The sequence below is a fragment of the Glycine soja genome, chromosome 16, assembly GCF_004193775.1.
Source record: "Glycine soja cultivar W05 chromosome 16, ASM419377v2, whole genome shotgun sequence".
Classification (NCBI taxonomy): Eukaryota; Viridiplantae; Streptophyta; class Magnoliopsida; order Fabales; family Fabaceae; genus Glycine; species Glycine soja.
In genome coordinates this window covers 18,485,580-18,557,668 of record NC_041017.1, presented here as the reverse complement: position 1 = coordinate 18,557,668, position 72,089 = coordinate 18,485,580, and the positions used below count along the sequence as shown (strand labels likewise).

Here is a 72,089-nt window from a genome sequence, read left to right as displayed (position 1 = left end):
TTAGCCGTTATCAAGCTGCAACTAAAACAGCCAAGTAAACATGGTTACTGGTTATTCTTTTTCTCTAAAAGAAATATAATTATTATAATTTTTTTAAAGAAGTCTTTTAATTGAAAAAGTACATTTTCTGAAAAATACAAGAAAGGATAAAGTAAATGGCCCACTATTTGCAAAATTCTACCATTGCTGAAAATCAAATGTAAACATGCAAAACCAAATAGAAAAACTTCATATAATTTCCCCTTTTATTAAAAAAACAAAAGGCATCCTACTAGTGCGGGTATAGACTTCAAAATATGATATAAATTGTTGAGGACGTGCGGGTGTAGACATTCTCGATGTGTGTGTGGCTGTGTTGGATTTGTTAATTTATATCCATTTGTTTAAATGTATACAACTTATTTTTTAGTTGAGAGCATTAGGAAATTAAACCATTAATGTATTTTAAGATAATTTCTAATTATAATTCATTAATGTATTACAAAAACTGGCTTAGTAATTATCAACTGGATGAACAGAAAACACACACACACACACACACACACACACACACGTTGCTTTATCTATAATATAACTTTTGGAGAGAAAAACACTCTCTTGTTGGATGAGTTATGTTGCATTTGCTGAAAAATAATTTGCGTTATAAATACACTCTGTTGTTGCTTTTTATTTTGAAAAAATAACTAACAAATACAACTCTGTTGCTGAAAAGGATTGCTGGAGAATATTGGTTAGGGTCATCCAAACATGGATGGTGTTTGACGACCAAATTTTCTTTTTCCATGTAATTAAATAGTCTTTGTGGACTCTAAGGTTTGCATTTTTTTCTATTATTTTAATTTGTGTTTCTAAATTTCAAAAGGTTTTATTTTGTTTACTCATTTCTAGTTATTTATTTTGTTATTGTGGTTTGATTTAGTGTATAAAGGTATTAAACTAAAGTGATGATGTATTTGTGTAGACAAAATACATCTCTAGAACTGTATCTATGGTACAAAAGTGGTGTACAATGCAAATTTTGAGGCTGCCAAGGTTCTAACAAAGAGGTATTATATTTGTTTGGTGTTGCTTGAACATGTATATGTTTTTTTTATTCTAAAAATTGTGTAAGATTAGTAGATTCTAAGATCAAATTATTAAAATGCAGTTTTTGTATTAACTGTGATGTGATTTGTATTAATCAACCTTATGTTGCAGGATGCTTCATAATTTGGATTCACTATGTGTAAGTTTGAGTCAACTTAGTGATGGTGTAGTTAGTGCCGATGTTGGTTTTCTTGAAGTTACACTAAAGAAAAAGATTGCAAGGAGGTAATAATATGATATAATGTGCAGTATATGCATAATATAATATGGATAAACATTTGAAAGTTATTGTTAAATTAGATAAATGTTTCTTAATAGTTTGTTTTTGTATTGTTGGTGTTGTAGGATTGTTCTCTTGTTGTTTTATGTATTGTCAAACATATTATTAATGATGAAGAATGGTGGTACACAACCTATACTTGTAGTAAGGTTGTGCATCCAAATTCCAACATGTTCTTTTGTCCTAAATGTAACAAACATGTTGTCAATGCGGTCTTAAGGTGACATTTGTATCACTGTTATGAACTATGTAACATATACAATCATGTTACTTATATTCTGAGCTAACTTTTAGTTAATTATGCAATGTGATGTTTAGGTACCGAATCAAGGTTAGGGTTAGTGACGACACAAACTCGACAACTTTTCTCATTTGGGATCATAATTTAAATAACTTAAAATAAATATTATTAACTTCATTTTTGTGTAATTTTTTTATGTCATCTTAAAATTTAATTTTCTAGAAAGAAAATACACTATATTATAAATTGTATATGATATTAAAGTGTTGGGATCTTCGTTTATTTTTAAAATTATTATAATATAAATGTTTTTTCTCTTTTTTAGCCTGATTAATTTGTTGAATACTTTGTGTTATTTAATATAGAGAATATGAATAAAATATAGTGAATGACAATTGTGTAAATGTTTTTTTTTCTTTCTTGCTTATTATCTTATCACTCAACTAATATATTGAATATCTTATTTTATTGAACATAGAAAGTAAAAGTAAAATGAATATCTAAGATCAATTTACGAGCAAATTATGTATTTCTTATTTATTATCTTCTTACTCATATAGGTAAATTTCTAAAAAAAATACTTGGACAAATTTTAACTTTTTTTATATTATGTATATGTAAATTTATTAAATATAAAATCTATGTAAAATATAAAACACAAGGAAGAACAATTTGTGTAATGAAAACAAGTAGAAAACTTACACTCAATTCACAAGCATAAACAATTTACATGAAAGCAAATGAACATATAAATCATTATGATAAAAGAATATATTTTAATTCATTTTTATAATATTTGTAATGTATTTTTTCTTTCCTTTTTTACTTAACTATTTTTTTTGAATATATGCTTTGTTTTACTAAATATGGATAATACGGATAAACTATTTTTGTACCGAACGATATGAATAAAATATAACTAATAAGATTAATGTAAATGTTTTTTTTGGTTTATTTCTTGCTTATTATCTTTTCACTTAACTAATTTGTTGAATATTTTATTTGAGATACAAAGTATAAATAAAATTAATGTCTAAATTTAAATGTAACATTATGGGGTGAGGTTTTTCTTTCCTCATATTCTTCCATTAAATTAAGTACAAAATATGAAAATGATAATTTTAAGACAAGTAACAAAATCTATACTTAATTTGTGGAGATAAACTTTTTTCTTAAAGATAGAAATAACATATATAATATAAAATATGAAACTTATTTTTAAAGCAAGTAAGAAAATTTATACTTACTTTATGGGTAGGAACATTTTAACTAAAGATAGAAATTATATATTCAAATATAAAATATTTAGGTAAATTTTTTATTGTTTTAATCCTCCAATTCATTAGAGGAAAGAGGTCCGAGCTAATTTAAAGTTCGATCGTGGGATAAATTAAGTCTAATCAGAAATTGTTTCCGTTGAACTCAGATATTATCCTAAAAATGATTTTTTTAAAAGCAAGTAACAAAATTTATACGTAATTTAAGGGGAGTAATTTTTTTTACTAAATATAAAAACTAAATATAAAATATAAAGATGATTTTTAAAAGCAAGAAAGACTATTATTACTTAATATCCGAGAAGAAACTTTTTTCCCATAGAGATATTATATATAAAACACCAAAGACGGAAATGATTTGTTTAAAGAAAATAAAAAATATATATATTTAATTTGTGAGAAGTAAATTTTTTCATAATTAATATATATTTAATTATAAAACTCAGAAAAATTTGAATCGATGAAATTATGATTATTAACTTCTCTATGAAAAATTAGAGTAAATTTTTTTTAGGAAAATAATTATTTATTTTAAATTTAAATTAATTTAAAACAAATATTATTAACTTCTCTCTTGTAATTTTTTTATGTCGTCTTAAAATTTAATTTTCTAGAAATAAAATATACTATATTATTATTTTTATATGATATTAAAGTGTTGAGATCTTTGATTATTTTTTAAATTATTATAATATAAATGCATTTTGTTTCTTTTTTTTTAGCTTAATTAATTTTTTGAATACTTTATCCTATTCAATATAGAGATTATGAATAAAATATAATGAATGAGAATTGTGTAAATAATTTTTTTTCTTGCTTATTATCTTATCACTTAACTAATTTATTTAACATTGAAATTATAAATAAAATTAATTTCTAAAATCAAATTATAGGCAAATGATGTACTTCTTATTTTTTATCTTCTTACTCAAATAGGTAAATTCTTAAAATAAAATACTGGGACAAATTTTAACTTTTTTATTTTGTGTATATATAAATTTATTAAATATAAATATATGTAAAATATAAAACATGAGGATGAACAATTTGTGTAATGAGTGTAAGTAGAAAAAACTTACACATTCATGGGCATGAATAATTTAGTTGAAATCAAATGAAGATATAAATTGTTATGATAAAAGAATATGTTTTAATTTATTTTTATAATTTTCGTAATGTATTTTTTTCTTCTTTTTTTTTACTTAACTAATCTTTTGGATACTTTGTTTTACTTAATATGGAGAATACGGATAAACTATTTTTTTTATGGAAGAACATGAATAAAATATAACTATTGGAATTAATGTAAATGTTTTTTGGTTTAGTTCTTGCTTATTATTTTTTCACTTAACCAATTCATTGAATATTTTATTTTATTTAAAATACCAAGTATAAATAAAATTAATGTCTAAAATTTATATGTAAAATTATGAGGTGGGGTTTTTCTTTCCTCTTCTTCTCCAAGTATTTTATGTAAAAAAAATAAATATAAAAATGATATTTTTAAGACAAATAATTTAATTTATACTTAATTTGTAGAGATGAACATTTTCCTTAAAGATAGAAATAACATATACAATAAAAAAATGTGAAATTTATTTTTAAAGCAAGTAAAAAAATCTATACTTAATTTACAGGAGGAATATTTCAACTATAAATACAATTTTCATAGTAAATACAACCTCAACAATTAGGTTAACTTTAGCCTTCAATTGGTAAATTATATTATTCATGTATTAGTACTTTAATTATTCAAAATAGTTTTACACAGATTTAATTGTTATTTTACATTTTTGGAGTATAAGCACAAATTTTGTAAAACAAGTTAATACAACAATTTGTATGTAATATGTATAAGGAAGCTGAAATTCAAGGTAATATATGAAATTTCAGATGAAGTAACAACAAAATAATGGTACATGTAGTCCATGCAATATTTCTGGCATTGGAAGTTCAAGAAAATGTGTAAGATCAACAAACCCAACCTCATGAGTCCTTCTAATAACACCCTCAATTTGTGTACGGATAAAATTTAAAAGAAGAAATATTATCTTATATAGCTACAACACAACAATATGGAAGAAACATGTTTTTGAAGCAGGGATGGGATAGTAATCTCAGCTGCAACACAACAATAAAATATAAAATTAATTTTTTCTTTAGATTGAATCATATAATGATTATAATTCGTGATAGTTTACAATAAATCATATGTCCATGGATGGCAGGAGCTCTAATACTAGTGGCAGGACAACCTACGGATTATATCTTAGCCGTTCAACATGGATGATTTGTCTTAAATGATGCCTACATGACGAACAATATTTATCGACGAACGCATTTTAATAAGTGACATTTGGAAAAATGAATTACGTTTTATGTTTTTTTTAAAAAAAAAAAGAACCTATTCAGTTTACCTCCAAGTTTCAAAAGACTATTTTAATATCTATTCATTTAATTAAGTTAGATATTGGTTTCTCACTACTAAAAAAGCTGGAATTTACGACGTACGATTAACAACGGTTATTTAAAAAACGTAGTTATTAAACATGCGATGGCATTTCGGTAAATATGAGTACATTTTAAAGTCGATTTTTGTTAAAACCGTTTTTGAATAATGTAAAACAAAAACGGTTTTTACGAAACCGTCTTTGTTTGAGGGAAAATTTAAAATTTTTTAAATAATTGAAAGCATGGGCCGTCTTCTCATTTCCCCTGCTCACCCCTTCAATTCCCAGTACGCCGCTCTCTCTCTCTCTTCAGCACGCTCGCTATGAATGAACAATCCGTCGGTCTTCGTGCTCTTGACCGTTTGATCTTCCTTTTTCGCCAGCTGCTGCAATTGCTCCTCCTCCATCTCTGCCTTCCTCCCCCGCCACTCCACCTCCTTCTCCCCCCATACGACTCGCCGTGTCAACTCGTCCCCCACCCCCCGAGTCACAAAAATCGTCTTTGTCACAACCGCACCAAACTCCACACCCTATGCCTCGAATTGACGACCACAGTAACGGCGGCGTCGTCGTGGATTCTGGCACCACGCTCAGTTTCTCGCGGAGCCGACTTACGGAAAGATCCTCGCGGCGTTCCGGCTACGCGTCAGGCTTCCAGCAGTGGAGAGCGCAGCCACGCTCAGGTTCGACCCTTGTGTGAATGTCTCCGACTTGGCGAGGCCGAGGCTGCCGATTCAACCGGTTTGACCTTTGTGTGAATGTCTCACGCTCAGAGGTATTGAAGTGTCTCGTGGTTCAACTGGTTTGACCTTCAACCCCAACAAGCATCTCAAAGAAGAGTTACTCTCTTCATTTCCTTTTTTCCCGATTAATAATAATAATATTTTTTCCCCAATTAACAATTGCAATATTTCATTCTAAATCTGATTTTTTTCTCCTTATCATTATTGTTTGATTGCATTCGATCTATGATTCGTTCTAATTGTTTGAATTTCCTTTTTATTTTTGTTTTTATTAATTATAGGTGCCTCACTGAAGAAGAAAAAAATGATGATGCGCCTTTAGGGAATAGGAATTTAAAATCATACCTATCCACATTGTCTCAGACTTTCTTGTCATTGTTGTTCCTATGCTCTTATTTTTCACCGTGTGCTCAATAGCATCAAATGTTTTGCCAACAAATAGAAAATTTGGGACTTGAAAGTAGATTAAAATAGCTTGTTTAACTGAAGATATGTTTATAACAGGGCTTTTGACTTATGCTCCCCTCGTTTTTATTTTGTAATTACTACAATAACCTTGGTGACAAGTACTTGCAAACTGGACCTATTTCTTGGCAAGTTTGTACACTTAACTATATGTTTGGTGGTTCTTCTCTTTCTTTTGAAGGAGAGTCCAACTCTCTTCGGGCATATATTACTTCATATAGGGTTATTGTGGTATGAAGTGCTACTATAGAGTTTTTTTATTCCATTGTTCTTATTGCATTCTGTTTTTATGTTGATGAAGTTATTTTTGTAGATGATTTCTCCCATTCTTATGCATCTTGTCTGTTGACTTCAGAATATTTCCTAGAAGATATGCAAAGACTGAAACTTACGGAACTAGTTTGGTATGAGTGTTATGCAATTCTGATATGAGAATGAAAGACATGGTTAGAATAAGAATATGGGAAAAAAGATTTCATTTAATATGATTCATATGGTTACTAACCCAACACTTTTTTCCTCTTATTATAGGAAAAAAAATTTCATTTGTGTGAGTCAAATTTCTATTTCACATATTTATTAAATAATGATAGTTGATAATTTCTCCCAGAGTATATCCCTGCTTATCAATGAAGAAAAAAAATACTTTCAAAGATTGTCAATGTTTTGTCAAAAGTCAGGGGTGGAGGTTTCTCAAATATCTTGTCTAATCCAAGACTCACGACATTCTCAAAGAAGCAAGTGATCATTTTTCCTTCATATAGGTACATGTGGGTTAATATGGTGTACCATGCAGAGTCCTTTATTTCCTGATGAATATGAGAATTTTTTTACATTTTATGTTACTTACTCTCTTTGTCTTTCAAATAAAATCCTTTTGATGTTTGATCTGCTTGCTTTCCAGTACCTCTCCAATTTCATGTGCTTTTTATTTCTACTTTTGCTTTCATTTTCTGTATATTCCAATTAAGGGACCAAGAGTGCAGTTAAGGGTCTTTTTTTTTCTCCTATCTCGTGTGCACACGAGTTTGAGAATATTAATAATTTTCTACTTCATTTTTTTTATCTTTTGTGCCAATGTCTGCACACCCCAGCTGGTGAGCCACTTCCAACCAACAAGAGGTATGATGCTGCCAAAATTTTCAGTCACCCTGATATTGTTGCTGAGAAAACATGGTATGTATTTCCTAATATCATCATACTTTGGATTCTTTTAACATTTTCCCTCCATATGCTTACAATTTCTAGAAACCCTTTCTGGAAATCACTTTTTTATGTGATGCTCTATACATGTAATTGTTATTGCAACATAATTAAATTTACTCTTTCATGGATCTGCTAACAGGTATGGTATTGAGCAAGAGTATACCTTATTGCAGAAAGATGTAAATTGGCCACTTGGGTGGCCACTTGGTGGGTTTCCTGGACCATAGGTATGAAATGTTCCCCCTTTTTTAATATATAATATACCATCTAAGCACAAATTCTTTTTTGGTGAAAAATAATCACACATTTTAATGTATTATAAATTTATTAATATTTATAATAATTACCTTAAAATATTAGGGATCATTTTTAATTGATATGTATACTAAATGTTAGTATTTTTTTTCTTTTTCTTACTCTACTAAATGTTAACCAAATCATATGAACTTGATTTAATTTTTGCAATATTTTCTTTACTTGCTTTGTCGCGTGTCCTGTATTTTCTTGACATTAGTATATTTATTATGTATCAACTATTAATTGTTGTAATTGTGAGAAAGAGTAAAGAAAAGAAGAAATTTAAAAAAAATGTTGATAATTTCCAGAATATTTTTAATATAATTCAAAAACTAAAATTTTAAAATTTTTATAAATATTAAAATATGTTTAAAAAGTCAGTTAATGAAAAGTGGTACGAAAAGGAAAAGAAAAAGGGATTGCAAAAATTCTCCCGAGTGACTATCGAAGTATGATGAATAAAATAAAATTGGTCCAGTAGTCTGTGTAGGACCAACTAGTTAGTAGTATTTAGGCCTAGCATGGACTTAATCATATTTTTTACAATTAGAAAAAAGAATCAGTGAGTACCCATATGCTTCTTAATCCCCTCCCTACCCATGTTCACGTTAAAATGTACTTAGATTTTAGTTTAAAAATATTTTTTTACATATATTTAGATCCAGAAAAAATAATTCTAGTCATCATTGGATTCTCAAATCAAAAATCAATTCTCAACTTCAGTTAAGAGACTCAAATTCAAAATTAATTACTTTTTAAAAAATTTTAGTTTATATGATTTTTTATATACTAGTATACTATAGTAGTTTTCAATTTGTTGTTTTAAAAACGCTGGCAAATTAGAGAGGCAAAACACGGGCAAATTCAAAGGCTATGGCTTTGTAAGTAATTAAGTTAATTATATTTAATGTTTACAAGCAAGCACTGCAAAATTTCCAATAATTGAATAAATAAATATGTAGCAATAATAGCTCACCATGAAAATGAGAAACTTGTTGTTATGACACAACTTGAAACCCGTATGGGTAGATTTTTAAGGCCACAGCTACTTTGATTGGCAATTTGGCATACATAGGATGATTTCATTATTTAATTAACGTTTTAGAAAAATTAAAATTTAAATAATGAAACTATTTACTTGAGCAGTTAGTTTTTTTTTCTTTTTTTTTTGAGAGGATAATTTGTGAGATTAATGTTTATGTATTGTAAAGTAAAAAAAAATTATGTTATTACATTTAGTTTTATTTATATGACACTAAACTCTAAATTTATTTAAAAACTTCACTCCACCCCATATTTATAATTTTAATGATTTATATATATCTCTTCTATATAGTTTTATAATATGTTTATGATTTCATTGTTTTTTCTTTCTTTCATTTCTTCACTTATCTTATGTTCTAGTTTATGCTACCGTGATTTGTTTTTCTACTCTTGTTCTTTAAAAGCTTGGAGTTTAATTGAATGATAGATACTATTGGAGTTTAATTGAATGATAAATTCAATTCATATGAATTTTTAAGATAATTATCATTATTAAATACATACTAATAGTTGAAATTGGTTGACAATGATTTAGCATATATTATTATTTGTGATAAACCTGTTTATTGTATTACTCTATCTAAAATTTGGCACAACATTTAAAGACGGTTATTAACAATTAACCGTCTTTAAAAGACACAACATTTAAAGGCGGTTATTATTAAATAACCGTCTTTAAATGTCTATTTTGACACAGCATTCAAAGACGGTTATTTACTAATAACCGTCTTTGAATGTAAAGTTTGACTCACCTTTCAAAGACGATTATTAATTAATAACTGTCTTTAAATGTCTATTAAAGACAGTTATTAGCAAATCACCGTCTTTGAATGTAAACTCTGACACAGCATACAAAGACGGTTATTAACTAATAACCGTCTTTGAAAGGTTTCTACATTTAAAGACGGTTATTATAATAACCGTCGTAAAAACTAATTTTATTTTAATGACGTTTTAAATAACGACGGTTGATAACCGTCGTTAAATACACTTATTAACCGTCGTAAAAAGCCATTTTTTTAGTAGTGTCTGCTCAGTTCCAGCAGCTGAATTATGGGTTATTTACCTTGGAATGCAGCTGGCTTGGAGTCGAGGATTTAAAGAGTTCATTGTTGAATCATACTCTAAGATTGTTATTGATCTTACAAAGAAGTGTCCACCTTGACTATTCATCCTTTTTTTATGCTTACTCGGAACATTAAGGAGTTTGCTCTTAAGGGTGCACTTTTGTTTAGTCTCACACTTTGCGTGAAGGCAATAAAGTCGCGGATAAGCTTTGCTGGCTTTGGTCTGTCTTTGGAAGCCCAATTTTTTGTTTTTGAATTTCTTCCTCCTTTTATAATCAATGTTGTTTTAGCGTACGTATCTTTAATCGTGCTTCTTTGCGGTTTTTAACCTTTTTGTTGGGAGCTAAGTCCCCTATATTTCAACAATAAAAAAGGATGTTACAAGCTCTTTTAATAGTCATTTTTCAATTGTATCAGATTTTCGTCTTCGTATTCTTAATTTCATTTTCCTTTTCTTTTCTGTTTTCACATTTATTATCAATTGTATCAAACTTTCACTATGTCTCTTGTTTTAATGAGTCTATTGATTTCGGATTTGGGAGAAAATAAAACCCAAATCAATTAATTTTAATTAATTTGGATTTCAATTTTTATTTTGCCAAACATGAATGAGTTGGTTCGATTTAAGTAATTAGATATCCAACAAAAAAGTTAATTTAAAAATAAAATAAAAAATAACATGATTTTTTCTGAGTTTAACAAATAATATTGTCATAAAATAATATAACATTAAATGTAATTGACTTTATATATATCAACTAAATAATAACATAAAATTATAAAAAAAACACATAATTGATTGATTAAATCATAAAAACTCCATTTATATATAATAATTGAAAGAAAATAAATCAAATTATCCAACACAAACATTGATTCTAAAGACAAACTAAAGAAAAATACAATGAAAAGATTCAAAAGACACAAGATAGTAAGTAAGTCAAGCATTAAAAAATAATAATAAATATATCATTGGTTTGGAGTTGGAGAGTGTGAATCTAACACTCAAACCAATCAACATCGGATTTCAATTGATTTGATTTGGGTCTAATCTGAATAAGAAAAAATCCAAATCAATTTAATTGGTGTGGTTCTAAATGTTGAGTATTAATCTAAATCAATGAACACTCTTAATGTATTCAGATGTCCGGTGCAATGCATCACTCATCACTCGAAACAACTAGTAGTTTCTTTTAGGTTAAATTAGTTTTTGATCCTCTAATTTATTTTTTAATTGAATTTGATTCTTTAATATTTTTTAGGTTTAATTTGGTTATCTAATTTTTAAAATCTAAATAAATAATCTAACCTTCTTTTTGGCGTGAATTTTATAGAAACGAGGATCTAGCAGCTGAACCATGTTTTTTCTGCACAGTTATGAGAGGGGTCAGCAAGGTAGAGCATGCTTTTTTCTGTACTGGGGCTGAAAGAAACTAATGGAGGGCACGAAGCTTTTACTTGCATGGGGGGCTATCTGAAATCTAAATGTTTGTGAGGAAGTGATGAACGGCTGGGCCCGGTTCAATCTATTTTCCTTAACCCTATGGGCCCGGCCCGGTACAGCAACAAATTCGGTCCGTCATTTAATTTCTTGTTGCTTTTCTTGGGCCCCTCGTGAGTCTAATCCCATAGCCCATACGTTGGCTAGTCACGTTAAAAGTATGGCTAGTCCGCATTGTTGAATAAATTTTCCTCCATTCTTCTGTATTATGATTCTTAAGAAATTTAGTATCCAGATAGAAAAACACAAAAATAAATAATATAATTTTTTAAAATATATTATAATAGACATTTAAATAATATCAATCTTTAAACAATATTTTTTTTCTTCTGAAAGTGAGATGTTTTCTTACCTGGAAATTATGAGATTAATCCCTCAAAATGTAATGAACATAAAGATTTAGTTTTTCTTCTCCCAAAAAATCTTCTCCATACCTATCTATTAATTCCGCTGAACCTTGTTGGTTATTACCTTTAAACAACTAATACCATAAAAATAGAATAATTCGTACAACAACAATTAGCTTGTTACCTTGTGCAGTGTCCCAAAGGGTGTCAATAAATTCTTGTCCAATTGTTTGTGTTTGTGTTGAAGGGTGGGATCAGTGAGAAAGCTCCATGGTGTCTTTGTTCTAAGGAGGCGTCACAAAGGCAAAGGCTATTGATCCCCACGTGGTTTCTGTATCAGACATGATAATGCGCGTATTACATGGTTGATTGGGTGACTATTCCCAATTGTTGTTGTTTCCGTTGTCGTGGAAGTTCTCATCACCACATCGCAATGCCACACACAACCCTTCCCCTCTATTATTCTCGCTTGTCATTTTTCCAAAGGGAACCGAAATATTAAATATTGATAGCGAAATTTATCTCTAGCATCATGCCACGCCAAATACTTTGTGGCCTCACAAATCTTCCATACCCCACCTCCCCAAATTCTCATTTTCTCAACAAGTTACATTTATATTTTTGGAGGAATGGACGGACACGCTTGAAATTAAAGTGAAAACCACTACTGATAGAAAAAGAAGAAGTGAAAAGCACGGGATAGAAGGAAGTAGATTTTATTCCATAATCAATTGAGTTTTTTGGTAGGCAAACAAATCGAATCGTTCATTCCTTAGTTAAAGAGTCTAGATTTTGTGTTAGTATACAAGAGTTTAAAATAGAAAATTTAGTCCGAAGTGTAAAATGTATGACAAATAGATCGGACGGTTAATTTTCGTCTGGTACAATTAATAAAATAATCTATGTGACACAAAGAGACAAATTTGTCACCGAAATGATTGCCAACGTGGTCATATCTAATTGCCAGCATAGGGGCATATTTGTCATAATTTTTTTTTGACTTTTCATCTTCCCACCGACAAATCTTTCAGATGGAAGATGAAAATACAAAATTTAGTTCCCGAAAGTATAAAAAGTGATGTCATAATTTTTTTTTTGACTTTTCATCTTCCCTCAGACAAATCTTTCAAATGGAAGATGAAAATACAAAATTTAGTTCCCGAAAGTATAAAAAGTGAAATAGATATATCCGTACGTTGATAATAGATTGTGACTAATTATTATAATTTTGAAAAATTTATAATGACTACAACAAAATTTCGGGAGAGCTATATCACACCGGTAAGTGTCTTTTTCCGTTATATAATTTTTAAGTTTAATAAACTAATGAGACATTAATAAAATATTATCAATAGAAGTGAATTTTTATTGCTTTGACGAATTCTTCTTACTTTTCTTCAACTAAAAAAAAAAATCCTTTGGTTGTTAACTCTTAAATAAATGCTATCAACATAGGAAAAAAAAAGAAAAAGAAATTTTATTATAAAACGATAAGAAAATAATTGTTTCTGTTTAATTAAACACTATTTATTTAATTTTTTTTATAAATTTTTCATAATAAAATATGAATGTATATTAGTATATGCAATGACATCAAATTACAAATTATAATAAAAGTTTATTGATTTTTTTAAAATCATACACAATTATTTTTTTATTGACTGATCATTTAAAAAATCATAACCTTAAAAAAATCATTCCAAAAGAGTTGAGTATTTTTTACAAATTAAAAGTCACATTGCAAATTCAATTTTCCCTAAAAATTATTCATGGACCTAATTTAACTATAATGCTTTACAATAAACATTTTTTTTACTTGAGCCTTTCATTAATTTAATTTACGAGTTTGTTAAAAAAATTTGTCCCAATCATTATAATTTTTTTTCAAATTATAATAATTAGTCACAATCTACTATGAACGTACTTTTTATATTTTTGGGGACTAAATTTTGTATTTTCATTTTTGAAGGACGCATTTGTCGATGGGGTGGGGAGACGAAAAGTAAAAAAAAAAATATTATATGACAAATATGACCCTATGTTGACAATTAGAGATGACCACGTTGACAATCATTTCAGTGCCAAATTATCCCTCTGTGTCATGTAAACTATTTTATTAACGGTGATAAACGAAAGTTAACGGTCACATATATTTATCGCACTTTTTACACTTTTGGAGACTAAATTTTGTATTTTGATCACGCATTTGTCAATAAATTATACATTCAGAGACAAAAATGACTATTTATCCTTAATTTTATTCCATCATTATTGATTATATAACTTAAGTTTTTTGCTTTAAAAAAGAGGTAACGTAGAATGCATGCAATGAAGTCATTGATCATAGTGAGTTTCATTTAATGAAAAAAATCACTTAATACATTAGAGTAAATTATACTAACATTTCTCAAGGTTTTTTTAGATTGCATACAATACTCCTCATTATTATTTTTTGGGTTGATTAAATTTTTAATCCCGTAATTTTCTTATATTCCAAGTTTTATTTCCTCTTTTTTTTGATAACTTTTAGTCCTCTATTAATTTATTGTAAGTAATTTTAGTCCATCCATTTTTTTTACCCATTTTTAGTGGCTGATTTATTTTATATTTGAGACTAATTTTAAATAATAAAAATAAATAAGGACTAAAAATGAAAAAACAAATTTAAAGAGACCAAAATCAATGAGGAAAAGTTAATAAAGGTTTAAAGGTTGTAAAAAAAATTGAAAGACTAAAAATTAGAATTCAAAGATGTACTAAAAACTTAATTAACCTAATTATATATATATATATATATATATATATATATATATATATATATATTATCTCTATACCAACCCATATAACCGTTTAAAAATATTACACTAACTCTTTGATTTTTGAAAAATATTACTATACGTTGTAAATGTTAAAAAACAGAGAATCATGTGTAAACTGAAAAAATCTCAAGAAATGTCAGTCTAATTTATTCAATATATTATTTTTTTACAGAATATTGTTCAAAATATCATGTTAACATGTGTATTCGAGTTTTTATTTTATTTATTTTCAACCAGGAAGGTGGATAAAGTAAATGGTATATGAAATGGATATTACACGTTTCCCATTGCCTAAAAAATATATTGTGGTTTGGCTATATATAGCGTTGGGGACGTATTTTATTGTATTTATGTGAACCTCGAACGTTATCTTTTTCTGTTTGAGGCGGAACATGAAGTGAAACACAGTACAGAAGAACGTTAATTATCCAACCGAGGCAAGACAAAGGGCTATTTTTAAGCTTCTAGGCTCTGTCACTTCCTTCTTCAGGCCCAGTCTTCACGTTCGAATGTTTCTCTTCCCAAAAAGAGACTGTGAGAGATTACTTTCAGTCGAAGGAAACTCTTTCTTGTTTTCTGCAGGATTTGTTGAATTTTGGCCAGTTTGATTGTTCTTTATATGTGTTATTTATTACATAGTATATATCTACATAGGCACACTTGTTAATTTTTTGTCTTTCCAATGGAACCCTGCTCCCATAATAAAAATATCTGCATTCATCCTGTTTGCATTTAATGAAAGTTTCTGTATGACTTGCATGATTTGGTCCTGAATGACTATTACTTCAGACATAGTGAGACTGAACATGAATATTTGTTTTTTTTTTTTTTTGTGTAAAATTTTGGTAGGTGGTGGTGGTACCTTTTAGTTTGTACTAATCAACAGAGAAAACTCATTAATGGAGAAACTGAAAGTGTCTGCTAAGAATGATCCTGCTGCCAGCAGTGATCAGGCAGACTCATTTCCAATATTCAAAATGCGAGACAGTCAGAATGTTGGACTGCAGAACAGTAGAAGAGTGGAAGATGATGCAAAAGCTGTAAGATTGGATGGAGGTTCTGTAATTGTTCCCTCTAATTCTGCAAACAGTAAGGAACCTATCAACAAGTGGATGGCATTTGCAAAGAAGCCTGGTTTCACAGTTGATGGCAACTCAGCAACAAAGGATAAAAGTACAAGCGAAGATAATTACTCGAGGAATCATCTAAACGAGAAGTCGTCTTCTATTGTAACCGAAGCAAACATAGCTGAGAGAACTGCTGAATGGGGTCTTGTGGTGAACTCGGGGAATTTCAAAGCATTAGGGGGAGAGAATACAAGTGGCTCTTTTGATGGTGACAGAAGCAGAAACTTGTCAGATAGATTTGTTGAACCGACACGGACGTCAGGGGAGTCAAACTACGGATCTGAGTCATCATCAGGGGTGTTTCCAAGGGTGTCGCAAGAGTTGAAGGAAGCATTGGCGACGCTGCAACAGACATTTGTTGTCTCAGATGCAACCAAACCAGATTGCCCAATCATGTATGCCAGCAGTGGCTTTTTTACTATGACAGGCTATTCTTCAAAGGAGATTATTGGAAGGAACTGGTGAGCATGTGCCCTGCCTTTATATACATAGCAAGATATGTGCTGTTTTAGTCTACATCCTTATGAAAAGCTGTTAACTGAACAAAACATACTGTGCAAATGGAAAAATTTTATGATAATTTTAGGTTGTGTGGGAGTCTTAGAAGGTAATTAACTAGAAAATTTAGTTATTAATCAAGCAGCCGATTTCTGGTTGCAGTCGATTTCTTCAGGGGCCTGAGACCGACAAGAATGAAGTGGCCAAAATTCGGGATGCAACTAGAAATGGAAGAAGTTATTGTGGCAGACTTTTAAACTACAAGAAAGATGGAACTCCATTCTGGAATCTTCTCACTATCACCCCCATCAAAGATGACCATGGCAATACTATCAAATTCATTGGGTCAGTCCTACCTTGTTTTGATCACTAAATTATGTATATTGACTTGTCATTTTTACTGAAGTTCACATGATAACGGAAATCCAATTGGCTAACTACAGCTGTGCTTTGCTTTTATGTTAACTAAGCCAAAAGTGTGAAGCAAAACGCATGTTAGAAAAATAAAATCATTCTTGGAACTTTACTTAACAGCTCAAAGTTTTAAGACAATGTGTCTTTGACAAGGTATTAGAGTGCCTCTAAGATAAAGTGATTAGCAGTGCAATCCTAGAGACCCCTTTTTTTATAATTATGTAAAATTTTCGAACAACAGGACACTTGTGTGAGGGAATGTGCTAAAGATGTAAAATCATTCTTGGGTGTTTCCAAAACCATTGAAGCTTTCAGGAGATTCATAAGGTGTTTGGTTTCCTGTCTCAAATTCCAGAACAATAAAAAAAACTTCGTACCCCATTGCCCAGAGGCTCTTTGCATATGCAAGGGTAAGGCTGCGTACAACATCCCTCCCCCATACCTTCGCATAGCGAAGAGCCTCTGGGCAATGGGGTACGAAGTTTTTTATCCGGAAACAGCCTCTTTACATATGCAAGGGTAAGGCTGCGTACAACATCCCTCCCCCATACCTTCGCATAGCGAAGAGCCTCTTGGCAATGGGGTACGAAATTCCAGAACAATAGTTTGGGCATAAACTACAAGAGACAATCTTTTGTCCAAAACATGGTTTGGGATATTTGAAATGAGAAACAAAACACACATTTGGTCTTTAACAATGCTTAGTCATCATTTCCATTTCCTTTACTTTCAAAACTTAAATCCTTTTGCTGCTAGGCATATCATTACTGTGGCTTGTTTAACTATAAAGGAAGTTGGTTTATTCTTATATCTATTAATTGTTGGTTCAAATGGTTTAAATTATCTGGAATGAGGTTTAGTACATTTGATTATTTTTTGTTTTTAAAAGAAAAGGATAAACAAGTCATGCACCCAATCAAACTGAAAGCAATGTTAAAAAAACAGTAATGATCCTTATACAAACTCTAAGATTAACAAAGCTTGAAATGTTCTTTTAGGGATAAAGGCTGTATCTTGAATGTGAGTTCTAAGTATCTAACAATTTTTAGTATTAGTAACAGCTGAAATATGCTTACTGCTTAATACATCTATTACTACAGAATGCAGGTTGAAGTGAGCAAGTATACAGAAGGCGTGAATGAAAAGGCATTACGACCAAATGGATTACCTAAGTCATTAATTCGTTATGATGGTAATATGTTAAGCCATTATTAGTAATATGTGATATTCTGACTTTAAAAGTAATCATTTAATATCATTTACCAGCTCGTCAAAAGGAGAAAGCTTTGGGTTCTATCACTGAGGTTGTCCAAACCGTTAAAGACCCAAAATCAATTATTAATGATAGGAATGGTGATACTGCTGCCAAGCCTGAAGAACAAGAGAAGTTCAATTTTGATTTTGTTTTGCCAAAGTCTGCTGATATTGGGAATACAAACACACCTGGTAGACAAGCTTCTCCACTTTACATCCAACGCATGAGTTCTAGTCAGGATAAGAGCAGGACATCACAATCAGGACGGATTTCTTTCAAGGGGTATTTATTTTCTTTATAGTTTAGACAAAATTCAGCTCTCATTTTTGAACTATACTTACTTAACTGACTGCTAAAAAATATATTTTGAATTGAAAGCTTCTGTGTTTTGCATACATTTGATTCACAAGATATATCTCCTATTGATTTATTGAAGAATGTTTCCCTTACACATTTAAACTCATTATTTGTGCGTGAAATGTTTTCCATTTTATTATAGTTTAAAAGGGAGATCTCTGAGTTCTGCAGAGGAGAAGTCCATAGTTGAACCTGAGGTTTTGATGACCAAGGAAATAGAGTGGTCTAACAATTTGGAGCATTCACTAAGAGAGAGGGACATAAGGCAGGGAATTGATCTAGCAACCACATTGGAGAGGATAGAAAAGAACTTTGTGATTTCTGATCCTAGACTTCCTGATAACCCAATTGTAAGACAGTCTTTTTTTTTTTTTAATTTTATTTTCTTTGGAGAAATAGGTTGCCTTTTTTATTTTAATCTTAATTAGCTTGATTAGTTTATATATTATTCGTTAAATATATATATAGTAGCATTTTTGGATGATCACAAAATTAGCTTAAGCTTTTGGAGAGATTGTCCTTGACATAGTATTTGAGAATGTATGGTCAAGTTGGTTAGGCTTTCATTCTTTGCCATACCCATTGTTAATGATTAATATAACATGTTTGACTTCAGATTATGGATGCGGAAAGCCACATTAAAGTTGAAGCAGCTAGTTCTAGCTTTTACACCAAAGGCTCATTTGTCGTGTTTTTTTTGGTTGGGGAATGTAGTTCCAAACATGCACCAAGTTTAACTAAAGTGTAAGATAGAAGTGACTAGTGCATTCTCCATGCTTCTAGTCCAAAAGATTCTTGAAGGGACGTGTTAAAGATATATAACCATTTTCAGTCCTATACCAAATAATAACTGAAGATTCTAGGAGATTTATCCTTGACACATGTTTAGTACACTGTACATATATTAATACTGTTGAGATATATGATTCTGATATGTGTTAATATATCATTCTGATATTATTGCTTCCTTATTTACATTATGATGTTTTCATTATTTACGTTGTTGATTTAGTTTTCTAGTTACTATTTTTATAATTGATTTAGCTTGATTATTATCCGTACAATTAAGAGATTAGATTTTTTTTTTTTGTGTGGAAAAATATACTTATTGCATTTCGTTCAGAATAGCATAAAAAATACGATTGGAAATATGGTCAAAACCATGGCTGCTAGCATGAAACCTAAATGCCCTAGCAAGGGAATGGGCAACTTGGTTGACTTGCTTCCTAATTAAACTCACCCTAGAGTTTGAAATTGTTGCTAATAGAGACTTGCATTTCACAATAATACAATGAAATTAATCTATGCCTTTTTTCCTAGAAGATAAAGCATCAGTAACCGTTTTACAGTCTATTTCTTGGATAATATTCTCAAGTTGCAGTTCCTCCATGCATTTAATTGCATGAAATAAGCCCAAAGCTTCAGCTTCTCTTGGATCGGGTCTCCCGTTTATATGGACTGCTTTTGCTTTAAGAAATTAAACCTTCACTGATCATCACACACCACGTACAATACCAGCACCAAAGAGATTTGGTTCTTCGAAGATTCCTGCATCAATATATACTTTAAGGAATCCCGCCACAAGCTTGCACCACTCGAGATCTTGAGCAGATTCATTCGGGGCAATGTAGAGTGAGTTGCTAGAGAACTCTATCTCTCACTTTGGTCCTTCAAACAGAAAGTGAATCGCATGTGATAATGATATTTGAGGTGGAGTATTATATTTTGTGGTTGCGGCATCTCCAAATGCACCAAAGTGTGATGCTTAATCTACACTTAAGCTCCATGGGGAGGGTTTCAAGAAGGTGAAAAGTTAAGTCCATAGCTGGTTCTGCATGGTTCATATATAAACTAACCTGGTTCTAGATTCCTGCTTCTTCCCACACGTTTCTAACTTGTTGGCAGCCAAAGAAGACTCGTGCAATGGACTCCTTTCCTTTAGATTGCAGCCTGGTTCTTGTAGGGAGACAGCATTTTAATGTACGCCATAGAAAGTGCTTGACTTTAGGTGGGAGGGGCAGCTGCCATACAAGCTTCCAGTTACCTTTAACTTTGAGATTTTCATTGCAAATCATGTTGTCCATTAAGTGATGATAGGCTGATCTGACTGTATATTTTCCATGTGCACTATATTTCCAGCATGGACGATCACTATCATGAGTGTTAGTCAAAGGCACCATTTGTAAATCATTCATGTCATCCTCATTGAGGATTTGTGCAGCTATATCCATTCTCCAGCTATTATTTTCATGGTCTATAAGAGAGTTAACAGTCATAAATTCAAGACCAAGCGGTGGTAAGAACGAAACATAGGACTTATCTTTTTTCCAAAGCCACAGTTGGGTCCATTGCCTAACCTCCATCTCATTCCTTCCTTGATCAAAGCCTTGAAGCATGGATGCTACGCCAAGTGTAGCTTGGATTGTGCCCTAGAGGGGCATCCAAGAAACCTCCATTATGGTAGTATTTAGCATCTGGATTGGTGGATAATTTCCAGCCTTGCTTCCCTAGCATGGCAAGGTTGAAACCATGGAGATGTCTGAATCCCATACCTCCAAATTCCTTCTACATTGTTACTATAAATAAACAGCCAATGGGACATTCTCTTTAGGCATTTAGAATATATAATTCATTATTCATATATATTCACCTAGTGGCTTAAATTTTTGGGATAGTTGGTTCATGACATGAGTCAAAGCCACTACAACCATGTGATTTGGCATTTGATTTAGTTCGCTCCCATTCTTTTAAACAAAAGCTAAATTTTTGGGCAAGGTATGGGGGTGTGTTGCAAAATTTAATAATAACAACTTAGGCTTTTGGGAGAGTGTTTGACAACAATGATATAAAAGAAAACTGATTGCCTTTGGAAGGCACTTTATCCTTTGCCTATATTCTTCTCTTCCAGTAAAATTGTCTTCATCACTTCAACAAATTCTTCATCCTTGAAGAACAATACACTGTGTTTACCATCTTTTTTACTGAAGGAAAATTTCTATTTTGTTTCATAATGGAAAATTTCATAATCTATTATATTATTCTTATGGAGAAAAGCCTATTAATCTTTAGAGTCTTAATTCTGTTATGCAGTGGTTAGTTATTGATCAGTCAAGTGGCTAATTGGTTTTTCTTCATTAATAAAAGATCGTTTGCTAGTTGTTTTGAATCAGAATTCCTATGTTAATAAAATACTATTGATGTTATAAAATGCCTACGTGCAAAGCAGGTCCTTAATGATAAGTTTTTTCTTGTCAAATGTTTATATTTGTTTTTCTTTTATGGTTATAAGAAGAATTAACCAAAGAGGTCCTTAGTTTTCTCTGTCCTTTACCCTCTTTTTTTCCCTTAGATGGTTTGTGCATGTTGACCATTTAGAATCTTATATATGAACTATTTATAAAATTTAAAATTGTGCAAACTGCAAACAAAATAACTAGGATATAGATAGAAGAATGCTGCAATGCAACCCACTAGGATCTGCTTAGTAGTCGGAGGGGGGGGAGGGGGGTTGGTTAGTTTTCACAAGGTCCTAGATTCAAATCTTGTTGCTGCCATTATACACACACACACAAAATAAAGAAAAGTCTGCTGCTCGTATCATATAGTAGTTGCTGGAAATGGTAGTAGCCATTGGAATACACATTCACACAAATTAAAACAGACAGGTATCACGTGTGTCTAGAATATAAGACTTGTTTTGTTTATTGATAATATCTTTTAAGTAACTATTGTTGCTTCCTGTGCAGATATTTGCATCTGATAGCTTTCTTGAACTTACGGAATATACACGAGAAGAAATTTTGGGACGAAATTGTCGGTATAAATTTTACTATCTTCATATACAAAAAGTTTAATTTTCTTCTGTGCTCACTTCTCTTTTAGAAACAATCCTCTGATGGATTTCTGTCCACTTTTACTAGATCAGTTGTCATTTTAGTATAATCACCTCTATTGTGGTGGAAGGTTATTTTTTGAGTAATAATGTTCTTTTGTCCTTCAAAGATGAATACATCATCAATTTAGTCCTAGAAATTTATTATTTGGAAATATATGTCTAATCAAAGATTAGTTTATTTGGAGTGCCAAAAGCAAGCATGAGATGACTATGGATTCAAAGTCCCGAAGATTGTAACCCAAGAAGAGGATGGCTCAACTTAGATGCGATAAGATAGCATATTTATGGGCTAAGATTCATGCCATAAACGATCCTCATTCTGTTATTTTCATTTTTTAATCTTCAATGAAAAATTTAGGTCCATGAGCGAAAGTCCATATCATAATAAATCCTACAATGTATTGATGATTAGTACTTAACATAGCTTGAGCAGTAAACTTTTGTTCTGAAGGAACGTAAGCAAGTAAAGAGTATATGTGTTGAGCTACAAAAGTAGTAACAACCCTCATTTAGCCCTCAACAATGCAAACTGAGATCAATTTAGTCCCTCTGTAGTTGAAATCCATGGCTTTAAATATAGAGGGTGGAAGATAGATAAAAGAGAATGACAGGCTGATATGGTATTAATTGAGATGTATTACAGTATAGTGATGTGTTTGATATGTTCGTAAAACCTAAAGCACTAACCCTTATTTATACTTAATCATAATCCTAGCTAATTAGGGGAACAAATGATAAGATAAGGAAATATGATAACCAATCCTAAGAGATGATGAGAAAATAGGAAGGGTGATCAAGGATATGATAAGATATTATCATATATTGTAACATCTATCATGCAACATAAAATTAGTCCCTAAATAAGGGCTTCAATATATTCATTTCTCTCGGCTAGACAGAGGACCAATTTTATGACACTGTATTTATGACATTGCAAGCTTTTGTTTGAAAGGCCAGTGACATGGTAGTTCCCTTCATCCATTGTATAGGTTTCTTCAAGGACCAGAAACAGATCAGGCAACTGTTTCCAGGATAAGAGATGCTATCAGAGAACAAAGGGAAATCACTGTACAGTTGATAAACTATACTAAGAGTGGTAAATAACTGGTCAAATTATATCTATACTTCTGACGCTCTCTCTCTCTCTTCATTGGAGGATGACTTGTCCTTCCTCCTCGTTGTATTTTTCTTTTTTCAATAAAAAACTTTCTTTATTCATTTTTTTCTTACTAAAAGTTGCACTTTGAAAGTAGTGTGGAAATTGACTGATGAAGATATTGATATGTTTTTTTTAACCTTTTTGTTTTATTTTATTGTTTACATGTTAAACTCTTAATTTATAATATGTAGGAAAAAAGTTCTGGAATTTGTTTCACTTGCAACCTATGCGTGACCAAAAGGTGAAAGTGATACTGTTATGCTAGAAAACAAATAATTTGAACATAAACATTCAATATCTATTAAACTATATATTGTCTTCCCCCCTTTCTAGTTTCTAATGTTATTCTCAATGATTTGTATTTAGGGTGAACTTCAATACTTCATTGGTGTTCAACTAGATGGAAGTGATCATGTAGAACCCTTAAAAAACCGCCTGTCTGAGACAACTGAGCAACAAAGTGCTAAGTTGGTGAGTATTGTCTTCTCAGTCTTAGCTTTGTACTTACTGGTTCAAGATACTTTGATGCTTTGTTTTTATATTTCACTTTGGGATATGCAAAACTAAGAATCTGCAAATTCTACATGTTAACATAACTTAAGTTACTAGAAAGTTCCCTTATTAAGATGTTTTCTTGAATACTTTCAATACGTATTTAGCATAACCATTGTTCAATAGCAAAATTTTCAGTTTAAATATTATGGAAGACAAAGTGCATAGTATGTCCAAGTCCAACCAATGAAATTTTTTGCTGCTGTGTTCTTGTTCTATAGTCTCCATGATTAGCATAACTTGTTCATAGGTCTATATTTGTCAATTGTGGTCTTTCTTTTCCCACCACGCAAGTACTATTATTCCTTGTTTTACTGTAGAAGTTGGTAGAAAATGCCTGCTTATTGAGTTATATTTGGCAGTACCAGAGTAGAATCACCTAGAAAATAAGAGTAGAAATGAATGCTAGGTTTAGCACGGTTGTTCATATTCTGTAAATTTTCATATCTGACACATCTACTTAGTACTTACTACTTTGTATATGCATCTTCATCCATTTATTATCTAAGAATTTTTATAAAATGTAAGAAATATTTTTGTTAGATTGGTAGCGGTGGAGACATAAGAAAATATGAAATTGCTTTATTTTTATGATGGTCATAGCTGCAGATAGCTGGGAATTGTTAGCGAATCTGCTGCTACTATTATTAGTTTAACATGTATTTCTGATTTCAAGATAGAACGTTGTTCACCATGAGATTTGTCTTAGAATTGAGTTCGTCTTATTTGTAAATTTCTTTACATACTTGGTTATCGTCATAGTTTGTTTCTCATATCAGGTGAAAGCCACAGCAGAAAATGTTGATGAAGCTGTCCGAGAACTTCCGGATGCCAACTTGGTAAGGTATTCATTCCTTTTGGGTTATCAATACCCTACCTATGTATACATTTTCAGATTTCCTTGAATGCATTATTATATGTTTTTCATAGTTGTGTCATTTGAAGAAGGGTGGAATGGTGTTTTTCATCAGTTATATTTAATGATGTCGTATGAATCTTTTATGTTGCAGAGACCAGAAGATTTGTGGGCAATTCATTCCCAACCCGTCTTTCCACGACCTCACAAGAAGGAAAATCCTTCTTGGATAGCGATACAAAAGGTACCGATTTATGTATTTCACTTCCTTTGTCATGACAATTATACAAATATTTATAATAGTATTCCCTAGTTAAACTTATTTAATGTAAATGTTACGTATAAGAACAACCTTATGAAGTAAATGCAAAAGATATTTGATTCACTCTACATAATTATCTTTAAAATTCTACTTTTGCCATTCAGTGATACATAGGGGTTTGTTGCATGCTGACTTGGGAGTTCCTTTAAGTGTTATTCTCCTGCTAATTCTTTTTGGACACTTTGAATCATATGATCTCTAAACGCTAATCTGAAGGTTTCCCCCTTTCTTCTGTGGTCTACTACTTGCCCCCAGAACCTTTGAGCATGAATCTTGTCATATACATAAGCTAGCATGCATACGCGAAGATTCATAACTGTAAAAACATGTTAAGGTTTTGAATTCTGATACATTGTAGCCACATATACATATATAAGGTGCCAGATCCGTCCCTGATAAATAAGGATAACTGATGCAATAACCCTTGTGGTTCTGAGTTTTCAGCCTTAGTTAGTGATTCTGATATTTGGTTTACCTAGGATTTAGTTTTAGATTGGGTTTGATTCATGTGTAGTCACTGCAGGAAATGTTTATTGGCATTATTTGCGTTGCTTTTTCAGTAATTAGGGATTTTACCATGCTGGTTTGGAGGCATGATTGCCACAATTTTAAATTTGAATATGTATGATTGTGTTGGTTTGTTTTAAAAATATTTCCTTGTTTTCATTATTTGTTTCTTTGATTCTTTCAGGTAGCTGCAAGAGGTGAAAAAATTGGCCTGCAACATTTTGTGCCCATAAGGCCGTTGGGTTGTGGAGACACTGGCAGGTAACAGTTGAGTTTGCTTACTTCAGTCATCAACTTGCATTGCCTAAAGGCATAATAGAAATAGCTTTTTTGTCCATTTGCTTCTCACTTTGGCTAAATGGTTTTAGCTTTCCAATAACTGGACAAAACAGAATTCCTATTTCAGAACCATCTTTAATAAAATTACCTCATGAAGATGATTCTTGACCAATATTTGATCTCGGCAGCCTATGAAGTATGATTCCCCTCTAAAATCTTATGTTGAATAAGCTCCTTTACTTACTCCTTTTGATTTTTTTTTTTTTTGTTGAAATCAAAACATTCTTCATGTACTATATGTTGATCAAGGTTTCTTATGACTCTTTCTTTCTCATTCCAAGTTTTCTACACTGGAATTTTATTTTCTGTTTGTGGGCTTATGGCTTAAAATTTTCAGTATCATAGAATAAAAAATGCTCTGCTAATTTAGAAAGGAAACATTTTGTTTTGTGCTACAGTGTTCATTTGGTGGAACTCAAAGGTACTGGTGAACTATATGCAATGAAGGCAATGGAAAAGTCTGTGATGCTAAATCGTAATAAGGTCTGGATATGTAAAAGTCACTAGTTTCTTCTTAAAGATTTTATGTGCACTTCTCATCAACTATTGAAATTAAGGATTTTGATATATATTCTCTAGTAATACATGCTTTTTGTTTTTTACTTTCATTTTTTTCTTAGCTATTCACCTATGCGAATTAAAATCGTTATAATTTCTAAATATTTATGACCAATTGGTAATCTCTGTTAGAAAATAGGGAATAAGTATCATGCCATTGCTATGAATTCATGGGTTTGTTTATTACTACGTAGGTACTTGATCTAGTTCTTAGACTAAATAGGTGTACAAATTTGTATTTTCAACACACCATATCATCTAATAACCTATTATTCTATTATTTAGATTTTCTTTATGTGTTCTCCTCATTTTATGTCTAAACCCTATAATTTTTACAATATACATGCCTTCCATGAAAAGGAAGGTAATGAATGCATTGAAATATGATTTATTTGTTAGTTTTCAAAATGAAAATATAAATGAAGAAATTGGCTTGAAAATTTATACAGAGCACAATAATGGATGTTGATATTTGCAAGATGAACTAGTGATTCTCACTTCTCAAAACAGATGGCTCTAATGTATTCTCGGTTGCCAACATAAGCTGAAAAGAAAAACACTTAACCATGTACCTCAGTTTGTGTGTTGAAGTTTTTATTATTACAGGTTCACCGCTCATGCATTGAGAGAGAGATTATATCATTATTGGATCATCCTTTTCTTCCAACACTATACACCTCATTTCAGGTAAATATAACACATCTGTATGTTGAACCGAGCAACGACTGAAGTGTAAAGTGTGATCTACATATTGTTCTAGTAGACAACTTATAATCCGTTCAGCAGTAACTCTCTTGTCCATTGGAAATGGGGAAGAATCTTTTTGAACAATTAGTAATTGATGAAAAGAGTCGTATCATCTTTTTATTTGTACCATGTATTGGAGTTGACAAGTAAAATACTTCTAAAAGACTCTGACCTGTTTTACTATCTTAATATGTCTCTCTTTCCTTCAGTGTTGTTAAAAAGCGGTTATGGCGGTATGGCGTCGCGAGTTTTCGAAAAAATGCCACCAAATAGTGGTGGTGTTGCGGGTTTCGTATGGCGACCGCCATAGCCATGACGGTCGTTGCGGAATAGCGGTAATGGCGGAATAACACTTTTTTTTTTGAAATTTTGCGCAACACGTGTTGGGATGACCTGACCCAACCCAACCCTACCCGAATTTCGCCTGCAAAAGGAGATTCGGAGCGCGAGCACGAATAGCAACAACAGTCTCCAGCACGACGCATAGCAGCAGCAGCAGCAGCACCACGCACGCGAGAATGACGCACGCGAGCACGATGCACGAGTCACGACGCACACGACAAATGGACGACGAGGGCGGCTGCGGCGACAACAACGAAAGTATGCACGTGTTCTGGTTTTTTTTTTTTTTTTTTTTTTTTTCTGTTTGACACTCATTTTTTATATTTGGTTCTATTTTTTTTTTCTGTTTGACACCCATTTTTTATTTTTGACACACCCATTTTTTATATATCTTATTTTGAACTCTTGAATGAGTTTATTTGGTGTTGGTACTTGATTATTGTGTGAACTCATAATTTTTTTTTAATTTATTTGATTACAATCCATTGTTTTTTAAATTTTTTATTTATATTTATTTTTTATCTATTGTTTTGTTAATATATATATATATATATATATATATATATATATATATATATATATATATATATATATATATATTTCCGTCATTTTCCGCTACGCCATCCGCCATTAACAACATTGTTTTCCTCCTATATGTTACTCTCAAAGCTAATTTGGTATAAATTGATGAAATCCTTAAAACCATTACCTACAAAATTACTAAAAAATATGTGATTTAGGGAAGTCCTAAAGGACTAGTTTCATGTAGTGTACAAAAAGTAAAATGCAATTTATGATGTACAACACATCCAATGTATGATTGTTTAGTGACTATTTTTCATAATCACCAATCATCCAATCCTTTTAGGACTTTTTCCACCATAACATAGGAAGAGAGTGCTCTAAAGGAGGTTTTTTCTTGGCGTGTGTGTGTGTTAATTGGAGGTCCAAGCTCCTAGGTAGCAGAAAGGTGGCCTAGGGGAGGTTTGATCCTCCCACGTGGACATGAATCGCAAATTTTAATGATTAGGGCTCCCCACTGAGTTGCCTGTTAGCAGTTTTTTTGATAGTTTCTTTATCTCAACAGACTCCTACACATGTATGTTTGATTACTGACTTCTTTCCTGGAGGAGAGTTGTTTGCATTGCTTGACAAGCAACCAATGAAGATTTTCAAAGAAGAATCAGCGAGGTACTATTGATTTCCCATTTTTCTCGGCCAACTTTCTTGGGCCGTATTATTACTTGAAGTTTTCAATATTTATGTAGATGATTCCTGTCTGCAATATTGTGCTAGATGTTCAGTAAGATATGCATGAAGTCATCATTTAGTAGCTAGAATTGAAATCTATCATCTCATTCTAAACAAATTGGTGCCTAAATAATTCTATTTCTATAGAGAGAGAGAGATGCAGAAACCACGTGCTTCAATCACATACAAAGAGATGAATAAATATTAATTATAGAATAAGTAAAAGGTATAATCAAGGAGGCTTTATGTTCATTTTACAGTAACTGGATCAAAGGGATTGACGACTAACTTAACCTAATTATGTATCCTTATATTGGCCAAGTATATGACCAAAACAAACATAGGCAATCCTCCCCCAGTTGCTCTAGCTTTTGGGATTTAGATAGAACTAATTCATTCTTAATTCTAATGTGGTATTGGATCTTCTGCAACCAAGTGACTAATAATATGTGGCTGGTAAAGTTCACTAACCTGCTCATTTTATATATCATTAAGAATGGGATTTAATAGATAAATAAAGCTGGTCTCCTTGTCTCTATTTATACTGAGAAAAAAAGAACAGTGGAAGATAGGTGCAGCCCAATAACACATAATAAGCTAATAACTATCCTATAACTGATGGAATTGACTACTAACTACATACATCATCGTCGACATTCTAAATTGATCTAATAAAAATGATGGACATATTTATATATTTAATACAGACTGTTACATTTTTTTGTTAACCTTATCAATTACATATCCAGATTCTATGCGGCAGAGGTTGTCATTGGTTTGGAATATCTCCACTGTTTAGGTACGCTGCTCATTATATCTTCATTTGATTAGTTCATATTACATTCTTAAGCACTTTTCTATTCAATATATCTTCAATCTGTATACTCCGTGCATGGATTTAGTTCATATAATTTTCTCTGGTATTTTGGTATTCACTGTTAAGTTGAAATTACATTTGATAGGATTTCTTTCTGTGGTGTGCTATTTGTGAGTAAAGTAATTAATTTTTAAAAACTTGTGGATGTCCTACAATAACTGTTAATATCACTTGGTCTTAAGGATGATGATCAATAGCATTTTCTAGTTGACCCACTTATGGCTTGATAGCTGTTACAATATCATTTAGCAAAAAGGCCAGCTATTGAAAAGTTTAAGGTTTTTTAAAAGACTGGCAGCAAGGAACCATTTAACAATTGAAGTCACGTAAAACAGATGAGGCTAGCAGTCAGCATCACCTGAACTAAAAGGCAACTATTAGCATATGTTTGGTTCAACATATTTTGAAGAAATAATTGCTTATTTTTGCCAGCTCTGTGAGACAGCATTTGAAAATAAGCTATTTACTGTGATATAACCAAACATGCTATTAATTTTTTCATTTCTATTTTTTTCCCCACGTTTTGGCACCTCTTTTATACCTATTTAGGCAATTTTAATGCCACACTTACTGTTTTTTAATTGATTTTATTGTTTCTTTCAATGCTCTGTTTTTGAATTTGTAAGCTTTGGAACTTGAATTTACTGCTTTCTAGATGCCATGCTCTGTTTTCATTTTTCATGCCACATGCTGCATTGATTTGGCTTATTAGTTCTGTGGCTGTATGAATTTTTCTTTTTGGTTCTTTGCCACTTATCAGAGGCAGTCAGCATAATTTACAGTTTAATCGCTTTATCAATTTTGATTCTTATATTTGCATAATAATTAGAATTAATACAAAAACACGATATAATTTCAATTCTTTTCTTGACTGAAGAGTGAACTTTTCAATGCGTCTCACCTCAAGGGTTTAAAATAAAAACCCTTGCACAGTTACAGCTTAACTGGATCCTTCACTTCTGACCACCTAGCTATATGTCTGAGTTATATATCCTTTAGCGACAAGATAAACTTGAATATGGTCAATTTAACCATCTGGGACAACTTTTATGGCTTATACCCATGAACAACCAACAGTTGTTTCCCTTGCAGAAGGGAAACTAAGTCCCATGTGCCACTGTGCTGAAGAGCAATAATCTCATCAATCATTGCTTGCATTCATCTTGAATTAGAAAGTGTCTCAGTCATTGCTTTAGGAAGGAGAATAGTAGACAAGAAAGAAATGTAAACATAGCGTGATGGTGAGAAATGATAAAGAAATTATAAATTGGGTGAGGATTTCTAGTTTCAAAGAGCAGTAGGCAGATCATCAACATACTTCACAGGTTTGTTAAAAAAGCTGTTGGAGTAGGACATGTTTCATTTTTTTTTTGATCGGCAAGACATGATTCACATGAATCTTTTTCTACCTCATGCTCTGGAATGACCTCCTGTGGACTGTGGTTGGCATTGATAGAGTTAATAGAAGGGTGTTGAGGTGGATATATGCAAGCTTCTATAATGGGACAACTAGTGATTCTTGTGACGGTACATGCAAGGGAGGTAGAGCTGGACAAAAATAAGGTGTGGGTAAAACCTTATAAATCACACTACATTGAACATTTGTATATGATATTAACAATGACATCTATTTTGTAACCTAGAATATCTAATAAAAGACACATTTAATAGCATGTGCAAGCAACTTATCTTAACCAGGAGCAAGGTCACGAACCAAACCAATACACCCAAATGCACATAGAGGAGCATGGTATAATGGACCTTTGAGGAAATAAGTTGATAGGGAATTGATCAAATAATAAGCAGTTAAAACAACTTCACCACAAAATTATAAAATGATATTTTCATGTAACAATAAATGAGCACAGACTTTGAAGTTTGTATTGATAAGCAGTTTTGATAAGATGGGGATTCTTTCTTTTTTGCTGCTCCCTTTAGTTGGGCTATGTGAGGGCATTTTTTCGATGAAATTGAAGTTTGTTTGGATTTGACTTTCCCACTGATGTTTCCATTCTTAAACGAGATTGAAAACTGGTAACTGATGCTGCTAGTGTATTCTGCCTCTACATTTCATCTTTTCACATAATTTGGAAGAATTTTTTCTCCATACAATATAGTGGTTACGAGAATAAATGAAGTAAGGTGCTTTAAAATTGTGGTGTTATTGCCGAAGCATGGTCAGAGCATAATTTTTAAAATTTTTATCCAAGGTAGCTTTTCAGCCAGTGGGATAGGGTTTTGTTGTTGAATTCAGGGTAGCTTTTCTTTTCTTACAATTTTTATAAGTATTTCAGCAGTGTTAAAGGTTTTCTTCTTTTGTTATCTGTGTTTAATCATACCATTCCTAATTTTTTTACAATTTTGATATGCCACGCTGACATATTCCATGTGATTATTCAGGAAGCATCCTGTCCTGGTAGAATTTTATTTTATTATGCACAATAATGAGAGGAAAAAAATAGATATTGATTCTTAGGTTATCTGAATGTTATTTTCTTTTATTGAATCTGTCTAGGTATAATTTACCGTGACTTAAAGCCTGAAAATATCTTACTTCAGAAGGATGGTCATGTTGTATTAGCTGATTTTGATCTATCATATATGACATCTTGTAAACCACAGGTATGTTTCCTCATTCCTGAAAAAATGGTCCATTTATATAAATTATTGGGAATTCTTGACCCAACTGAAATTCGTTGGTGTCACACGTCTCCAATGATATAGTTTTTTGTAGAGAAAGTAATACCCAAGGCTTTAAATCTTCTATTGTTTAATTTTTTGGAAAAAAAATATGATACATTTTTAATGATGTTTAATTTTCTAAAAAAGGAAAGAATTTCTTTATGCTTTTCTTCTTTTAGAGTCATAAAAATATGTCTTGAATATTTAATTTTCTTTATGCTTTTCTTAACTATCGCTACATGAAAAATATGTCTTGAATTGTATGGTGCCCATAGCTAAGAAATTTAATCTATTCCCTTATTATTAGAGTAGAAGAGTAGAATTACTCTCTTTTTTTTTTTACTTTGTTAAGTAGAGTTAGTTTGTTAGTTAACTCAACTAACCTTAGGTTAGTTGACAGTTGGTTTGTAAGTTATGACAGCTGTGCTTTGTAAGAGAAAAGGTTATGGAGAAAAGACTTCAAGTGGTTCATGTTCCTACTATCGATCAATATGCAGACATCCTCACCAAATCTCTCTCCCCTTCCAACTTCACTGTCTTTAGGGACAAGGTCAAAGTTATTGACAAAATTTTTATCAATCCCTCATGAGCTTGCCAGGGGTATTAGAGTAGAATTACTCCCTTTTCTTTCTACACTATTAAGCATAGTTAGTTTTTTAAGTTAACTCAACTAACCTTAGGTAGTTGACAATTGGTCTGTCAGTTATGATAGCTGTGCCGATAGTTGTTTACAGTTGTACTAACTCTAGTATATATAGTACTAGAGTTGTAACCACTTTTCACTTGAGTTTGTTAATATAAAAAATTCCATTTCTGAAGATTGACTTTTTCTCTCCTCTTTCAATTCCAAAATCCTTTTACTTATCTATGATTGCATCTTAAAGTTAGTAAAGGAACTGATATTCTAGAGTCATCTTTTAGCTTGATAATTGTCAAATGCTTAAATTGAAAGTTTTTCCTGCAGGTTGTGAAGCAAGCGATACCTGGTAAAAGAAGATCACGAAGTGAACCACCACCAACATTTGTTGCAGAGCCAGTTACACAATCAAACTCATTCGTTGGAACTGAAGAATACATTGCTCCAGTATGGTGACTTACAATTTGCTTCATACTATCTAAGTAAATGAAAGAGATATCCCTTGATGTTTAATTTTTAAATCTCACTCATTTTGAAAGTTACATAGACATCCTCTGGTTTTAATTCAAAAATAGGTTTGTCATGTTAAAATTGAGGATGTGAAATGAGAGCAGCTTAGATGATCCTCTAGTCGTTGTCCTCTCCTTTCCTCCTTCTCATAAAAGGTAGGTGGACTTGTGTGTAGTCTGTGCTTCATGCCCAAATGGCTTACAAGCAACAGGGTGTGTTAGAGTTGTAATGAAGAGAAAACAGAGATCTTTGTAACTTTGGAAACAAGTGGGATTTCATCAAACTTGAGGACATTTAACGTAATCTATTAATACACATAATAACCACAAAAAAATTATTTTATTATTTATGTGTTGTTATGCATTATTATCATTATCATATTTTTGAGGTTTTTAAGGGACTTGATATCAGGAAATTATAACTGGAGCTGGGCATACTAGCGGTATAGATTGGTGGACCCTTGGTAAGCACTTCCATCCTTTTGTTTGAATACAAATTCTGTAGCATGGTTTTTATTATTATTATAGATAACTAAATTAGCTTCTGTAGCTTCCTGGTTATATTTTTCAACATTAAGGACTATGTCTATTGTGAGGAGATTATTAACAGATAGCTTTCATTACCATTGCGATCTTCCTTTCTCCAGCCTTCTATATAAACAGACATACCACAGTTGCTTTACTTATCAACAGGGCTTTGTTTCTTAGAGCTTAGAAGGGATACTATTGTCATGACTGAGAAAACTGGTGGGATCTTAATAGCTGATATCAATGTGAAAAGAAATAGGGGGAGGTGAAGTTGTAACTCTTAAAATTAAGGCTTAGGGCCTTACTCGACCCCACAAAATCAACTAGTAAGGTGAGAATTGACTAAGTTGATAGGCCATGACACACTTATGTCATGTGTTAGATATCAGTCAGGCATAGCTTGTTAGATATAGCATTCACTTTATTCTCTATTTTAGTAAAGATGACAGCTAACTAATCTCCAATTTCATCATGCTTTAATACAATCAATCCTTGCTGGAGCTTTTTCTTGAGCAAATGGCAATCAATTTCTGCATTTTATTGTATTTTTGTTAGCAATACGTACTTGATGGCTACACCATATCTCTATAGGACAAGAGATCCCAACTCCAAGTTCCATTAGCAAAATGAGATATCCGTATGAGTTTACTAATAACTTGGGCCATTTATAAGAAAGTAGAGCAAGAAACAACATTTTGTTTCTTACTCATTCAAGACAAGGATTATTATAATCCATCTTTTGGAGAGGGAATGAGGTGCAGTGCAGGAAAATGATAAGAATAGAGAGTGAGATCAAAAGATGATTATCAATGAATCTGTACATATTTATTACTTAATGAACTATGTTAAGAGCTCTAATATTTATAGTTAGGTGTGGACAACTATCTCTTAACTGTTTTACTATCAGAAATACACCTAACTGGTTCCGTTATAAGATTAAAAAATAGCAGCAACTAAGTAGATATACAATGCCCAATTGGACCTCATGTCAACTAGTGATCCTGTCCAATTTTGGACCTCATGTCAACTAAGCAGATATACAATGCCCAATTTTTCTAAAGTTTTCTCACATACACACAGTTATATTTATGAAGAGTCATGACTTTTCAAAGGTTTTTTGAAATCTCTTCACTAGTAATCGATTACAGGATTTTGGTAATCGATTACACAAATTAAAATTCAAACAGTTTTGTGCTACTAGTAAAAAATATCTTCACAAACTCTTTGGTAATAGATTAAATAGTATGGTAATCGATTACCAGTTCAAAAATATCTTTTTGAACTGATTTAGCCTTTGATAAAAGAATGTTTGATACTAAAGATGTTGAGGCCAAACTAAAGCATTCAAATTGAGATTCTTTAAACAAACTTACTAAGTTATTATCTTAAATTTACTTGATCATATTCATGTGTGAAAGTGTTTATTCTAAATCTCTTAACATTAGTTGTGCCTTGATGTGTAACTTGTAATGTATCCCACATTTCTTTTGCATTTTTTCAGTTTGAAACTCTAAGGGTGTGCTTGGTTTGCATTTTCATTTTCTGTTTTCATTTTCTGAAAACTGTTTTCATTTTCAAAAGATTAAAATTCTGAAAACATGTTTGGTTTGACTTCTTATTTTCTGTTTTTAGGAAATAAATACACTGAAAATTTATGATATATTAACTTGTCTTTTTTGTATTTTTAGATTTGCTTAAAATTACATTCCTTGTCATCGCATTTTCATTTTAACCAAAATGAGGTTTCTATTTTGAACTGAAAACACTGAAAACGAAATTTTATTGTTTTCATTTTCTGGTTGTTTCATGTTTTCATTTTCATTGAAAATGTTTTCAAAAATCCAACTAAACACATTTTCATCACTATTTTTTGTTTTTACTGAAAATGAAAACAGAAAACAGTCAAACCAAACACCCCCAAAAGTACTCATCCATGTCTAATGCAGAAGTAATTATGTTCTTGGTTTTTAAATTATATTGGACCCTTCTTCTTTCATCTTCATCCCATTGTTCTCTAGGTTTTTCTATAGTTGCATTTTTCACTATCATCGTAGGAATGAAGAGACTAATTTCAATGACTTCATATATTTAAATCTATGGCTTCTATAAAGATTTGCATACGGGTTTTCCAATGGACAAGTGACCTCAATAACTTAAGAGCGGGGGGGGGGGGGGGTGAATTAAGTTTTAAAATTTTCCCACTAACAAACTTTAACCCCCTTTTTAAATGATATATAATAGGCTTAGAATGAAGAAGAAGAAGCAACAACTAAATTAACCAATGTTCTTTAAACGTGCAAGACAAAATTAGTTTCAATAAAATAAACGAGATAAGGGAAGAGAGAAATGCAAACTCGATTTATACTGGTTCGGCCACTTTCCGTGCCTATGTCCAATCTTCAAGAAACCCACTTGAGATTTTCCACTATCTCTGTAAATCATTTACAGACTTTGAACATACCTTGGGATTCCTCAGGATTCTCACAAGTCAAGAGACGAACAATCTCTTGCTCACAACAATGTCTTTAGAATATACAGAAAAATTTCTCTCTTTTAGGGATGATAATACAAATCGAAGATCTTAGAAGAATTCTCAATTGATTTGCAAGTGTTTGACCAATAGTTGTTTAGAGAGCATTTGACAATTAAATTCTCTTTTAAAATCTCTCTCTTACTTTTCGATGTCAGACACACATATATATAGGCTCATTGCGCCTTTTCAAAATGATTTGAAGAGATGTGACTTTTCAAAAAAATTTTCTGTCACTGATAATCGATTACACAATTATATTTCTGAAGAGTCAATGACTTTTCAAATTTTTTTTGAAATCTCTTTACTGGTAATCGATTACAGGATTCTGGTAATCGATTACACATATCAAAATTCAAAAAGTTTTGTGCCGTTAGTCAAAAATATCTTCACAAACTCTTTGATAATCGATTACACGGTCTGATAATCTATTACCATTTTTGAATTGATTTAGCCTTTGATAAAAGAGTGTTTGATACTAAAGATGTTGAGACCAAACTAAAGCAATCAAATTAAGATTCTTTAAACAAACTTACTATGTTCTTATCTTAGATTTACTTGATCTTGTTCTTTTGACATGATTCAATTCATGCTCATCAAGTAACCTTTTTTGGCATCATCAAAACCTGCATGATATTCATTCACATTCTCCCTCTTTTTGATGATGACAATCATCTTTAAGTAATACTTTGGCATCATCAAAACATGCATGATATACATTCACATATACCACATAGTTTTCCTATACCAATGATTGATGAGTTGCTAGATGAGATAGTGGATGCAATGATATTTTGTAAACTACATTTAAAATCAGGGTACCACCAAATTCGCATGAGAGAAGACATTCTGAAAACAACTTTTAGAAGTGGCACTATGAATGCACCCTCTACTTTCCAAGCCTTTATGAACAAAATTCTAAACCCTTATTTGAGGAAATATGTCTTAGTTTTCTTTGATAACATTTTGGTCTACAACCAAGATGAAGAGAATCACCGGAAGCATCTCAAATTGGTGATGCAAATCTTAAGGGAAAATCAGTTGTTTGCTAACACAAAGAAGTGCAGTTTTGGCCAAAGTCAATTAGAATATTTAGGGCATTTGATTTCAGAAAAAGAAGTTTCAGCAGACCTAACAAAATAAAGGACATGGTTCATTGGCCCATTCCTAGTAATGTGAAAAGCCTAAGGGGATTTTTGGGCTTAACTGAATACTACAGAAAATTTGTGAGAAATTATGGAAAAATAGCTTTGCCTTTTACACATCAACTAAAAAAAGATAGCTTCAACTGGGGAAGTGAGGCTCAGATGGCTTTTGAGCATCTCAACCAAGCAATGACTACAATGTCAGTGTTAGCAGTCCCAAACTTTGAGAAAACATTCATTGTGGAAGCTGATGCTTCGGGGAAGGAACTAGGTGCGGTGCTCATGCAAGAGGGGCAACCAATAGCCTATATGAGTAAGACCTTAGGTGAGAAGGCTCAAAATAAATCTATTTATGAGCACGAGTTGATGACCATTATTCTAGCTATCCATAAATGGCAGGACTAGCTCTTAGGGAGGCATTTCATAGTGCACATGGATAAAAAAAATGCTTGAGGTTTTTGGAAGGTCAAAGGCTTATGGGTGAAGATCAGCAAAAATGGGTTTCAAAATTGTTGGGTTTTAATTCTTGGGAGAACTTTGCTACAATTAATGTACAATTCCCTAATTTACACCTTGAGGACAAGGTGGGTCTTGAGGGGGGAGTATTGATAGGACCCATAGTTTAATATTTAAGACATATGTGAGGAGGCGCAAGAGGTGCGATGCACAGGATCAAAAGCAAGAGAGAGAAAAGCCTAACTAACTTGCATACCTGGCAGTAGTGGCGTGGGGTGTGCACGAGTTGTTGGGAGAGAAAGTAAGAGAGGAAATATAAGTGGGAGGTGGAGTATGAGGGAGGTAGGCTGGAATTCTGTTAAGGCTTGGGAGAGAATTGGACACTCTCGAAATGGCCCTATTATCATTTCTTTGCTTTTTCTACGTGTTCTTATTGTATTCCTCATTCCCAGCTTTGAATCTCTTGGATACAGGCTGGGATTACCGTATTAATACTATTGGAGTTGGTTATTTTGCTATATATATCCTATCACATACATATAGAAAAAAAACACTAACGTACTCCGATCCTAGAAGGCTCCTTGATATGTGAAAGTATGGGAAAGGGTCATTTTATGCAAGCTTATCCTTGCATATGCAAAAAGGTTGTTTTCGAATTCAAACATTTGACCAACCAGTCACTTAGGCGTAACTTTACTATCAACCTCTCTGGAGTTCCTTGGTTCTCACTCCTTATTCTTTCTTTTTCTTCGCCTAGGGCTACACGGCACTAACTTTCTTACTTGTATGGAGAGCTACACGCCCCAAGCTTTTAGATAAGCTAAAGCAAGGGGTTTCGTCGTCGCAGTTGCCCTTATTAGATGGTCTGTCCAGGAAATAACTTCCTTTTTTCAGGAGAACCCCAAAAAGAGAATGTCATCCAAGTTTGGGTTTAGTTATGCTTTAGTGAAGGCTTTCTCGGTCTTTAACTGGGGGCTGTAGAACTAATATTGGGCGGGTCAAGGCTTGCCTTGAATTAAAAAGGCAGCAAAAAATAGAATAATTAAAGCGGTGCTTCATAAAACAAGGTCATCAATTTACTTGAGAATAATCATTGATAAAATGATAAGAACCTTGGGAAAACCAGACCACAAAAACTAGCTATTGTAGTTGGAGAGCCCAAGGTCTTATAAACCCTACACTAGAATCTTGTACTTCCAATGTGGGACTCAAGTGCCATGCCTTGCAAATGGGTTCTAACATAAAATTAACAAAATATTTAAACAGGATTCATAGAATCAGGACATTTGATCAGTTGCATTTACCTGGTATTCAATTTTTTTTTTTAGTTTTTGAGAAATTTGAGGTTTTATGAAGATATTCTCTATTTTGTTAGGATTTGGTCTCTTAGGTTGCTGGAAAATTTAACTTGAGATGATTTTGTTTCTACATGCTGGGATAGAATTAATGTTTACCATTCTGAGTATTAGCTAGTGATTTCTGTTAGCGATAACCAAAATAAATGATTGCTTCTTGAAAATTTTGATGGAGCCTCATTTACTGATGTTTGTGCATAGAGAAGTTATGCATGAGGGGGCATGTTAAAGATCAATGATATTCCTCACATTCACCAAACAACTTTTAGCATAAAAAATAGTTATTACTTTTTCACTCATTATTAAGTCATCGTTTGATTATCACAGCCCGATGTTTGACATTTACGATTTCGTTTCCTTATCTTCTGAATATAGGTATCTTGTTGTATGAGATGCTCTATGGTCGTACACCATTCAGAGGAAAGAATAGACAGAAGACATTTTCCAACATCTTACACAAGGATCTTACCTTTCCAAGCAGCATCCCGGTAAACAAAATAGTGCTTGATATTAGTAGTTGAACTTGAAAATTATTGAATGTTGTTTGCCATCCAATTCATTTTCCAAAGAGAAGGTCTTATTCAAGAAGTTTTTGCATAAAATACATGCATTTCCCCAACTTCAGATAATGGGTAGTAAAATACATGTAGAGAAGCATGAGCATTCAAATACATAGGTACTTAGTTTTCAAATTTATTTTTGGGTGTGAATAATAATATATTTCTTTTGTCCCATTATAATTGTTGTCCTAAGTAAGTTATTTTACACAGATAAAAATAATAATAAATATATGAAAGAGAATAGTAATTTTGTAAAATTAACCTTATATCATTATTAATTCATTTATAGATTTTATTGTCCACCTTTAATATTATAAGAGATATGAGTGGAAAAAGATAATTAATATTACATTAAAAACTAAAATGATAATTATTTTGGGACAATTTTTTTTTTCTTGCACGAAAATTATAATGGGAGGGAGTATTTTCTTCTGATATCCAGAGACATATTGTTTTGATCTTACGTTAACTGAACAGTTTTGAAATTTTCAGGCTAGTCTTGCAGCCAGGCAGTTGATTAATGCACTACTCCAAAGAGACCCAACAAGTCGTATAGGTTCAACCACTGGTGCCAATGAAATCAAGCAACATCCTTTTTTCCGTGGAATCAATTGGCCTCTTATCCGCAACATGGTAATATTCTTGTGATTTCTTTTGAAGTCAGTCATTAGAAAAATATTGACTACCGTAAGTAATAAAATTAGTCCTTCAAAGATACGTCAGTCATTTTAGGCCATAAATGATGGAAACTATGCCCAAAGTCCCTAAATATGTATTTATTTGGTGATCAAATTCTTGAATTTGTAATCCATCAGGCAAATTAGTCCCTATGGTCTCTAATGCGGGGACTACTTTAGCTGACAAAATATGCATCATTCAAGGACCTCAAGTATAATCAATCTGTCACTCAATATGACGCATCTTTCAGGAACTAATATGACTTCTTCCTTTACTGTTTTGAAAGACCTCTAAAAGTCAATTTAAGATTGGTTAAAGTTTAACTGGTGAAATCAAATGCTGACTTATGACATGTTTGACCTTTGAAAGGGATAGCTGCTACTGCTCCTCCTAAACTTTTTCAACCTAAAAAAGAAAATAAAAACAATATAGCCTCTCAAATCATATTTTCAGTATTTGGTGAAGTTGTTAGCTGCTTATTATTGCATTAATTACTGAGTTATCTTTTTTTCATGCAGACTCCACCCCCATTAGATGTTCCTCTTAAATTGATAGGAAACGATCCCGTGGCAAAGGATATAAAGTGGGAAGATGATGGAGTGCTAGTTAGCTCTATTGATATGGATATTTTTTGACGGTTTGCACTGTTCACTCAGGATCTTTGGTCAGCATCTTATCTGATTTCATGCTGCAACGATCACGGGGTCTAAGTCATTCAAGTGTAATAGTGTCTGTTGATTTGGTTATGGTCCAATACTACCATCATGTGATCTGCCAATAGACAACTTCAAACAAATTCTAAGTTATGTAGGATTAGCAGAAAAGTAGAATGTACATTGAATAAAGTCATTTTCCGATAGAAACAAGCATCCTAGTTATATGCTCATCGACGATACATCAATAATACACTTTTGTATATGGCTTATTAAAATATCATACATATTACTAGTTATTTTGATTATGGTACATGTAATCAAATTTATTTATTGCCACAAAATATCATACATATCACTAGTTAAAATAGCATACATATTAAATTTTGTAATAGTAAATATTTTTTATTTATAAAAAAATATACGGATTAAATAATTCGTATGATTTATATCAAAATTAATTGTCATAAAATTTATTATTTAAATTTGCATGCGCATTAAATATACATTAAAAATTTTAGTGTATACATTAGAAATTTTAGTGTTATGTATAACAACATTATTTATTTTATAATGTAATTGGCTCATTAGCTCATTTGGTTAGAACGTTATGCTAATAACCTGAAAGATGAACTTCATGACTCTTATGGATCAACTTCATCCGTAAAGGGCAAAAATGAAAAAATGTTGAGTGTATCTAGCAACACCCTTACGGATGAACTTCTAGCAACACCCTTACGAATGAACTTCATCCGTAAAGGACAAAAATGAAAAAATGCTGAGTGCACCTAGCAACACCCTTACGGATGAACTTCATCCGTAAAGGACAAAAATGGAAAAATGCTGAGTGCACCTAGCAACACCCTCTTGTTTTGCTGGTATACCCAACAAAATAGGTGAAGTGACAAAAATGTCCTTCACCTATTTTTTAAAAGCCTTTCTTTTTTTCCTCTCTCGCTACAGTTACCATAGCAACGTCTCCTCTCTCTCTCTCTCTCTCTCTCTCTCTCTCTCTCTGTTTTATTCATCTTCTTCGCATTTATGCCGCTGCTATTGTTCACCGCCGCCGCCGTTAGTGCCACCAGTGGCCGATGCTGCCACACCATTCACATTTCCATGATAGAGATCCATCGCCGCCGAGGTAAGTCTCGTTCTCTCTCTCGTCGTTGGATTTGCAGACACGGTTGGTATTTGTATAAGGGATACGGTGGGTATTTATTTTAAATTTTTTCTTTCAATTTGAGAGAAAAAATCATTTTATAATTATTTTAAAATTTTAAATGAATTAATATTTTTATTTAATTTTTTTTAATAAACAAATGTTGTTGTAAATTTTTTGTGTACTTTTATTTAATTAATTATATTTATTTTTTGAAGTTTTTTTTAAGAACTTAAGTAATTTGTTTATTTTAAAACAAATGTATATATATTAGTGATTTAATTATTTTTAAAAAGTATAAGTAAATTACAATTTGTTATAGTTGATATTTTAAAAAGTTTTTTTTATAAATTTATTAATATATATTTGACAATTTAGTTTAACAAGAAAATGTAAATTTGTAAATTAAAAATTTTATAATTTTTAAATTACAATTTATATATATATATATATATATATATATATATATATATATATATATTATTACAATCATAGTATTAAATATTTATATAAATAGTGTTTGGAAGTATAAAATTAAAATATTTTCATTAGTAAAAAAATTTAAGTTATTGCCATAGTAATTTGTTGAAAAATAAAATAGTGATTTGTTAGAAATAAAATCCAAAATTGTAGTTATATTTTGGTCATTAATTTAACTTTACTAGGATTAGTGTTGCAAACTCTATATATTTGAAAAAAGAATATTCTATATGCATTTATGAATATATTAAAGTAATAAAAAAGTTATTCAAAAAATAAAAAGTTTTATTTATGAATTATTAAATAGTAATTGATTGAAGTATTGTTTGAATGCTTACATAAATTATTATGAATGTTTTAATGTGCAGATTATGGTTAGAACTACAGGTTTGGGTCAGGCTTTAGGCAGGGTTATAAGAAGAATCCTAGGAAGAGAAGTCAGTAGTTATGCGGATGAAGCCCCTCAACAGCGAAGGCCCACAGTATCTGCGCATAGGAAATGGGAAGATGCAATTGTTGCTGAGGATGTTCAGCATATGGACCATGCAGATGACGAGATCCATGAACAGCCTGAAGAAGCAACTGTTGATGATGTAGTTATTGATACCAAGGGTTTTCCAGGCAGACCCCACGACACATTAGTTTTGATGGACTATGTTTATCATGTGACAATGAAAGTTTGAAATGGAGAGGTATTTATATTTTTAAATAAATAATATTTTTGTAAGTATTTGTTATTATTGCTGAATTGAGTTAAATTATGATTTTCAGGAACGTCATGAGCTAAAGTTATCCTCCCATGAAAGAAAGGTTGAAAAATTTGACAGGCCTGCTCCAAAGATCGAAGGCTTAGTGGCTGCCACTTGATTAAGTCCTCTGATCGCATGTTTGTCTGAGACGAGATCGAGGACTTATGTTTGCTTTCGTGGAGAGGTGACTATCACCTTGGATGATGTGTCATCGTTGTTGCATCTGGCTATTACATGTGTGTTCCATAGCTTTGAGCCTCTTCATGTGGATGATGTCATGTTTCTCTTAGTTGAATTGCTTGAAGTCAGTGCTGAAGAGGCAAGAGCTGAGACAGTACAGTACAATGCCATGGGGCATATGTGCGATTATCCTGGCTGCGAGACATATATCAGAGCAAATATGATGCAACACAGTGGACTGTAGCAGCCAAGCATATTTGTTGCATCTGCTTGGTTGCACACTCTACGCTAACAAGAGTGTCACACACATGCATGTGGTATTCTTGGACGCATTTTGTGACCTGACGTAGAGTGGAAGCTACGCATGAGATGCTGCTGCATTGGTGCATATGTATGAGAATTTGAATGATGTGTCAAAGAGTAGGACCAGACAACTTGCAGGATATATCACGGTTTTACAGGTAATTTGATTTTTTTAAAATTTAATTTTAGTTGGTTACTTTATATTGACAATTTTTTTTTTGTTTTTAAAATATGTGCAGTGTTGGATCTACGAGCACTTTTCTTCTGTTAGTTTTGCTATCGTTGCTAAGAATTATGATGAGAGGAAACCATGTGCTTGCCGTTGGAAGTTTGGGAAGGCATTACCAGTATCGACGTATCGTAAGCGTTTGGATATATTGACGTCTGATGGTATGTGTTGGATTCCGTACGGGGACCACCGTGCATTCAGAGAGTTTGATGTTATCTCTTTATTTTTCAGGCATATCAGATGAGGTCCATCTATTGTCATACACCGACCGGAGAGGGTAGTACGACAGTTTGGGCATGTGCAGACCATTCCTCCACACCCTCCTGCTCCTTTTCTATGTATAGAAGACATTGATGATAGATGAATTCAGTTTTCTGAATACATTGCACCGGTGGGTCAGATATGTGTAGTGCTTGGACAGTGTTCACCAGACTACATGGAGTGATTCTACATGATATCTCATCCTTTTCATGAGTCCAACACAACATGGGGATCCTCCTAGACATCCACCTGTGCCGCACCATGACACATTTGTTGAATCAGTTGTTGCTCAGCACCCGGTGGTGGCAACAACTATGGACGAAGCACCTGAAGGTGCACATGTTGATGTAGACCAGCCTCGACATGCAGTGGTAAAATATATTTTCTATTGTGACTTTTACTTAATTTGAATGATGTGTCAAAGAGCACGACCAGACAACTTACAGGATATATCACACTTTTACAGGTAATTTGATTTTTTTAAAATTTAATTTTAGTTGGTTACTTTATATTGACAATTGTGTTGAATTTATTTGTTTTTAAAATATGTGCAGTGTTGGATTTACAAGAACTTTCCTTTTGTTGGTTTTGTTATTGCTGCTGAGGATTATGATGAGAGGAAACCATGTGCCTGTCGTTGGAAGTTTGGGAAGGCATTGTTAGTATCGACGTATTGTAAGCATTTGGATATATTGTCATACACCGATGCATTCAGAGAGTTTGAGGTTATCTCTTTATTTTTCAGGCATATCAGATGGGGTCCATCTATTGTCATACACCGACCGGAGAGGATAGTACGACAGTTTAGGCATGTGCAGACCATTCCTCCACACCCTCCCGCTCCTTCTTTATGTATAGAAGACATTAATAATAGATGAATTCAGTTTTCTGAATACATTGCACCTGTGGGTCAGATATGTGTAGCGCTTGGACAGTGTTCACCAGGTTACATGGTGTGATTCTACATGCTATCTCATCCTTTCATGAGTCCAACACAACATGGGGATCCTCCTAGACATCCACCTGTGCCGCACCATGACACATTTATTGAATCAGATGTTGCTCAACACCCGGTGGTGGCAACGACTATGGACGAAGCACCTGAAGGGCAAATGTTGATGTAGACCAGCCTCGACATGCAGTGGTAAAATATATTTTCTATTGTGACTGTTACTTAATTTATGTGAACATAAATTAAACCTAATCTTTTTTATTGTTTTTTTTATAATTTCCTAGGAGACTTGCCAAGCAATAGCTGAAAGGTTGGAAAGGTTGCTCAACCTAAGGATAAATGTCATGCTTTGTTGGAGTGAAAGAGAAACAAGGATCACATTATACCTTGATGCAATGACATATCCCATGTCGGTTATATTCATCTACTTGTCCATAGTAACTTGCATGTAACATTCAACAAATTGAATTTATTTAAAGCAAATTAAATCAAACAAAACATAACAATAAAGTTATATACCATGGATAATCCATCAACAAGTAGAGACCGCTTTAATTCCTCAAATCTGTCTATGCCACCAACCAGGTTGATATACTCATCAGACCATTTTGTAAGTTCTTTAAGCAAATGGTTGCACACCAATGACCATGAATCTTCAAGACCAATACCTTATAAGACAACAATTGCACGATATCCACAGTTACCATAAGCTTTGACATCAACAATGTTTATAATGGAATCATGAATGCATGGATGAAATTGATCCAACATCGGCATGGTTCTTCTTTGAATTGGTTGCTCAGATGATGATGCACTACGTTTGATTGAAGAATTACTATTTTGCACAGAATGTAATGCATCAATATACTCCCAGTAAGACGGATCACACTTTGTTGATCTTTGTTGTTTGGTCATCGGTTTCTTCTGAGCACCTTTTGTTTTCACCTTTTTTGGAGGAGCACACATAGAGTTTAATTCATCGGTCTCTTTAAGGTCCAATGAGCAAATTCAACCCTGCATATGAAATACACAACCAGGTAAAGAAACACAATTTTTTTAATCCATTGAATTGTAAACCCTCACAACAACAAAATTTAGAATTTTTGTACCTATTAGTTACTGTGTTTCCTAAGTGCATCACCTTATTCCTCCAGACTTTAACAAATATTTCTTTGTGAGGAATCAGCCATGTTTGGTTGACATAGTCAACAAATATTGGCCAAGCAAGAAATTTCAAAATTCTTAAGGCACTCATTAAACTGTTGCTTAGAAGGACAATCCACCAAACTCTCCCAAGCTTCCATGACATAATCCCATGCATTTTTTTTACCAGCCAGGATTTTACACTTTGCCTTCACATTCTTATCAATGTGAAACCAACACAACAAATTGGTAGCCTCAAGGAATACAACTTTCACTGCATTCATTAATGCTAGATCTCTATCGGTAACAATAACTCTAGGGAGTGCATCACGTCTGAGGAAAAGACCTTGAAATCGTTGTAGAGCCCAAACAACATTATTCAGTTGTTCTCTCTCCAAATAGGCAAAAGCAACAAAGAATGTAATCCTTGTTGGTGTCACACCAACAACATCAAGTAATGGCAGTATGTACTTATTTGTTTTGTAGGTACTGTCTATCAAAAATACCAAATTACAGGCATTGGTTAATTTGACTACATTAGGATGACTCCAAAATATGTCACGTACAACATCTTCATCCTTCAACATTAATCATTAGGTTGATTAGTTGTTGCATTTTAGTATTATTGCCTCTTATGGAAGAACGATAATCATTTCTTGCATTGTATATTTGCTTGATTGTTGTATAACTATTGGCATTGTGCTCCTTCAACATTAGAAGAATATTTCTTGGTTTCACCATTGACTTTGTCGTATCAGCAACAATGATTCTCATCATCCTTGGTCAGTCGACCAACATATGGATGTCCAACTAAAGACTTCGCCAATTCATGATTGTGACTCCCACAAATTAAATTCACCATCCATCCTTCTTCTTGGCCCTATATTGACCATTCCTTTCACAACAAATTAAAACAAATGAGGTCCTTCCTCTAATATCATTATTTGTATCCGACTTCATAATCACCGCCACAAATCCAATTGAATAAGTAACAGATCGAGCCCAATGTAGAACATCATCATGGGTAACAAAAACCTACAATGCAATCCATACAAGTTTAGTATTCAAGGGACATTCATTTAATTACTTTAATGACAATAAATCATATCAATACCTGAGAAGTATTGAACGCATTAGAACAATTAACATATTCTTTATTCACACCAGCTTCATCTTCATTTTCGTCATTCATATAAACTTCTTCAAATATTAGACTATCATATATCCACTGATCTTCATCCATCTTAAGAAAACATTCAAAAATTTCAAGTAGAAACAAAAACCCCTAGCCACACCATAATTATACTATCATATAATTTTTTGCATTTTTTTACTGCATTTATTAATATAATACATTAAATTAAATTAAAAATGAAAAAAAAACAAATTTCTGTTTAAATTATTTTCACATTAATATCACTTTCAAATTATACAAACTATAACTATCAAATGAATATTCTAACTATATCTATTTAAAAGTTTTTTAGTTATCAATTCTAATTTTTTTCTTATTAAACAATAAAATAAAAAATAAAAATAAAAAATAAATTTAAAACAAAATTACGGATTGGTATTCTGTATGAATCTTACCTATTGTCAATCCGTAAGTTATATAAAAAATCAAATTTATATTACGTAAGTTATATTACGCGAAAAAAATCAAATCAACAACTTACCTTCGCCGTTAATGACCAAACCAACCACTTCCACAACCATCACTTGCCAACGAACCACCGTAAATAATGTACCTCCATCAAAGAGGACACAAGAACGAGTGACAAACTCTCATGGAACGAACGATGGTGAAGGAAAAATAAAAACAAGCTCGAAAGAAAAGTGAAGAAGGAACGAGTTACTTATAACAGAGGGATATAATGGGCATTTAAAAAAATTGCTGGGTGTACCAACAAATCTGCGGGTGCCCGAAGCAAATCCCCCAATATTAGTGAGAAAGAGAAAATGGGAATATTCAGAACAACATGTAGTGTTTTACCCACACATGGCACAAGTATTTATAAAACTTTCATAAACTCTTTATATTGAGCAAAAGAGAGATAGACTATTCCTTGTGATTAATCAATCATTTCATTCTTCACATCATTTGGGTACTAAATTGAACAATATAATTGATTATAGCCAAATAATTGATTATCTACAAAATGATGAATTTCCTTTTGGATCAAATAATCAATTATCTTAAATGAATAATTGATTATTTACGAATCTTCACAAATTATGGATAGTAAAGTGACCAGATAATCAATTAAATAGTTCTTCCAATTGATTATTATCAAAATTTGTGATTCTTCAATATGAATTTTTGTCTAGTTTGAATCCCAAGTTATTTACAAGATCAAATGTGTTTTGAGTACTTGAGTAGGCCATTCATATGATGCATTCTACTTAATATGCATGCATCACGCACATTCATGCAATCAAAATAGAAAATCAAGCAACCTAAAAGAACTAGTGTTCAAACTATACAAGGCTTTTACATATTCTATTTACATAATCAAAACTAGATATGAACAACATGACTTCTTCAATCTTCAAGTCATGGCCATCTAAACTCCAGATGAATACCAGTGAAGGAAATCTTGGAAACTCCTATGAAGAGCTTAATTCAAAGATAAACTCCCTAAAAAAGCTTGACAAGAACATAAGACATGATAAAAACGAAAAATAAAAGTTTCACAATTATGTTATTTTAGAAAATTCTTTCCTAATGATGATAAAAAAAAAGAAGGATCAATTTCATCATTGGTTCAATAGTGAAGTGCTTCCAGATATTGCTCCACATACTAAACAATTTCCTTCCTTTCTTGTTCAAGTTGAACCAATGCAAGTCCCACAAACTTATGCTTCATTTTGAAATTTATCACCATCTAAGTAATTTTGTGATCTCTCCCTTCTTTTTAATTATTGATGTTAAAAGGAGGAGTGTGAGTAGGAAAAACCCACCACCACTAGTGGAGTAGACCATCTCACCACCACCCAACCTTAACCCAAACCCCACCACACCATGAACCTAACAACATGCAACCTAGACTTGAAACCTATTCAATCCTTTTTCTTCTCCTTGTTTGGATATCTCATTCGTACACATCTGGATATCTCGTATCCGAAAACTAGTAGTTCACCCCATCAATCCTCTAAGGGCCAAATAACTCAATTTTCTCCCATGAACTATTTGAGTCAATGCATTAGTTTGATCCAAAACTTGAGATAATGGATGTAATCCAAAAAAAGATTCATAAGTAGTTGTTAATGGAGTTGAAGTCACCAAATTCAAAGGAGTTGGTATCAATTTATGTCTAATTGCTGATTTTTTTTTCTTAAGTAGGGAAAGTGGTTTTTTTTTCTTTCATATAGAGTTAATAATAAAAAATAAGATACTTGAATGCAGGCTTCTGCAACATCAACTCTAGGTATGGTTTTGGTTTCAGTCTTGAGAAGCTCATCATCCTTCCCTACAATAAATTCCCTAAGGCCTCCTTATTTGTTTTCAAAACTACCAGACCTAACTCAATATAGAAAGTAAGAAAAGATGAAGAAGAAGAACTAATCATGATCATTAATAAAACCCTTGTCCCAAGACTGATACTCTCATTAGCAATATGAATATTGAAAACATGTTCTGTCTAAATAAAATATATTGAAGACAAGTAACCATGTAATTAAGTGTAAATATGCATAAAGCCGAAAGCAATTTCATCTATACTTCTATTCTGTCTTACTTTGGAAAAAATGTTTAAAAGATTTATGTGAATTCAACACTTATAAATAAAAATTCCAGATTTTACAATTAAACCTTCTTTTTCGGAAACCTACACCAAAAAATCTAAAAGTCCTCTGCCTAAAAAACCAGGTATCAAGTTAAGATTAAAATGTTGATTGAAAGTGTTACTGGTGCAGCTTAGGTAATGAGGACTAAAAGTATCAACATTTTATTTAAAGTACAACTCCAAGGAAACAATCAAGCAGTCTAAAATTTAAGGTGTTATTACATTAATTAAAAAATATAATTGGTGGATCCTAGGAAAAAGAAATTTAGGAATGCTATATGTCTCAGTTTGGACAAGAATTGGTATACCTTATAATTGTATATAGGATGCCAGAATTGTTGGGAATTTTGAGGGGAGTAAACACCGGGGAGATTTACACTGGTGGACCACGAGCCACTACATAAGGGAACTTGACACCAAACTTTAACCTAAAACCTTAAGGCTCAGGTTTATGGGTCTTATCATCACTTATATGGTGCCTAACTTTTCCACTTTTGCCTAACTTTTCCAATGTGGAACTTCACCTCACACTTGTAACCCAACAATCTTTCCCTCAAGTGTGAGTCTCTTCCACATGGTAGCCTTCCCCACGAGAGAAAGTCTTCCACGAGTATAGCCATTAGAGTCCACATGCTCTCTAGCTACTTGCGGTACTTACACTGTCGCCATCTTACACATCTGAGTCAGTCATTAAGTCAAACCAGGCTCTGATACTAGTTGTTGTGAAATTCGAGGGGAGTAAACACCGAGGAGATTTACACCGGTGGACTACGAGCCACCACATAAGGGAACTTGACACCACACTTTAACCCAAAACCTTAAGGCTCAGGTTTATGGGTCTTCTCCTCACTTATATGGTGCTTAACTTTTTCACTTTTGCCCAATGTGGAGCTTCACCTCACACTTGTAACCCAACACAGGATGGTTAATGTCCGTTATGTTGGGGACATTCGAGGGGGGTAAATGCCTGGGAGATTTACACCTTTGGACCATGAGCCACCATATAAGGGAACTTGACACCACACTTTAACCCAAAATCTTTAGGCTTATGTTTATGGGTCTTCTCCTTATTTATATGGTACTCAAATTTTTCACTTCTACTCGATGTGGAACTTCACCTCACACTTGTACTCCAACAATCTCCCCCTTCATGTGTGAGTCTCTTCCACATTGTAGCCTTCTCCTTGAGTGGAATTCATTACCATCCACGAGTATAGACATTAGAGCCCACATGCTCTAGCTACTTGCACTACTTGCACCGCCGCTCCACCTGCGGGACACGCTGCCTAGACTCACCGCCAGGAAGACTTTTGATACAAGGGATCCCCAAGGCTAATGATCCATTGTTAGTCGATGAATACGACTAAGTTTTGTGTAATAAATCTATGCAAATTGTATCTAACTCCTCCCATTTATGGTTATTTTGTAGTGTTGTAATTACTTTTTGTTAAAAATAGGTAACAAGTACTTAGTACTCCCATTTTTTGTGTATTTAATAATCATTTCCTTTTAATTTCAGGTAAATTAGGCAAGTTTGTGAAGTTCTGATTTTGATCTGCTCGCTAAGCCAATCTGCTAGCTTAGCGAGTCATCACTGAGCGGACCACTCTTGCGGCTGAGCGCGAGGAAGAATCTGGAAGAAGGATGAGCTTGACACACGCACTAAGCGAGAGCCCATCCCGCTAAGCGCATTGCTTGCATGCATCTGCTAAGCGAGAAGGCGAGCGCTAAGCCAAAATTCACTTATGCTTGCCAAGCGAGCCAGAGTGAGCTAAGCGCGCAAGCACCAACAAGGCCACCTATTTAAGCCTGAAATCAGAAATGGAAAAGGGAGTTTGGGAAATTCTTGAAGCTTTTGCATGTTTAGAGATTTCTAGAGAGAAAAAGGTCTAACTTCTAGAGAGTTTTGAGAGCTTTTGCTGTGCGAAGACTGGAAGAGAACTGAGTTTGAAGAGGAAGCCATCCTGAGAGCATGAGATGAGTCTGTGAGTGATTGTGAGGTTCTAGAGGTGGAGGAGACATCCCCACTACTTGTATTTCTTCAATCCTTCATATTTCTTTTCTCTTTGTTGTAAAGGAAGCTTCTCAGATATGGAGAATTAAATCCTCTATTGGTTCTTCCTTGTAGGTACTTGATGTAAATACTTGTATATATATTTAATGATGTTTTATGTGTTCTTTGTGCTATCAATACGTCATTTCAGTGTGTTTTTGCCTTGATCACGTAGATGCATGCTTTGTTTGGATCATTCAACAGTGGAATCTAGTCTGATTCTTAGAACTTGATATGACAGGGCTAGTTTATCGTACTATCACGAGGGATCGGGGTACGGTAACCTAGTTGTTTGTATGTTTATCTTAATGCGGTTCTGGTCGAGTTTAGTCCAACAAGAGGAATCTGAGGACGATGCTTGGTCAGGATTAGGCTAGACTATCACGAGGAATCGGGGTTTAGCATTTCAAGAGACACCATAGAACATATGAGCATTGTTAAGTAGAGAATATCCTTATAACATCAGGCACCTAATAGGAAGACCAACACGTTGTCTACTTGTCTTTACACATCATTACTCACGTGATTTTCCTTTTAATAGTTAGTTTACACACCTATTCATAGTCCACTCATATCTTTTCATACTAGACACCAATTCACTGAATATAGCTTTACCAAGTAACACAAGTTCCCTGAGAGTTTGATACTCGGTTCTTACCATTTTATACTACTTGTACGATTCGGTGCACTTGCCGGGTTCGACCAAGTTTTTGGTGCCGTTGCCAGGGAAGTTCTTTCTATTTGGAAGGTTAGTTCAGTCCTAGGTGTCTATTCTTTATTCTTTGATTAACTGTGAATATTTTCTTTCAATTCACATTTGTTTTATTCTTGAACTAGATAACCGCTATTTTTGTTAGTGTTTTGTATGTATAAAATCTCCTACAGGTAGCCCAGTTATTCTGAAGAAATACAATCTTCTACCTCTATGTCACGAAGATTTTTATCTCTATTCCACTAAGAAATTATGATTTTGCTGGAGGAGATAAGTATCAGGACAATTGTTATTGCTATTCTATAAATAACTCCGACTGGAGATAGGAGTCGACCATGCACAATCATCATGAGAAAGGAAGAGCTTCTGATCTGGAAAGTGTATTGGCAGACTTCAAGACATATCAAGCTAGCTCTAAAGGTAATTGCTATTCAACGTAACAGCAGGGAACTCAGTTTGGAAAGGACTATTCTTTTGAAGATTATCAATGGGAATCAGAATGGCAACCTTGTTATCAGAATGAAGCAGAAGGATTGTCTAATCTGGATGACCTGTTAATGCAATTCAAGGGTATAGTAGATTCAATGCAACAAGCGTTTAAAAGAGCTGAGACTCAGATTGGTAAGTTGGTGGATGATATGACTAAAGTTGTGGTCAGAAGAAAAGAAGAGTATGCAGAGATTGAAACACATCAAGAAAGTATTCTTCAAGTTAACACAATCCATCATCAATTGATCAACAATGAAGAAAAGGATGAAGTCTCCATTATTCCAGAATATTCCTGCATGGTAACCACTGGCTATGATATAGGCAAAGATAAAGGTCGATTGGAACTCAGTGTAGAGGATCATAACATCTCCTTTGACCTCTTTAAAGGAATGAAACACCCAGATATGAGTGATGCCTGTTTTGAAGAAGAAGAGGTGGAGTAGGAGATAGCATTATCAGCTTCAACCATGGTACTACAGTTCCCTTTGGAAAAAGAACCTGATTATGTGACAGATTGCCTAGTTTGTGATGAAGAGCTTGATGATCCAAAAGATAACTCTGTTGGTCATGTGGTTTTTGAAGAATTAGAAAAGAATTAGACCAATAGAAAAGCCCAAAGCAGAATTGAAGACCCTTCTAGCGCATTTAAAGTATGTATTCTTTGAGGATAATGAGACTAAACCCATTATAATTAGCAGCTCCTTGCAGAAGGAAGAAGAGGATCAACTGGTGTAGATTCTAAAAAGTCGTAAAGCTACTATTGGTTGGCACATCTCTGATTTAAAAGGAATCAGTCCATCATATTGTATGCACAACATCAATTTAGAAGCTGATTACAAGCCCGTGAGACAACCTCAAAGAAGATTGAATCACATAATGAAAGAAGAAGTAAGAAAAGAAGTGCTCAAGTTGCTAGAGGCAGGGCTCATCTATCCAATTTTGAACAGCTCATGGGTTAGTCCTATTCAAGTTGTTCCGAAAAAGGGAGGTATGATAGTGGTCAAGAATGAAAGAGGTGAGCTAATTCCTACAAGAACAGTCACCGGATGGAGAATGTGTATTGATTATAGGAAGCTCAATGAAGCCACAAGAAAAGACCATTACCCGCTTCCCTTCATGGATCAAATGCTTGAGAGACTTGCAGGGCAATCTTTCTACTGTGTCTTGGATGGATACTCGGGCTACAATCAAATTGCAGTAGATCCTCAGGACCAAGAAATGATAGCTTTCACATGCCCTTTCGGTGTATTTGCTTATCGCCGCATGCCGTTCGGTTTATGTAATGCCCCAGCTACTTTCCAGAGATGTATGATGGAAATTTTTGCTGACATGGTAGAGAAATGTATTGAAGTTTTTATGGATGATTTTTCTGTCTTTGGTGCATCTTTTGAAAATTGCCTAGCAAATTTAGAGAAAGTGTTACAACGCTGTGAAGAATCTAATTTGGTGCTCAATTGGGAGAAATGTCAATTTATGGTTCAAGAAGGCATCGTGCTGGGACGCAAGATTTCTAAAATGGGAATTGAGGTGGATAAAGCAAAACTTGATGTTATTGATAAACTTCCACCTCCAGTTAATGTTAAAGGCATACAAAGTTTTTTAGGTCATGCTGGATTCTATCGGCGATTCATTAAAGACTTTTCCAAAATTGCTAAACCACTAAGTAATCTGCTGAACAAGGATGCTATGTTTGTGTTTAATGACAAATGTTTAGAAGCCTTTAACACTCTCAAAGCCAAGTTGGTATCTACTCTTGTGATTACAGCACCAGACTGGGGACAAGAGTTTGAATTGATGTGTGATACTAGTGATTATGCAGTAGGTGTTGTGCTGGGGCAGCAGAAGGGCAGAATGTTTCATACCATCTATTATGCTAGCAAAGTTTTGAATAATGCTTAGATTAACTATGCCATAACTGAGAAAGAATTATTGGAAATCATTTATGCACTTGAGAAATTTCGATCTTATCTGGTGGGATCAAAGATAGTGATTTACACTGATCACACAACAATTAAATATTTGTTGCGCAAAGCTGACTCCAAGCCATGATTGATCAGATGGATACTGTTGCTTCAAGAATTTGATTTAGTCATCAAGGACAAGGTTCCGAAAATGTGGTAGCTGACCACTTATCCAGATTAGTGAATGAAGAGGTCACTTTAAATGAGGCTGAAATAAAAGATAAATTTCCTGATGAATCTTTGTTTTTGATTGCAAGGAGACCCTGGTTTGCTGATATGGCTAATTTCAAGGCAACAGGTGTAATTCCCAAAGACATCAATTGGCAGCAGCGAAAGAAATTCTTCCATGATGCCCGACATTATATTTCGGATGATCCACACTTGTTCAAAGTAGGTGCAGATAATCTTCTTAGAAGATGTGTGACAAATGAGGAGGCCAAGGGCATATTGTGGCATTTTCACAATTCACCATGTGGAAGGCATTATGGTGGAGGCAAAACAGCAGCTAAGGTTTTACAGTAAGGATTTTTCTGGCCAACACTCTTTATGGTCGATGTATATGACTAACTTTTGTGTATAAAACCTGTGTAAATTATATCAAACTCCTCCAATTTATGGTTATTTTGTAGTGTTGAAATTAATTTTTGTTAAAGATAGGTAATAAATACTTAGTACTCCCATTTTGTGTGTTTAATAACCATTTCCTCTCAATTTCATGTTAATTTGGCAAGTTTGTGAAGTGCTGATTTTCATCTGCTCGCTAAGCCAATCTTCTGGCTTAGCGAGCCATCTGCTGATTGCAACACTCCTCGCTTGAGCATGAGGAAGAATCTAGAAGAAGGATGAGCTATGCATTTGCCCTGAGTGAAGGGTCATCCTTCTAAGCGCACTGCTTCAGTCCATCCGCTAAACGAGAAAAGCACGCGCTAAGCTGAAATCTACTAATGCACGTTGAGCAGTTCATAGTCCCGCTAAGCGCGCTAGCACAAACAAAGCCACCTATTTAAGCCTGAAATCAGATTTTGGAGAGGAGTTTGGGCAATTCGTGAAGCTTTTGCATGTTTAGAGATTTCTAAAGAGAGAAAGGTTCAAGTTCCAGAGAGTTTTGAGAGCTTTTGCTGTGAGAAGATTGACAGAGAACTGAGCGACAAGAGGAAGCCATCCTCAGAGCATGAGATGAGTCTGTGAGTGATTGTGAGGTTCTAGAGGTGGAGGAGACATCCCCACTACTTGTATTTCTTCAATCCTTCATTTTTCTCTTCTCTTTGTTGTAAAGGAAGCTTCCCAGATACGGAGAGCTAAATCCTCTGTTGGTTCTTCCTTGTAGGTACTTGATGTAAATACTTGTATATCTATTTAATGATGTTTTATGTGTTCTTTGTGCTATCAGTATGTCATTTCAGTGTGCTTTTGCCTTGATCATGTAGATGCATGCTTTGTTAGGATCATTCAATAGTGAAAACTGGTCTGATTCTTAGAACTTGATAGGACGGGGCTAGCTTATAGTATTTTCACGAGACATCAGGGTACGATAACTTAGTTTTTGGTATGTTATGTCTTAATGCAGTTCTGGTTAAGTTTAGTCCAACAAGAGACATCTGAGGACAACACTTAGTTAGGATTAGGCTAAACATACATGAGACATCGGGGTTTATAAGTCCAGGAGACAACATAGAACACATGAACATTGTTAGGTAAAGAATATCCTTTTAACATCAGGCACCTAATAGGAAGACCAATGTGTTGTCTACTTGTCTTTACACATCATTACTCACATGATTTTCCTTTTAGTAGTTAGTTTACATACATGTGCGTAGTTGACACATCTCTTTTCATACTAGACACCTATTCACTGAATATAACTTTACCAAGTAACACAAGTTCCACAAGAGTTCGATACTCGGTTCTTACCGTTTTATACTACTTGCGTGATTGATCGAGGCCGTACCTGAATCAAATAAACATTAAAAATGCAGTATCTAGGAAGTGATCCTAGGTCATCTCCCAACGAGCAATGGTCAACCAAGGTTCATAATAGATAGTGAAAAAATAGTAACAAATTGGCGGGGGGGGGGGGGGGGGTTGTTTGTTTTTGTAAATTAAACAGCAAGCAAATTTGAATTAGAAAATGATAGAATTAAAACATGTTGTTTCCCCTTGATTCACAAGAAAGTCTCTTATCCTAGGTTACGAGAATTTATCCTTAATCAGTTCAACCACTTAATCCAACCTTAAATTAAATTACTAAGCGAAAATTAACATAAGACTATCATTATGTGATTAAGCAACACATACACCAATTAATCATGAACGAAACTGATCATTAAGCATGAACGTAAATTAAGCGCAGAGACAATTAATCAAGCACTAAGCATGCATGGATTAATAACAACAAATACAGAGTAATTGGTGAAGAGGAAAAACTGATCAGAATTCAATAGTAATAACAAAACCTCAAAGAGAGCTGTGTTTGATCCTCAAGAGAAAACAACGCTGGAGACTTAGCCTTCCCTTAATCAGTAGAAAATGAAATTGTAGATTGAAGCAGAAACGAAATTGCAGAAAACTAATTTTATTCTACGTGAACAGTGCGCATGAACAATAAAAACTAAAATTCTAAAACCCTAGAATTATTCTCCTCTCCCCAAAAACTCTCTAAACTAAAACCCTGGTGCTGTTATATAGGTCCTCCGCCCCAAAGCTTACAAATCTATTTTAAGTCCAAGCCCATAAACGAAATAAAATAAAATCTGGACAAGATAAGATAAGATTTGATGAAGTAAAATCTAGACAAAATAAAATCTAGATGAAATTAAATCTGGATAAGATAAGATTTGATAAAATAAAATTTTCTACTCTCTTCAAGTCCAAGCCCAATTCCGGATTCAAGCCCAATTGCTTATAATTCTCCTGAAATTAAATTAATAACACAAAATTAGTCAAGTAGGCCCAAATGATAAAACTGCATAATTAATTTGACAATTAAGGCTAATCAGTAATTAAAATGGTGACAAAAGAGGTTAAGAAATAGGAGAAAATAATGACACATCAGTGATCCGATGCACTTGCTGGGTTCGAACAAGTTTTTGACGCCGTTGCCGGGGAACTTCTTTCTATTTGGAAAGTTAGTTCAGTCCAAGGTGTCTTTTCTTTATTCTTTGATAAATTGTGAATATTTACTTTCAATTCATATTTGTTTTCTTCTTGAACTGGATAACCGCTGTTTCTGTTAGTGTTTTGTATGTATAGAATCTCCTTCAGGTAGCCTAGTTATTCCGAAGAAATACAATCTCCTACCGCTGTATCATGAAGATTGTTATCTCTATTCCACTAATAAATTGTGATTTTGCTGGAGGAGAACATTACCGGGATAGTTGTTATTTCTATTCTATAAATAAATCCAACTGGAGACAGGAGTTGGCCATGTACAATTATCATGAGAAAGGAAGAGCTAATGATCTTGAAAGTGTATTGACAGACTTCATGACATATCAAGCTAGCTTCAAAGGTGATTGCTATTCAATGCAACAATAGGAAACTCAATTTGAAATGGACTATTCTTTTGCAGATTACCAATGGGAGTCAGAATGGTAACCTTATTATCACAATGAAGTAGAAGGAAAAGTGATAAAGCCTCATAAGATATGCATTCTATCTCTCAAGTGTCTAGGCTACTGTTTACTCTCAGAGCACCCATGAAAACAAACACCACATAGACTTGGCAAGACTTTAAAATTGACAACCACACCACAAACACATGCACATGAGGATCAAATGGTCATTTAAGGTTGTAATGGGGCCAAGGATAAGGTAGAGGAAAGTATGGGATAAGTAGCTAAAACCCAAAGGAATAGAGGAGCAATGAGGAATAAGTGAGAACTAAGAAAAAGTAGTAAACCCCAAAACCAAAATTAAAAATTAAGCTTAAAAAGTAAACCCAAAACAAAATCAAACAAGTCCTCAAACCAATCTAAGTATTCAAACCAAGACCTCATTTATTCAACTTCATCCTTCTTCTTTTTTTTCGGTTTTTCATTTTTTTTTCCATTTTTTTACGTGAACAGTAGAATTTGAAAGCATTTGAAAATAAAGCAACAATTAGGCAATATATGTATATACATCAAGCATGGCCAAAATACATCATCAAGCATGGCCAACAAAAACATATCATCCAATGAAACATACCCTCCCACACTTATTTCCAAAACAATTCCAAAGCTCCAAAATTCCTTAAGGGTAGGGTGAGATCATGGTTTTTCACTTAAGGCTTGTAATGAGCTTCAAAACAAAGAAAGGGGAACATAGGCTCAAAGGGGCTATCAAAGGAATTAATTCAAGGTAGGCTCATTTGGCTAGAGGCTTATAAGAACAAAATGCCTAAATCATCTCCCAACATGCATGTGAAGCAAGAAGTATCAACAAGAGTCAAGCCAAGGCTATTGTGCAAGCAATCAATGGGGGCAAAACACACTGAATAAAATAGATGATGATGGCTCAAATTCTCACCAAGGGTAAATCTATCACTTCCAATTCGAACTTTCAAAACTAACTTGACACGCAGAGAAAAATAAGGATTTCAATTCACAAAATGCCAAGAAACTCCTATTTCAAAAACAATTATCCATTACTTGTACATAACCTATAATTCAAAGAGAAACATGCAATGTTGTACACAAAACATAAAACCAAAATAACAAAATTAACCTAGAAAACCTAAAAAAATTAAACTAGAAAACCCAACAAAATTAATCTAGAATACCCAACAAAATTAATCTAGAATACCCAACAAAATCAACAAAATTAAAGAACAATCTCCCCCCCCCCCCAACACTTAAACAACACATTGTCCCCAATGTAGTACAATCACAAGATCAAGAGCAATCAAAAAAATCAATAAAATTGGACAAGTGCAATAAAAGTAAAGAAGGAGACAGAAAAAGAAAACTCCCTAAGTCATGGCAGAAGAGAAGTAAGGTGAAGTAAGGAGGTCTCCTCCACCACTACATCCACTAAGGAGGGATTTGTGAGGAATGGTTTCAGCCGATGTCCATTGACCTTGAAGCTCTTATATGTGGATTCACTTTTGATCTCAACTGTACCATAAGGAAAAAAAATAGTCACCACAAAAGGACCAATCCACTTTGACCTCAACTTACCACTCATCAGTCCGAGCCTAGAGTTATACAATAAAACTTTCTGTCCAACCATGAAGTCCTTCTTAGCTATCAAGCTGTCATGGAACTTCTTGGTCTTCTCCTTGTAGATTTTGGAATTCTCAGAGGCTTCTAAACATATCTCATCTAGCTCACTTAGTTGCAACTTCCTTTCCTCTCCAGCCTGATCAATAGAGAAGTTGCAGGTCTTTACAGGCCAATAGGCTCTGTGCTCTATCTCTATAGGAAGATGGCATGCCATGCCAAAGACAACCCGATAAGGAGACATTCCTATGAGTGCTTTGTAGGCAGTCCTATGCGCCCAAAGAGCATCATCCAGCCTGGTGCTCCAATCCTTTTTGCTCGGCTGCACAATCTTCTCCAAGATCCTTTTTATCTCCCTATTTGAAATCTCAGCCTACCCATTAGTTTGGGGGTGGTAAGGTGTGGAAATTCTGTGCACGACCCCATACTTTTTGAGCAAGGTATACATGGATTTGTTACAAAAATGGGTGCCTTGATCACTAACGAGGACTCTAGGGACTCCAAACCTGCAAAATAGATTAGATCTAACAAAATCCACAACAACCTTAGCATCGTTAGTCCTGGTGGGTTTGGCTTCCACCGTTTTTGAAACATAATCAACAACAAGGAGAATATAAACAAAACCAAAAGAGACAGGGAAAGGCCCCATAAAATCTATACCCCAGACATCAAACACCTGACAGAATAACATGGGATGTTGAGGCATTTGTTGTCTCCATGAAAGTGAGCCGCCTACTCTCTGACAAGGCTCACAAGTGCTACATATTCTCCACGCATCCTTGAAGATGGTGGGCCAATAGAAACCGCAGTCAAGCACCTTGCGAGCTATCCTTTGTATGCCAAGATGGCCACCTAGTTCAGAAGAATGACAGAATTGCAGGACTGAGTCAACCTCATGGTCTGGAATGCATCTCCTAATAACCTGGTCACTGCATAACTTCCACAAATAGGGGTCATCCCAAATATAATGCTTAGCATCGCTCATAATTTTATCATTTTGAGCTTTAGATGCTAAGGAAGGAAAAACAGAAGCAACCAAATAATTCACAATATTAGCAAACCAAGGAGTGGGGAAGGAATCAGAAATACTATACAAAATGTACAAATGGTCATCCGGAAAATCATCCCAAATGGGTGAGTCCTCAGACGCACACTCAATCCTACTCAGGTGGTCAGCCACGAGGTTCTGCGCACCGCTCCGATCACGGATCTCCAAATCAAACTCTTGGAGCCAAAGCATCCACCTGATCAATCTAGGCTTTGATTAAGCCTTCTTCAACAGGTACTTCAGAGCTGCATGGTCAGTATAAACAATAAACGAGTACTAAGTAAATATGAACGAAATTTCCCAAGAGCAAAAGCTATCGCTAATAGCTCCTTCTTTGTGGTAGTGTAATTTGCTTGAGCAGCATCCAAAGTTTTGGAAATGTAGTAGATCACCTGAGGCAGCTTATCAATCTTTTGAGCAAGGACAGCCCCCAATGCATAATTGGATGCATCGCACATTAGCTCAAATGGGGCTGTCCAATCAGGTGCCTGAATGATAGGGGTGGTAGTCACCACACGCTTGAGGCAATCAAAAGCCTCTTTGCACCGGTCAACAAAATCAAACTCCTCCTCCTTTTGCAATAGATTGGATAGTGGAAGGGCCACTTTGATAAAATCCTTGATAAAGCGCCTATAAAACCCTGCATGACCAAGAAAAGAACGAACCTCTCGCACGCAAGAGGGGTAAGGCAATTGTGAAATAACAACTATTTTTGCAAGGTCTACCTCTATGCCCCCACTAGAAATGATATGCCCTAAAACTATACCTTGTTCTTCCATGAAGTGACATTTTTCAGAATTCAGCACAAGGTTAGTTTCAATGCATCTATTAAGAACTCTATCCAGACTATCCAAACATGCATCAAAAGAGGATCCATATCCATAAACAGTAAAATCATCCATAAATACCTCTATGCAACTCTCTAAAAAATCACTAAAAATGCTAAGCATACATCGCTAGAAGGTACCAGGGGCATTGCATAGGCCAAAGGGCATCTTCCTATAGGCAAAAGTGCAAAAGGGACAGGTGAATATGGTCTTTTCTTTATCCTCAGGAGCAATATGAATTTGTAAATAACCAGAAAAATCATCAAGAAAAAAGTAATGAGACTTACCTGCCAAGCGCTCAAGCATTTGATCAATGAATGCAAGGGAAAATGATCTTTTTTGGTTATCTGGTTCAGCCTCCTATAATCAATGCAGACTCACCAGCTGTTCTGCACTCTTGTGGGGATGAACTCATCCCTTTCATTCTTAATCACTGTGAAGCCTGTCTTCTTTGGAACCACTTGGACTGGACTCACCCACTGGTTGTCAGAAATGGGGTAGATGATTCTAGCTTGTAAGAGCTTGGTCACTTCCTTTTCACCACATCTGGAATGACGGGGTTGAGTCGCCGTTGTGGCTGCCTCACTGGCTTAGCTGCATCCTCTAAAAGTATCCTATGCATGCTGGTAGATGGGCTAATACCAGGAATGTCTGCCAAAGTCCATCCAATGGCTTTCTTGTGCTTCTTGAGAACTAGCAACAACTTCTCCTCTTGCTCAGCAGCAAGGGAGGCAGAGATGATCACCGGAAATTTTTCCTTGTCCTCCAAGTAAGCATATTTAAGGGTTGCTGGTAAGGGCTTCAACTCTGGTGTGGGTGGTGGCTGAATAGTGGGAGGAAACAGGGTAAGAGAAGAAGAAGGTTCCTCAGCCTGTACCTCATAGAGCAAGTCAGAAGTATATGTACTTCCTGCAACATGGTTAGTGCATTCTAACTCTAAAAAATAACATCAAGAGGTACAACACCCAGAAAATCAGAACCAGACTCAAATTCAAATTCACTCTCATCATAAAAATCAGATACAAGATCAAATTCAAACTCAGATTCAGATTCAATGCATAAGGAATGACAAGTATGCAGATCAGATAAAAATGGATGTTTCCTACCATGAAGAACAAAATCAAAATCAAACATATAATTATCAACAACTTGATCAATTATCTCAGCACGAAAAACAAAATGATCATCAAATGGATGTTTCATGGCATCAAGAATGTTAAAATGAACAACAATATCACCAAATTCCATAGACAATGTACCAGCATAAACATCTATCTTGGTTCGGGCTATTTTCATAAATGGCCTGCCTAAAATAATTGGAACTGAACCATGGGAAATCCCTCTTCCATATTAAGAACATAAAAATCAACAGGAAGAATAAGTTCACCAACCCGAACCAGCACATCCTCTATGAAACCTGCGGGGTAGGCAACACTTCTATTTGCCAAATGAATCACCACATCTGTAGATTGCAAAGGTCCATGAGATAAAGAATTGAAAATGGACAGAGGCATGACACTAACTGATGCTCCTAGATCTAGCATGGCATTCTCAAATTTACTATTCCCAATAATGCAAGGTATACAGAAAGTACTTGGGTCATTTCTCAGTAATGTGAGGAACAAATTTACCTATCAATGCTGACACATTTCTGCCCATGCTAATCCTCTCATTTCCTTTGAGCTTCCTTTTGTGGGTGCACAGCTCCTTTAGAAACTTGGCATATCTTGGAATCTGCTTGATGGCATCTAGCAGAGGTATGTTCACCTCTACTTTCCTGAAGGTCTCCAAGATCTCCTTTTCCACTTCTTCCATTTTTTTGTTTGGAATTGCTCTATATGGAAATGGAAGAGGGATAGGAGGGTGCTGCAAGTCAGAACTACTCGAAGAAGGTCCACCTGCATGAAAATTTTTGTTAGCTTCCTCATGATCAGGAAGCTTTCTCTTTTGTGCAACTATCTCATCTTCTTTTTCAGGCGTAGAATGAAGCTTGGCGGGTTTAGGTGCAGGTGCTGCTACTAGTGAAGGCACTTGAATTTGGTTTCCAGACCTCAAGGTGATGGCACTCACATATTTATGATTCTACACAGTTTGTGAAGGCAATTTGTCAGAATTTTGGGACTGAGCTTGGTTCAACTGAGTAGCCATTTGCCCCATCTGATTTGTCAGACTCTGAATGGAGGCTCTTGTCTCTTGCTGAAATTGCATATTCTGGATGGTCATTTGCCTCACTAACTCTTCTAAGGAAGGTTGAGGAGGAGCCTCAGTTGCTTGTTGTCTTTGTTTTGATTGCTGCTGCTGCTGTTGCATTGGAGGAGGAACATATGGCTTACTTGGACCAGCAACATTGTAGAAAGGAGGGACATGCTGTTGTTGTTGTGGAGGACTTGTCCATCTCAGATTTGGATGATTCCTCCAACCTGGATTGTATCTGTTGCTTGAAAGGTCATAATTATTCTACTATTGTTGGTTTTGCTGCTGAGGGGGTCTATTATAAATGTTTGCAGCATAAGCTTCAGGTTGCTCATTGACTCCAGATTGCTGCAAAGAAGGACAGAGATCTGTATGGTGATATGCAGAAGAACATAAACCACAAACTCTTGCAACAGGTGCAAATTTCTAATTCATGGCAAGTTCAGTTACTAGGTTGACCAAGGCATCAAGTTTTCCCTTAAGCTTTTTATTTTCAGTTGATGAAGATGAATCTGTGGCCACCTCATGGACTCCTCTAAGGACAATAGCATCATTTATTGCACTGAATTGTTGGGAGTTGGAAGCCATCTTCTCAATCAAATTCCTAGCCTCAACAGGAGTCATATCACGAAGGGCTCCACCACTGACAACATCAATCATACTCCTCTCCATGTTGCTAAGTCCCTCATAGAAATATTGAAGAAGGAGTTGCTCAGAAATCTGGTGGTGAGGGCAGCTTGCACACAATTTCTTGAATCTTTCCCAGTACTCATACAAGCTCTCTCCACTAAGTTGCCTGATGCCTGAAATGTCTTTTCTGATGGCAGTGGTCCTAGATGCAGGGATGAATTTCTCCAAGAACACCCTCTTAAGGTCATCCCAACTGAAAATGGACCTGGGAGCAAGGTAGTATAGCCAATCTTTTGCCACTCCCTCCAGAGAATGAGGAAAAGCCTTTAGAAAGATATGATCTTCTTGGACATCAGGGGGCTTCGTGGTGAAAAAAACAATATGGAACTCCTTAAGATGCTTATGAGGATCTTCACCGGCAAGACCATGAAACTTGGGCAGCAAATGTATTAGTCCAGTCTTGAGAACATATGGAACACCCTCATCAGGATATTGAATGCACAAGCTTTCATAAGTGAAATCAGGTGCAACCATCTCCCTAAGATTCCTCTCACGAGGTGGAGGTTGAGCCACGTTCTCAGTATGAAAATTAGTAGTCGAATGCTCAAAATCATAATATTCAGAATCACCAGCAACAAAATACTCTGAATGCTCAAAATGCTCACAATGCTCAAAATGCACAGAATTATCAGGATGCACACTATGCCTAACTAATCTATGAAAGGTTCTATCTATTTCAAGATCAAAGGGTTGTAAATTACCTGGATTGCCCCTAGTCATGCACTATATGCAGCAAATAATGTGTTCTCAAACAAGCACTAGGGGAGGGTTAAAACTACAACTATAGTCAAATGATATCCAAATGAGTTGGAATTTTGTTAGTAACACCCTAAAATCATGAAAATATAGCACAAAAAATTTCAAACAAAAATTCAAAGTCTAACTATGAAAACTACCTAAGCAAAGTTTAGAAAAATAAGACAATAATACTTGAAAAATAAATAAAAAAACTTAGTAAATGGCTGATTTTTCAAGTTTAAAACGGCATTGGACCTTTAGTCGACTGCCATGGCATGGGAAATTTTCTTCTACCCCAAATGCATATATAATAATAGTCGTTCTGATACTCGGAGCAAAAGTTATGGCCGTTTTAAGTATTGCTAAAAACAAGTTCCCAAATTTTTTGTCTCTCTCAAATACTGCCACACCAAGTGCTCCTGGTATTTTTCACACAAAATATGGATCAAAAGAAACTACCACACAAAAAATCAGCCAAAAATAACAACTTTAACTATCAAAACAAAAGTCGCCAATTAAATTGCAAAATCAGTTGCTAATCACTGTTCACAACAAACATAAAACTAAAACAGTCGCTAAACAGGGGACGCGACTGAAATGCAAAATAGAACGCTACACAAAACAAAACAACACACACTCATAACCTAAACGACAGAGCGACACACAAAAAAAAACAAAACACTATTATGAACCTTTGGCCCATTGCCCCCCGGCAACGGTGCCAAATTTGATTGAGGTCGTACCCGAATCAAATAAATATTAAAAATGCAATATCTAGGAAGTGATCCTAGGTCATCTCCCAACGAGTAATGGTCAACCAAACGTTCATAACAGATAGTAATAAAATAGTAACGAATTGGGGGGGGGTGTTTGTTTTTGTAAATTAAACAACGAGTAAATTTGAATTAGAAAATATCAGAATTAAACTGTGAATATTTACTTTCAATTCATATTTGTTTTCTTCTTGAACTGGATAACCGCTGTTTCTGTTAGTGTTTTGTATGTATAGAATCTCCTTCAGGTAGCCTAGTTATTCCGAAGAAATACAATCTCCTACCGCTGTATCATGAAGATTGTTATCTCTATTCCACTAATAAATTGTGATTTTGCTGGAGGAGAACATTCAGGATAGTTGTTATTTCTATTCTATAAATAAATCCGACTGGAGACAGGAGTTGACCATGTACAATTATCATGAGAAAAGAAGAGCTAATGATCTTGAAAGTGTATTGGCAGACTTAATAACATATCAAGCTAGCTCTAAAGGTGATTGCTATTCAATGCAACAGCAGGAAACTCAATTTGAAATGGACTATTCTTTTGCATATTATCAATGGGAGTCAGAATGGTAACCTTATTATCACAATGAAGTTGAAGGAAGAAGAGGATCAACTGGTACAGATTCTAATAAGTCGTAAAGCTACTATTGGTTGGCACATCTCTGATTTAAAAGGAATCAGTCCATCATATTGTATGCACAACATCAATTTGGAAGCTGATTACGAGCCCGTGAGACAACCTTAGAGAAGATTGAATCCTATAATGAAAGAAGAAGTAAGAAAAGAAGTTCTCAAGTTGCTAGAGGCAGGGCTCATCTATCCAATTTCGGACAGTTCATGGGTTAGTCCTGTTCAAGTTGTCCCGAAAAAAGGAGGTATGACAGTGGTCAAGAATGATAGAGATGAGCTAATTCCTAGAAGAACAGTCACCGGATGGAGAATGTGTATTGATTATAGGAAGCTCAATGAAGCCACAAGGAAAGACCATTACTCGCTTCCCTTCATGGACCAAATGCTTGAGAGACTTACAGGGCAATCTTTCTACTATTTCTTGGATGGATACTCGGGCTACAATCAGATTGCAGTAGATCCTCAGGACCAAGAAAAGACAGCTTTCACATGCCGCTTCACTGTATTTGCTAATCGCAACATGCCATTCGGTTTATGTAATGCCTCAGCTACTTTCCATAGATGTATGATGACAATTTTTGCTGACATGGTAGAGAAATGTATTGAAGTCTTTATGGACGATTTTTCGATCTTTGGTGCATCTTTTGGAAATTGTCTAGAAAATTTAGAGAAAGTGTTACAGCGCTGTGAAAAATCTAATTTGGTGTTCAACTGGGAGAAATGTCACTTTATGGTTCAAGAAGGTGCTGGGACACAAGATTTCTAAAAGAGGAATTGAGGTGGATAAAGCAAAACTAGATGTTATTGATAAACCTCCACCTCTAGTTAATGTGAAAGGCATACTACTCGCTCCCCACTGCAGTTACTTTTTGTGCATAAATGTCTCAGGGAATTTTCAATGGGGAGTTTTCTCACTGGAAAGTGTACCGGGTTGTCAAGTAATTAAAATTAAAACAGATAAATCTGAGTATCGAACACAGGGAACCAATGTTAGCCTGAATTAAGTTTAGAATCGAAGCATTGTTGAGAGAACATGTATAAGTGATAAATAAAATGACAACAGTAGGTAGATATGTTGGGTCTTTCTGACAAACAAGCTGATGCATAGAAATATATTTCTCTAATCATCCGTGTTTTTGTGTTCTATGTTGTAGCCTAAATTACTAAACCCTTGATCCCTCGTTAGGCTGAATATCCAAGCTTCGTCCGCAGATCCCTCATTTAAGACTACACCTAATTTAGACATCCCTTTGGAGTTATGTGCCCTGGCCGTCTGTAGAAGTTGTCATAAAAGTGTCATAAAAGTGGTACCCTAATTCTGCACAAGACAGACTTTAAATAGACTCTGAAATTGTGACACTGCGCTTAGCACCACCCTCGCGCTTAGCACAAGTTAGTGAAATTGGGCTTAGCGCCAGTCTCGAGCTTAGCCTGGCTGAAGGCACCTACTACGCTTAGCGCACTGATCTCGCGCTTAGTGCGCGACTTTGATGTTGATGCTCTGCCAGATTCTCCTTTGCGCTAAGCGCATTGAAGTTGCACTTAGTGGTGGATATGTGCTTAGCCTAATTGCTGAGCTTAGCCTAACTACTACATTTTGCAATTAAAAACTTAGCCTCTTTTTCACCTAAAAATGCACAGATTTCATCATTAAATTCAATGGAAATGTTCTAGAGAAAGCGGTAACCATAAAACAAGATTTATTTACCAAATTTACTCCAAAATGACCATAAATTGGGGAGCCATACAAGCTTTGGAAAATGATTTCTAAACAAAAGTTAGTCGTATAAAGCGACTAACAACTCCCCTAAATTTACAGTTTTGCTTGTCCTCAAGCAAAGAAAGAACAATTCACTTGTCCTTAAGTGATAAAGACAGTGGCCAATCAAAACAAAATGGTGTTTGATTCATCAAGGACATCAACCATATGAACTGAATATCATGGAATGCTTAAATCAATCACTTCTCACAAGCATGCAGTTTTTCAAAGATAGGAGCACAAGTATTAGAGTCACAGCTGAAATAAGCTAGTAAGCATGACAGAAATCAAGGAAGGATCATCAACCAAAACCTCACAGTCATTATTTCACTCAAACTCAAGTGTTTAGGCTTATTCCATCATAAACAACCAACACAAGTTCCAGCCTTTGCATTTCATCTCCTATCATACAACAATGAACACATAAAAATGAATCCGAAGGACTTTCTAGGCTTGTAATGGGGTTAGGTTGCCAACAATTCATGGTTTTTCTAGGATTCAAAAGCTTAGGTTCTAGGAAAGCATTCATCCATAGAATAAACTTCACTTTTTCATTCATTCTTTCCCCATACTTGCCCTTTTTTCTTAGGCACTTAGCTTCCATACCTGAAATTTTAGCATACACAGTTATTAACTTTATTTATACTTACATTTTTTTAACACAGAAACAGAAACAAAGTGTATATACTATTTTCTTTAACCATTTCAATCCTTACCCAGTGCCTCCCCCAAATTTGGGACAAATTTTCCTTGAACCATCTTCTGTGGATGATGCTCTCCTACAACCTAAAATAAGGTAGCAGAAGATACAACTAAACAGGCTCAAGATTTAATCAATCAATCAATTCATTCAGCTCAAACTGGGTGCAAGGGATAATTCATTCAATCACAAGGTTAGCTTTTTGGCTAAGTAGCTATTCATAATCAAGCATGGTCTTCTTCATTCTCAAGTTCATGCATCCAATCCTTACTTCAGAGATTCACACAAAAATCAACACTAAATGATAGTCATTTCTCTCAAAATTTTAAAGATCACACTCTCATCGAGATACGGTTAATGCATTCCTTCTCAATTAATCTGACAACCGACTAACAGTTTCAGACATAATTCCAATCATATGCTCATTCTCTTCTAATGACGGCAAACTTGATCAAAACAGTCATTCAATCATCCCAATCCATTCAATTCATACATTTGCTCAATCAAATCATTTTCAAACACTCATTTCATATCAAACAAACCACTGCACACAATGTTCAATCAATTCACTGTTCAATCAAGCTTTCTGTACAAGCACACAAACAACTATGCTACTGAAATTAAAATGCTAAAATATAAAAGCTGAAATTTAAATGACATAAAGCATAAAATAACTGAAATAAAACTAAAGTGTTCATAATGCAAAAAATTTAAACGTCCTGCTCCTCTTGTGGCTGGTCTTCATTAAGATCCAGTGCTGATGATAGCTGAGTCTCCTCTGGAGCAGGTGCAGATGGTGGAGATGGTTGAGGGGTCTGAGCTGGAGTGGTCTCCTCCTCTACTGCTGCTGGTGATGGTGCTGGTGCTGTGGCCTCCTTAGTCACAGGCTCCTGGGATGTGGAGGCCCCACCCCCTCCAGAGGAAGAAGGCTGGTCTCCTGGCCAGGCCACCTATGTGTCAAACTCCTCCATGCTCATAATGGAGGGCAAGCCCATGCCCTGAAGGCTTTTCATGATGATGGACTGCCCTCTATGGATGCTCTGGAGCATGGAGTGAAGCATCTGAGGAGTGAAAACAAAATTTGCTGGACCTGTAGAAAGAGGAGCTGGTAGTGGTATCTGTGTGGGTGTAGGAGGAATCATTGGGATATCTGTGGAGGAAGAAGAAGGAAGTGTAGAAGAAGAAGGTGTTGGTGCCTCTAATGGTGCTATGGAAGGGGCCTCAGATCTCTTCCCTCTAGCCTTCCTGGGTCCTTTGAAAGTTACTATTGGATCATCAAGATTCCAACAGTTCTTCTTAATATAAGCCAAATTAATGGCAGGACTCAAGCTCTCCCAGGATCTAGAGTCAGACTGAACTCCCCTAGCCTTACATCAAGCTGTAATCAAGGCCGGGAATCCAAGTCTGGATGTATCATGCTGAGTAGTGAGGGAGATCTGGTGGGAAATGAGGTACCCTA

General features: G+C 34.1%; 1 protein-coding gene and 1 non-coding gene across 3 annotated transcripts; both read left to right on the top strand.

Moving 5' to 3' along the window:
- The first annotated feature begins 15,171 nt into the window (after positions 1-15,171).
- Positions 15,172-41,920, top strand: LOC114391100 (phototropin-2-like). 2 transcript variants are annotated; one of them, XM_028352086.1, is made up of 23 exons: positions 15,173-15,357; positions 15,673-16,411; positions 16,611-16,793; positions 17,963-18,054; positions 18,129-18,399; positions 18,617-18,824; positions 22,221-22,291; positions 23,359-23,465; positions 23,720-23,769; positions 23,895-23,999; positions 24,860-24,919; positions 25,091-25,180; positions 25,950-26,026; positions 26,503-26,587; positions 27,269-27,349; positions 28,839-28,942; positions 29,752-29,801; positions 32,395-32,501; positions 33,526-33,645; positions 34,120-34,171; positions 40,097-40,209; positions 40,774-40,914; positions 41,478-41,920. In XM_028352086.1, the coding sequence occupies exons 2-23, from the start codon at positions 15,723-15,725 to the stop codon at positions 41,592-41,594; spliced, it is 2,973 nt and encodes a 990-aa protein (XP_028207887.1). In that variant the 5' UTR covers positions 15,173-15,357; positions 15,673-15,722; the 3' UTR covers positions 41,595-41,920. The 2 variants fall into 2 exon arrangements, 1 of the variants encoding a protein (XP_028207887.1); XR_003662063.1 differs by lacking the exons at positions 40,774-40,914; positions 41,478-41,920 and having other exon boundaries at positions 15,172-15,357; positions 33,526-33,680; positions 40,097-40,150.
- Positions 41,921-66,052: 24,132 nt separating this feature from the next.
- LOC114391357 lies at positions 66,053-66,159 on the top strand. The gene has a single exon (XR_003662147.1). It is a non-coding gene; the product is annotated as a small nucleolar RNA R71 (small nucleolar RNA).
- Positions 66,160-72,089: the final 5,930 nt, after the last annotated feature.

What these genes read in the sequence shown, in the direction of transcription:
- LOC114391100 (XM_028352086.1), top strand. Translation starts at nt 15,723, where the DNA reads ATGGAGAAACTGAAAGTGTCTGCTAAGAATGATCCTGCTGCCAGCAGT. An exon ending in GGACGGATTTCTTTCAAGGG is followed by an intron (nt 18,400 to 18,616) that starts GTATTTATTTTC and finishes ATTTTATTATAG; the next exon opens with TTTAAAAGGGAGATCTCTGA. An exon ending in AGCAACAAAGTGCTAAGTTG is followed by an intron (nt 24,000 to 24,859) that starts GTGAGTATTGTC and finishes TTCTCATATCAG; the next exon opens with GTGAAAGCCACAGCAGAAAA.